Raw genomic sequence first — 72,089 nt, forward strand, 5'->3', positions numbered from 1 at the left:
TTACATAATCCGTCCATTGATCAAAATTTTTGTACATTAAACACAAGTGACTCGAAAAAATGCTGATGGCGTTCAGTTCGGTCTGGTCGAATCCCGACCATATGTTCTGAAGACGCTTTAGAGCTAAAATAAAAGACGAAGGCGCTAGGATAAAAGTTCCACGTTTTGTTCTTTCGGACCACTGTGCAGTGCCTAGATAAAAAGTTAAAAGAGTTGCTCTCATCATACAATTTTTCCATAGCTCGATTCTTTTGCAAATGGCGTCAAACTTCACCTGGGAGAGTATATGGAAACAAAAAATCTTTTTCTGAGACTTCTTACTTTTTTTTTAGTGGGGAAATAGAAAAGGGGGTTCAGCCAGATTTTTTTAAATCGAGAAATGATCGAGCAATTTTTGCTTAAAAGGGATAAGGGAACGAGAATTGTTTTTATGATTATTTGACAGGGAGACTATAATAATTGTTTTTTAATGACTTGAGAGAGGAATTTTATACAAGTACAATTTGAATATGAAATAATGTATATGCTATCAAACCAAATCATTAAAAATTCCATCAATGTTACAAGGCAGCTAGTTGCAAATGATAATTTTTTGATTTTTTCTTCGTGGAGCTAAATTAAAAAATATATATAAATAGTTCGTTCTCATTTCTTTCTTTCAACAACAACACCGCTGCCTTAAACGAATTTATTTCAATTCAACTTGTGGCGTGTTTTTTTTTTCATGTGACTGGTAAGATTATTACATTTTGCTGCGTGTGTTTGTGTGAAGTATATATTTATAAGATTTGTTTCACTGAACTGTCCGAAAACAGGCATAGTTACACGTATGTACGTAACGTACATTATATGCAGTTATGCCCAAATCGTAACCGCATGCATAATAACTAGGTTAAAACTAGAATCTTTCTGTTAGCAACACGTTCGCAAACTGTTTGCAATCTTGCCGACTTGCATTGGTATTCCACTTACTATCTATCTAGAGATCACTAAACGGTACTATTCTACTGACTTAGTAGTAAAATATTCCATTTTTATAAACGGCTTGATAAGGTTGTATTTGTATTTCTTTTTAAAGTTTTTCATTTTCGTTTTAAAACATTTGAAGTAGAATTGCTTGGCTTTTAAGCGACTTTGATTTTGTTTTTCCTTTATATGTGTGATAAGTCCATTTTTTTTATAAGTGTATCAATTATATTATTTGTTGGGCATTGAACTAAGACTAAGGTTTAAAATGAATTCTTTGACAATAAAACAAAAGTTCAAGAGTTTGGCATTTTACTTCAAAACCTTGATATGATTGAGTTTTTTTTTAGGGAAAGCCTTGATTCGATTGTGATGAGTAAATAAAAAATGCATCTTTTGCTGTGCGCTCACCATAAAAGTCTTTCATATCCTTGCCATTACACGAGTCTTTTCGATGCTCTAGCCTTTTTGAAAAATCATTTAGTGTGTATAATGCACTAACCTATGGTTTGATAAAATTCTACATGGTGTGACACCTTAAATATCCTATATAAAATATTTGGTCTCTATTGAATGCAATGATTCGCATCCCGATGATGATGTTTCCTAGTATTTTTTTCCATTACATTTTTTTGGTCTTAGACAGGTCAAATGAAAATGTTGAAATATCTCGTTCGGTAATCACATAAAGTAACTCAATGTGGCTTGTTTTGCCCACTGAATGTAGAATTCGCTGCGAAGATCCCTGGCGGCCTAGGGACTTCGGATTGGGTTCTCATGTTTCCTGACATCTGGCCACGTGGCTCGTTAGGCCGTTTCCCAATCCCACGTGGGCTGCGTCCAAATGTAGCCCGTGTTGGTCATCGAACAGTACGCGTTATAGTACCGTCCAGGAGATCTGGATGGATGAAAGAGCAAAAAAAAAAAATAGTGAGAAAAGATGAAAAGTAAGAAGATGAGCGAAAATCTGGGCAGGTTTCGAGACCAGCAAAATATGATTAGATTTGTTATCTTTCCTTTTCTTGACTGACACTACACCTTGACCATCGATGAGGTGAGGTGAAAGAAATCTACCATAAGGCTGAGTCGAATCTTTGATAAGAATTTTACAAGTGGAACTATAGACTAAGAATACAAACTTTCGATTTGATAACTCAAAATTCAAAATTCTTGGAATTTCAACATACATATCTGGAAATTAAAAGATCTGGATAAAATCCAAATAAAATCAACACATCCTATTGTCTTGATTCTTTCTCCCAAATCGTTTTCCGGTTCGATTCATTGAAGAAAGGAGAAATATCTCACCTGCAGTAGGACCACTGAGGGCATCGGCACCGGAAGAGCTGCTGAAATTCCTCCTTGCACACCTCGTTCCACCAGCAGGTTCGCTGAAAGTAATTGGTTTTGGGTTAGTTGTGTGTTTGGATGTATCTGTACAATATGAACGAACAGCCCGTTTCCGGTGATTTGATGGGGGATAATAAAATCAAGACCACCGCCGCCGGCTCGCTCTTGAGCGGATATCGTTGATCGGGATCTTATTACGCGGTAAATTTCACACATAGACATAACATCCAGACAGGGAGAAGGGTTTGAAGTCTCCGATTTTTTTGAATTAATATATCGTTAAGACTTTATCTTGTTGAGAGCTTCGGTAGAAGTATGGAAAGTATCTTATAAATCTATTGTTTTGTTTGATTTTCCCTTTTAGAAATTCTTCTAAAATATGGGTTACTGAAGATAGAAAAAAAATTTAGCAGTAATTTTATCAAATTTTAACATTTTGCTATTCTGGACTCTTGGAATTGTTTTGCCGCATGTCAAGCCGCAGCCCGTGGTGTAGAGGATAGCCTTCAAGTCTTCTATGCCAGCGGGCATGAGAACGAATCCCGGTCACGGCATACAAAGTACACAGAGATGGGTTGGTAGTTTTAGCATTTGTAAGATGCTAGCCATCATATCCTCGAAAGATGTACGCTTAGAGTTAAGAAATGATTCGATTTTTTTTTTCAAATGCTATCCCAGAGAATACAAGACCTTTTAAAAACGTAAAAGAACTGAATATGAGTTCAATATACTGTCTTCAAAAAGCCATGTTGTCTGCGTAGAACATAGTTTCTGGTATCTTCAAATAAAAATTGTTAATTAACCACGTGCAAACATTGCGGAAGGAAAGAGTTTAGAAATTTCTCAAAAATGGAAGCTCTGTTTTGAGCTGCAAGGTGCAAAATTTAATTATGTTATTTTTTAATACCTTATTAACAACTAAAATTCTTTGATTTGAAAAACAGACCGTATAGATATTTTAAATGATCTTCATTTCATCATTGATTTGTGCTTTATCGAGTAATATTTTCCTAATGAATATTGGGAAGTATCAAGGAGATTTGAAACATAGACTACAAAATTCAAAAAATAAAAAAAAATTACATTTAAATTTTTTTAGAGAAATGAATCCAACTTAGATGAAATTTCAGGGACTAGATAAGAGAAAATCGATGTTGAAAAACATGCGAAAAAAAAATTCGCCTTGTCTCCCGGTGAGACTTGAACCCACATCTTGCGCCTCTCCGGGGCCCATGTTTTAACATTCTACTACAGGAGACCAACCTGGCGTATGAATATTATACTGGTTGAGTGTCGATGTCTTTCGGAATGAAGGGAATAGTTCTCCCATGTGATCATAATCATTTTTCTTGGTCTATTTCTATTCCCATCATTTCATCTTACGGTAGTTGGAATCAAGTTTTGGACATTTTTAAGTACGGCAAGATTTGCATTGCCTTCTCATATCCTGCACGGGTTGTCAGTTATGATGAGAAATGATGCGTTTGCCGTATTTGGATATCCAGCCAATTTCAGTGTTTGGCACCGCCTTATTTCTATTTTTAAATTGCGACCCAGAGATGGGTCTTGACTCAAACATTCAGTCAGCGAAACTTTTTTTGTAGAGAAATGAATCCAACTTAGATGAAATTTAAGGGACTAGATAAGAGAAAATCGATGTTGAAAAACATGCGAAAAAAATTCGCCTTGTCTCCCGGTGAGACTTGAACCCACATCTTGCGCCTCTCCGGGGCCCATGTATTAACATTCTACTACAGGATACTGATTTTTTTTTCGCATGTTTTTCAACATCGATTTTCTCTTATCTAGTCCCTGAAATTTCATCTAAGTTGGATTCATTTCTCTACAAAAAAAGTTTCGCTGACTGAATGTTTGAGTCAAGACCCATCTCTGGGTCGCAATTTAAAAAAATACATTTAAATTTCATAGAGATACAGATATAAAAGTTACAGAATTCAAAACTTGAAATCAGGTTATATGCAGAAGCTAAATTTAGTGTCTTAGTCATAATTTCAAATCAAGGTTTGAGAAACAAAATATTAATTAAATAAAAAAAGAGATTCAAAGTTACAATCAGAGCCAAAGCAGAAAATGGACCAAATGTTAAATTAAATTTTATATCCTTGAAACACAAAGAAAACCTTTTCATGAGGTGTTTATGGTTTACAAATTGTTATTCTTAATGTGACAAAAGTTTCATTCGATGCCCTCAAAGCCAAAGGGGTATAAGTGCAAAAATGATCGGTCGAAAATAAAAATCAGAATAGAGGTTAAATGTTTAAAACACAGAATCAGTTATTATCGAAAAAAGTCAGATAAAGAATCCAAATCCTAAGTTCTCAAAATTCAGAAAATTTATGAAACAGAACTTCAGTAACTGAAGAAACACCACAAGACTTGAAAAACTCAATGAATTTAATCTGGGAAAAGATAAGATAAAAATATAGAAATATTCATGTTTCTATGATAATTTGAAAATAATCATTTGGAAAATGATATGCTGTATTCAGCATCTTTACTCCTTCAGTAGATGATAAAATTTTGGTTAAATCAGTTGAAAATGTTTCAATACAAATTAACACTAATCACTAATCACTAATCAGGGCTTGTGATATAGCTCAGTTGGCAAGTCTGTTGTCTCCTGAGCCGATGTCCACGATTTCGAGCCCAAGAGTAAACATCGAACACAGTTGTACCGGATAAGTTTTTCAATAACGATGATAACGTTGATAAAGTCGCGAATGCCATAAAGATAGTAAAACGACTATAATCGAAACAAAAAAAAAACAAAAAAAAACTAATCACTAATCACTAATCGTACTTCCATAGCCAGAACTTATGTCTGAGTCCCAAAGAATAACAAATGTGTTATTATTCTTCTTGTCTTTGTTTATGTTTTCAATAATTTTAACATTGAAACATTAAAATGATCAAAAACACAAATTGGTTGGACCTACCATGGAGCAGAGAACGCAGAGTCATCCGGAACACAGGAACAGGAAGAAACGTGGACCACCAGTACCATACATTTCAAGTGGGCAGAGTATCGTTGGAAGCATGCTAAGAAAAATGCTCCTTGATGAAGAAACCCTGCGTTACCTAGAGTAATTTGGCCAATCACTTGGGTCATTCTGAGGGGCTGGAAATGATTTGAAGAATTTGCTGTAATAAATAAAATAACTTAAGAAATCTAAGCTTATTTTGTATTTCTTGAACTGTTTTGGATTTTAGTGTACAATCATTTCTGGTCATTGACCAAGGATAAAGCGCCTTTACTCGCTCTTGGAAAGAAAAAAGAACAAAAAAAATATAAAAAAAAAACAAAACCTTACGAGTCATGTTGATAACTCAAAAGGTTTTTAAACGACTTTGACCTAGATTCATAAACAATTGACTTATTACATTCCCTTCAACATATATTGAACATTGTAAAGGTTAATGGGTATAAAATATTATGTAAAATAAGTACAAAAGATGCAGGAATTAAACTTGGCTTTCATTTCTCCTGCTCGAGTTCATTCGAATCGCGCAGGGGGCCTCGACAAGGTGATGGTCTATTCTGCAAGATGTTCAACGTGGCGCTAGAAGGTGTTATTCGACGAGCGGTGGGCGAAATGCGAGGCACGATTTTCAACAGATGCAGTCAACTTATCTGCTTTGCCGATGACATTGATATAGTCGGCAGATCATCTGCGGCAGTGGAGGAGATCTATCGCAAACTGAAACGCGAAGCAGGAAGGATTGGATTGATGATTAATACGTCCAAGACGAAGTACATGCTGGCCTGCGGATTCGAGACCGACCGAACCCGCTTGTCCAGTAATAACAAGGTCACGATCGACGGTGACGAGCTGGAGATAGTCGAAGACTTTGTCTATCTCGGCTCACTGGTGACCGCAGACAATGACACCAGCCGTGAGATCCGGAGGCGAATTATCAACGGAAGTCGTGCCTACTATGGACTCCACAAGCAACTGCGGTCGAGAAGACTTAGCCCTCGCACGAAGTGTAACCTATATACGACGCTCATTAGACCGGTTGTTCTCTACGGGCACGAGACATGGATATTGCTCGAGGAGGACCTGCGTACACTCGGAGTATTCGAACGACGAGTGTTAAGAACCATCTTTGGCGGCGTACAGGAGAACGGAGTGTGGAGGCGAAGGATGAACCATGAGCTCGCGCGACTCTACGGCGAACCCAGTATCCAGAAGGTGGTAAAAGCTGGCCGGATACGCTGGGCAGGACATGTTGCGAGAATGCCGGACGACTGTCCTGCAAAACAGATGTTCGCTACGAATCCGGTAGGAACAAGACGAGCGGGGGCGCAACGAACGAGGTGGTTAGACCAAGTGGAGCGTGATCTGGCGAACGTGGGTTGCCCGAAGAATTGGAGAACGGTTGCCATGGACCGAGTGAATTTTAGGAATTATGTTCGTCAAGTTATGTCGTGAGACGGAATACTATGTAAATAAAATAAATAAATTCTCCTGCTCATGATGATCATCACATTTCCTCAGGTAGATTTAAGCAACCCAGTTGGTTGCACTTCCCCCAAAAAATTGAAAAGATCGCAGCAGTCACAAAATTTAACAGTTTGATCACAAGTTGTCAGTGGCAAAAAATATTTAGCTTCTTTTTCGCAAAATCTACTGAATGAGTTTCTACCTCAGATACCGCAAAAATTCACATTAAAATGTTATTGCAAATATCTAATTCATTCCAGAACATTTCTGAGCTCACATGCATAACAAATTTCTTCTGCGTTCTCCTTCAATCTGATAGTTAGTTCTCAAATACCACTGATGCTTGACTAGACTTCGAATTTTGTTCAACCAACATTGATTTCCAAGACGAGCAAGCAGTATATTTATTTGGTCTAGGAATTAAAAAAAAGTAAAAAAACAAAGGAGGTGTTTGAGTTTTTTTTTAAGAAAAGTTAACCGTCACCAAGTAATGAAAATGTCTGTAAAGCTAATTTCCTTTTAAAGTTGTTTATTTTTGTAACATATTTACGTCGTTTTAGATACCTATGGGCAAACAGCAGCAGCGGGCGTAAACTTCGGATTCCCGACCAGGTTCTCGAACCAATAAATAATATCGTGTAGGGTTTTGAATATTTACATTAAACATTCTAATGCTCGGACTTTTAACCAAACCTTTTTTTCCTTTCGGAGTCATGGTGTTTTACTTCCTCCAGCGGGTCTCGGCCATGAGACCAACAAAATCGATTAAAATATATGCGTTTTAATTAAATAAATGTATTTTATTTGGAAAACGATAATAACAATCGGTTTATCGTATTCAGGGGGAATAGCAATGACGGTTAAAAAAGCCATCCTTTTTTGATTATCGCTAGTTTAGTCATAGCCATGTTTGTGGCATCGCATAATCTGATGGTTGGCTTGATCGTATTTTCGGGTAAGAACCAAACAATCATATTTATGTTCAATTTATTAAATCTACCTGAAAGCACATTAAATTTTTTTAGTAAAAATCTTCAAAAACAATTTTCACTTGGCTTATTTTCCCAATAAATGGAATAATGCCAAAGTGACTCCAGTTTGAAACCTGGAAAAAGTGCTTCAGAGCCTTCAAGTTATCGACCAATTAGTTTAATTCCTTCTTTAAGTAAACTATTTGAGAAAGTTATTTTGAATAGAATGATGATTCACATGGCTAGTGAACGGTAGACAATGTGCAACTCGAGACCCCATACATCCAACCTTCGGGTAGTGGTCATATCACCTCTTGTCTGCAACTCCGATTCTCTACCTCCCCGTGGTGCTAGCTGGGGTGCGAGCAACCTTAGCGGAGATCGGGTACCCAACCCCGGTGGATGCTTTGGTCGCATGCAGACTGAGTCAGGGGGCTTCGTACGCGTCTGTTCTCCATGTCAGGGGTGGCGTGCGGAGTGCAACAACGTCCTGGTGGTGTTCGGGACCCAAAACAGCAACAACACGACGGTCCTCCTGCGAGATAGTGGGGTTAGCTGCGGGCCTTGCGAGCCCGTGACAACAAAAAACATAAGCGACGAACAACGATGATTCACATTAATCATAATTCTCTTTTCCCTGATAAACAATTTGGTTTTCGTCATGGACATTCTACTACTCATCAACTTTTGAGTGTAAATAATATGATTAACGCTATCAAATCTGAAGGTTGTTCAACTGGTGTTGCTCTTCTTAATATTGAAATAGCTTTTGACAGTTTTTGGCACAAAGGTTTAGTAGCTAAATTAGCTCGATTTGATTTTCCTGTATATCTCACCAAAATTATTCGAAATTATTTGACAAGCCGAACCTTACAAGTAAGCTATTACAATTCATGCTCTGAAAGGACACCCATTAGAGCTGGTGTCCCTCAGGGCAGTATACGTGGGCCAATTTTATACAATATTTTTACTTCTGATCTTCCTGATGTACCAGAAGGAAAAGGTAGAAGATTATTTGCCGATGATACTTTGCTTTCAGCCAAAGGTCGAAATTTACGTGTGGTACGCAGTAGATTGCAACAAAATTTAAATTCTTTTTTGAATTACTTGAAAATGTGGAAAATTTCTACTAACGCTTCCAAAACTAAACTTATTTTATTTGCCCATAAGCCAAGAGCTCAATTTTTTTAAACCTAATGAAAATCATTCCATAACTTTTAATGGGGTTTCATTAGAATGGTCTGATCACGTGAAGTACTTGGGACTCACACTTGATCGGAATCTTACTTTTGAAAATCACATTGAAGATATTCAATCAAAATGTAATAAATACACTAAATCTCTTTATTCTCTCATCAACAGGAAATCCAGGTTGTGTCTGCGAAATAAGATGCTTATCTACAAACAGGTGTTTCGACCAGCGATAATGTATGCAGTTCCGATTTGGTCTAGCTGCTGCGCGACGAGGAAGAAAGCCATTCAGAGGATTCAGAACAAGGTTCTGAAAATGATTTTGCGGCTTCCACCTTGGCACAGCACCGAAGATCTTCATCGGACTGCGGGCATTGAATCGATCGAAGAGATGGCCAAGAAAATCATCTCCAACTTCAGAGGCAAATCGATGCAGTCTTCCATCGCAGAGATTCGTTCTCTTTATAATTAGTTTAATTTTAGGATAGTTTTTAGTTTTAAGTTTAAAATATTTTTGTCATTACAGATGTTCTCCTACATAAAATACTTGATTGCGCTAAGCAAATTTAAGTCGAATAAATAAATTTTAGTGATTAGTAAACTATAGGGCTCTGATATATCTATAGTTTTTCCTGCGTGTATGTAAGAGAAAAACTATTCTAGATACTATTTCACGGGGGCCCTTTAAGTTATTATATTTCAAGTTTTAATAACGATTTTCTAGTTTTGATTTCTGAAGTAGTATGATTAGAATAATGTTAAAACTTTTTTCCCCTCACCGCCCTCCCCTTAATCCGGCCTTTTACAGCAACAAAATAATAAGAATATTTAATTTTCTTCATAAATTGGAAGTGAACATGTAGACTATTCAAAAATTGTATAATTTATGAAAATCGGTTGAGTCGTTTTGAAGATACAGCCAAAATAGTATTCCGGGTCTATATGACCCAAACCGGCTAATTGTCTTTTTTTTAACCGTAAAGGAAGGTTATGAAGGAAGCGTCTTTTAAATCGCTTGATTTTAACAAATTGATAGTTTGATAACTAAGTTGCCAAGCTGATTGGTTTTACTCTGTAAGGTTTTCTATGTTCACCACGACCTACGGACTTTTTTCCATTATATCTTTTGGAAGAGTTTTTTTTTCGAAATGAACTGGAAATTTGTTTATGTTATTTTGTATAGAGTTATGCTTTGTCATTTATGTAACCGTTGTCTTTTTTTCCAAAAGTAAGGATTTTTTAGGGATATTAGATCCGGAAGAAAATAAAGAAATTTTGTAACGTTACTGATTTTCATCATCAATATATTAAAAGAAATTTTGTAATGTTACAAATGATGTGAAATCGTTGCTCATTGTTGTTGATTCCACTATTATTAATTTTTTCTTTCATCGTTACTAATTTGTAGAAATTATTTTTATTCAAACTGTGTTTGTGAATGAAACATTGTCATCCAATAACAGTCTCAGGAGAGTCATGAGCCAAATACAAGAAGTGGTATGAAAATGCTCAAAGAGCAGCTTTATAGTGTTTTTTGGTATGCCCTTATGAGTTTCTGATATTGGAAGTCAGGCCTTCCGAAGGTTGCCTGTTCTCAATTTTTTTATAGCGGTTCGAGCTGCCACATGTTACAGGAACTCATTTATGTTCAACACAGTAACATTGTAAACATTGGTTTGTTTTGATCTAAGTCTTTTCTTTTGAAATGTAACCTAAACAGAGATATTACATCTGGCGACACTGTCCAACTGTAGTGTTTTATTAAAAAAAGGTTTACCGGTTAAAAAAAACTACAAAAAGAGTAACACAACAAACAATTGAGGAAAGTTTATAAATAGCTCTTGGCATTATGATTTTGCTGTCACTTTTTCATTGAATTTATATGAAAATATTTGTCAAAGTTTATGCTAACCTTATATCCCTGTATTTTTTTTTCACATGAGTGTCAAAATGATTTTAAGTTTTCCACAAAGCTTTTCATCACATTAAAAACTTCACGTCATAAAGTTTGTATTGTTCCACAGTGCTGCCAGAACTTATCACTACATTTTTTTTTTGAAAATATTCGCTTTTTCCATAGACAGTTCCATATAAATTTAAAGGTCTTTGAGGATCGCCTTATAGTTATACGAATGAGCTAAAATTTTGCCCGTTTTATTTTATTATTAAATGGATGGGTGAGAGCTAGGTTTCAATGAAGTTAGGAAATAAGGACCACCGCAATACACATCTACAAAGCTTGATCAGAAAGTAACTTCCGATGAATCAAAAAGTGGCTCCAGAGAGCTCCCGACTGTAGTTAGAACATTTCTCCATCGAACATCATCCTCAGAAAACAGGTAGGTTAATACTGGCACGTTATCCAAACATGCGCCAGAGAACGTTTAAAACTGATACCAGCTAGCGAAAATGTATTCTTAGTATGTTTTGCCTAATTTTTACGGGAAAATAATAAACTCGAAATAAATGAAAAAAATATTTTTGTGATAATGGCATACATGGTGTACAATCGGTCTTGAGTCGGTTAAAGGTTGATTGTATGTTGTAAAAAAAAGGTTTAATTTTCTTTTTTCATCTTTATTTAGTTTTGAATAATTTACGCAAAAAAAAGAAATGACAGAATGTTTAATTATTTTTATCTATAAACTTTATTTCATATGAAATTGGTTTTTATGGAATATGTAAATGGTGGCTCCGGAGATTTTTCCACTTCCACTATCAGACACGTGAACACGCCGCTAAAACCACCAATTTGAATCAATTATAAATACTTTTTAGGAGGTTTTGAAACGGGTTAATAAGTAAGAGCGATTTCTTTCAAAAGACACGGACACAGCCGGTTCAACCACCCTACATAATGCATCTCTATAAAACCAACGAAAGAAGATGATAAAAGTAAAATTAAAAATTTTTTGAAGCATTTTTTGTCAGGGAGATAAAGTCGCACTTTTTTTTAGCAAAGCCGTTTGTGAGTATTTTGTAACCATGAGCTCGTAAACGAGTCGAAACACACCAAAGCACTTTCATCGGACATAATCTGTACGAGCCAAACACAACAAGCAGCAAAGGAAAATATTGGAAAACAGTCTACGAAGCGGAAATTGCAACAAAATTATTATTTGCCTTTGTGTGAAAAAGGCAAATAAGTCCCCAAAGGGTACCGGAGATCCCCGGGTAATGGGGAAAGTTTAGAGTGGGGACTGTGCGAGTAATAGGAAATTTTAGCATCCAAACATCCGAGAGCAACACTGATAAGATGCTGGTAAACATCTGAAATCCATTGGAGCTAGAACCCAAGCCAAAGCGACGGCAAAGGCATTTCCACTCCAGGGCAAATAGAAAACGGAAAATCAATTTCACCCCTGTTAATTGCGCTCGAATGGTTGGGAAAGTGAAAAGTTTTCCACATAATTTTGGTGCTGCAATCATCAGACTTTGGATGAGCTTTGGAGTTGATTTGGTGTTTTGAGAATCATGTGGAACACAGTTTGAACTTTGTGTGTTGAGGAATGCAATAACGGATAGGTCATGACAAAGTTTATTCCAATAAAACATTTTCAAACAGTGGTCTATTGTTAAATTTTCCGATTATTTTTTTTTTTATATTCCTGGAAATATTTATCTCGATTCACAGTTTCCAGGAATATTTTTTTTACATTTACCGTAACATAATTTACATATATCTTTCATTGAATTCAAATTCACCTTTGGAATTCCAATGAAATTTCACCAATGGCTTTGCCGAGAGACTGGATTTGTTGTTTCAGTTGAAACATCAATAAATCTTAAGCATGTTTTTGTGGTCTACCGAAAAGTAATACAAAGACCGAATTCAACGGTAAAAAGCCACCCCCACAGTTGCCACACCCCCTCATCAATCGTTGGCAAGTTTATCAAAAGCAACAGAGCGTCAGGCGAGATATTTAAAACCATCAAGGGAAGCAACTGGCAAGAGGGGAAAAAATGCGAAACGTGTGGCTTTTGTAATAAATGAAATTCATATTTCAGCTTCAACAAACGGTTCCCGAAACCAGAAGTTGTTGGCGCTGATCATAAAAGCGAAAATTATCCCCAGCGGGAGTTCTAAAAGTGCCGGGAATGCCGAAGAGTTTCACACTTCAGGAGGGCGAGAAAAAAAAATAGGCCAATAGGAAAATGCCATGGGCGTCAGTATGTGAAAAATTAACTCGAAAAATTGTTAAAAAGTACAAATTTTGGGATTTTTTTAAATTTTTTAAATTAAGTTTTTAAATAAAATTACGAATTTTTCATTTGGCAATTTTATTTCAGTTTGTGATCTTACTCATAAAATTGTTTTTCTCGAATAGATCAAATATAAAACTTTTACATTATTATTCTTGCAATTGTATACAACTAATTCGAATACTATCACATATTTTTTCTAGATCAATATTTTTTCATTTCCCGTAACGCCAATGCGTTCTACCGGTACCAAAACCTTTGCGCGGAGGTGTGGGCAATTTTTAACGGTTGAAATTCCTGGCAGTCCATCCGGGTATGCGACAAGTGGTATGAGAGCTCGGCAAAAACGGATAATGCGACAGTTAATGTTGGAACGAATTTATTGAATCCGTTGTTGGATGTGTTTTCTTTCATGCTTTTCAAACATCATTGTGTGAGATTTAAAGGACATCTCAAGCTACTATAGGTGTATAAGTTGAGGGCGTTCTGGTCGCGCCGGAAATCAATGATGGATATTTATGGTAATTTTATGCCTTCCCATTTTGGGGATCCCATTTTAGGATTAGCTGTACTGGCCGTAATCGATTTAAGAAAACAAGTTAAACGATAGACTTTTTTATCCGTGAAGCTCAAGAAGGTCTTAAATATTTTTTTGGTGGTTTGCTCCAACATTAAAAATCAATATTTAAACTAAAAGCTTCATGCGGTTGCCTTCAACTGAATGTCAACTTTGCAAATATTGTTTTGCTTATTATAGGAATTTACTCTAAAGAATTTTTAATGGTAAATAACATCGATTTTAAATAAACAATTTTGCTTGTAAATATAATTGAATTTCCTACAATGCAAAAGTTAACTACTCAAACTCATCAGCATATACTTAACTTGTTTGTCAGCAAACCTTCAAAGGTACGGTGTTTGACAAAAATGTTCAGCTTCAGGGAATGAAAGAAAAATCTCTCAGTAGTATAATGCCGCCGCAAGACTGTCCCATGTAAAAAAAACCAACGAAACGAGAAAAACGACTTTAAAGATTTGTATAAACTTTTGTGGATTTCTCGATTGAAATTGTACCTTTTTTATTTCTTTCTTCATACATATATATTAAGATAATTGATGTAAAATATCGTTCATTGTTTTTTTGATTTGGAATATACTGATGCCAATGAGAAAATAATGTACCCACAATTCTTTCTCAATTCTTTTTATCCCGTCTATCTGCGCTATATTATTCACTTTACTGATTGTTTACTGATGGAAATAAGTCTGATGGATGTTGATGACGTATCACGTATCTAGATAAAGATAACGTAAGTTATTCATAAGAATTGAGTAGATTTCAAATAAAATAAATAACAACGTTCTACGAATTTAACAACCTGTATCTTCATCTTTTAGAATGCTTTTCGGTCGATGATCTTTATAGAAAGACTATAGATACAAATTAAATTAATGCAGAATCAGAAACAGCAAAACATGTTGACTGCAAATATATAATGAGAAAAATCGATTCATTATGACTTACGCGTGGGCTAACAGGCACGCGTATTTTAGTTCGTAGATTCTTTTAAAGACCAAGCAGCAAGTAACAGCATGACAAAAACTTTTAAAATATGTCTTTGTAGCTGACTATTTTCCAAGTTTTACAAAGAACAATTCAATAAGCTTCATACGAAATAAAAAAGAACAGTTTTGTGGAATTTACCCATTAGGCTAAACTTAGCTTGAGAAAACTTTTAAAATTGTAATTTTTGACTTTACTGTACAAATAATCTTTATTTTATCTAGTCTAACCTTCGTAATTTCAATGATTGCTTATTTTGTCGCACACATTGGATGAATATTTGTAAAATTGACGTTAATTAGAGGAGCAATTTTTAAACATTCTGTAAAAATAGACATATAGGACAGTAGACTGGCCCAACTTTGTATGGGATGATTTTTACAACATTTTTTTCAACGCAGCACCCCCTGGATTGGTGCATTTAGGTGAAAAAATGACTTTCTGAAAGTTTCAGGTCATTTGGAAGAAGCACGAGCTGGCGCAAAGGACTTGAAATTTGTATGGAGATTTTCGGCAATATGTATGAAAAATCGACATACTTTCACTCTTTGTGTTCTAAAATATGTTTCCAGTATGCAAGAAAGCTCAGAATTTCAGGAATTGTAGTTCAAACAATGACAAATAAGTTTGTAGAAGATTGTGACGCGATACGAGTTGACTGTGATGAGTAATCCGCAATCGAATGTGTGATTTTTTTCGCATTTCATTGATACATATTTCGTGAACGGTGTATGGGCTAATAATCGCACTAACTTGATCGCGTCGTCGCACAATGCAGCAGTTCATAGTTTTTTAAATCTTTTTTCAACTTTTTGCGAAGATATTTGTTATAAAATAAGCTACTACTTTGCCGAAGACACAAACTTTCTATCTGTAATTCTCATTGTGTGACAATGCGATCAAGTTGATACTAATAGTCCACCTATACACCGTTCACGATATATCGATGAAATGCGAAAAAATCACCCATTCAATTGCGGATAACTCATCACAGTCAACTCTTATCGCGTCACAATCTTCAACAAACTTGTTTGTCATTATTTGAACTACAATTCCTGAAATTCTGAGCTTTCTTGCATACTGGAAACATATTTTAGAACACAAAGAGTGAAAGTATGTCGATTTTTCATACATTTTGCCGAAAATCTCCATACAAATTTCAATTCCTTTGCGCCAGCTCGTGCTTCTTCCAAATGACCTGAAACTTTCAGAAAGTCATTTTTCACCTAAATGCACCAACCTAGGGGGTGCCGTGTGGAATATAAAGATTTTTTTTTTGCTATGGGCCAGTCTAATAGAACAGCTTTGCGGGTACCTATATTTCACATGAGACCGATGAAATAGCCGTGGGCTGTATATTTGCTCGACTTTGGGGTTCGTTCGAAAAGTCCGAAAACACAATTGACGGATGTTAATTGGAGGGAAATTTTACTTATAGCAAGGCTCTTAGTTGTTCTCTGTTTACAGTTTTATTTAAACTATTTACACTTAAACTTAATTGGAGGAATCAAAACTTAAAGGAGGAAGGAAAACTTAACTTGGAAGGAACTAACTTCAACTAGTAGAAAGGAATCTTAAGTAGGAATTCTTATCACCTCAAAAAGCCACATCTTAACTGGCCGGGAACTTGAATGGATCTGAATGGAATGACGAACACTCCGATAACTTGGATGATCGATTCACTCACACGCACACGCACATCTGCGTGGACAGCGGAAATTTCCAAAGCTTGCTGTCTAAAACGGGCCATAGACTACATAGCCTTTGCACAAACGCTATGAAATTCGATGACATTCTGTCGCTGTGAATACGATTTTCATCGTGTATGGCACTGTTTGAATGAGCGCGCAAACGGTTTGAGTAAAATCGGTCCGGATCGAAATTTTGTGTACAAACAACCCTCTGTGGCATGATGTATGGTGCTGTTTATACAAAATAACGTAGCGTAGAAGATTGCAGGTGAAATAATTTGCTTGTAGACAGCCAATTTATTTATCCCTGAGAGGTGGGATTTGCGATTTATCAGCGGGTATAAACACCTTATTTACGAATGACACTTTGTCAACGTTATTTCGATATGTGATCTAAAGAGCAGTTTTTCGCCAAACATTAGTCCTAAGTAAACGACCCCAGCGGACCATTGGGCCCTTGTGCCGTCCATTATTACCGTACAGTTGGATGGAGGTTTAAGTTTTGGGGATTGTTTGTGGAGAAACATAATTGCTTGAGTCTTTTTGCATTGATTTGGCATTGATTCTGATTTTCCATGTTTTGGCATAGTTTGCAAAGGTGTTTAAGGATCGTTGTAGTTTGTTTGTGATTTCATCGGGCTTTCTTCCCTTAACGGTAATCGCGGTGTCGTCCGCATAAAGGTAAAACATGCAAATAAGGCCCAACAAGATACCTTGCGGAACACCTGCCGAGATGGAGATGATGTCTAATAAGCAACTATTCAACGACACCCTAAACGACCTATGCTGAAGATAGTTTCGGGTGATTTTGATGAGATATACAGGGAAATTGAGTGACCCTAGACTTAGATACACTTTTGTTCCTTCTGATGTTGTTTATCACCCGAACTAGTTGGTGTGCGGTTGAATGCCTTTTCCTGAAACTAAATTGATCAGGAAGGATAATGTTGTGTTCCTCCACAAACTTAAGAAACCGTTTTAGTATAAGTTTCTCAAAAAGTTTGCTCAGCGCTCAAAGGAGACTTATTGATCTGTAGCTTGAAGGCAATGTGGGATCCAGGTTTTATGGATGGGGATGATTTTGGCTATTTTCCAGCTAATCGGGAAGTAGTGAAGCTCCAGGCATTTATTAAGAATATTACTGAGTAGTTGGTATACTTTGTTGCTGAGCTTTTTAAGAATTAGGTTAAAGATACCATCAAACCCAGGAGCCTTCATATTTTTGGAAAACTTCAGCGCTGAGCAAATCTAGTCAGCCGAGAGTTTGTCTGATAAAGAGACGACACAAGGGAAAGAATCTAAATTGTGGATGCATTGCGCAACCTGAGATTCTAGCCGGCTTTGGACGTTTGAGCCAAGCAAATGCGATGTAAGAGATAAAAGTGGGCTCGTCTGGGAACTGCACCGTGTACAGTCCGTGCTGGGAGTGGTCGAACAGCAGTCGCCCGTTTTGGTTTTGCTGGTAGTTGCGCCATGCTTCGTGACGAGCGTTCAGATCGCCACCCACGACGAAACGGGAGCTGTTGCGAGTGATGGCCGTCAAGTCTCGCTTGAATTGGGCTGCTAAGTCGTTGCTGGCTGTACACTGACGGGGGCAGTACACAACGATGACTCCGAGGGACTCTATAACCAGTAGAGCGGAAGTGTGGCAGGATAAGGTACCGGATACCCTTTCTTACGATGATCGCAACACCACCCCTCCCCCCCTGGAGCTGGTGCGATCAAGTCGGATGATGTTGTGTTCTGGCAACCAGAAGCTGGCGTCTGACTTCAGGTGGGTTTCCGTCAAAAGGCCCACATCGATGTTATGCTTACGAAGAAAATCGGCAAGCTCGATGGTTTTCGCTCTAATAGAGCGAGCGTTCCAAGTAAAGATGGTTAGTGGTTTAGACGTCATATTGGATGATAAATTTTCCGAGCACTTGGATCTTTATTAATTTATTTATTTTATTTATTTATACTTGCAATTCAAGATACAATCTTATTAGACATTGCAATCGGCTTGTACTGGAGTGTGCAAAAAAATTTTTTTAATTACAGTACAGCAACTTAACTACTTACGTCTTATCCTAACCTAACCTGGCCAAACATTCTCTCTTAAACAAAACAATGTTATGATTCATTTTGATTTCATCGGGTAGGGGGAAGAGTTCCTTAATGCGCATGTTATGTAATATGCGCATACAGCCGATTGACGATATGGCTAGAGATTCATCATATCTAATCAGTGCAGTTTGAGGGTAATACGCTTTCAACACATGGAAAAAATAAATTGTTATATAATGTCGAAAAAATTTAAAAATTAAAACAAGATTTATGTCAGTTTTGTTATAATATATTATACTTTAATTATTGTGCGTACAGGTTCTGTGAACACAAATTTTAGTGGTTTTTCTTTCTTATTCATCTGGAAATCGGAAATTCAACAAATTGAAGCTTTTGGCAAAGTTGTAAATGATAAGATATTGGAATAAGAGACATGTTCTGTATGCCCATATCAAGGCAGGTTAAATGTCTATATCAAGAAAAATAGATTAGTCTTATAAATTTTTTACTTTCTATCATTTGAACATTAAATCTACGCTCAAATCACGATCTAACAGCGAAAAAAGAAGAACTTCCTACTGATCCAATAAAAATACAATATGAACAAAATATAACCCTGAAATATGGCCATATGGCATACTTAACTATGTTTTCTGCAAAAAAACTAATGATGTAATAAATTTCACCAAAATTTCAGCCTTCACGTATGCTTAACATCCGTTTCTACCATTCTCAATTAAATAATTTCAAAATATTGCAATTGTAAATGAAATATAGCTTAAAACATAAATATGCGCATTTAGCCTGCCGGTTTCGGAAATCGGTTTTTTTGACTTCTTTTATTATAAAATTATTTTCACAAAAACTGTAAGAGATTTCAACAGAAAAATTTCACATACGTATAGAAAACAGATGTTCGCTCATGTGCATATAGTTTTTAGACTCCTATCTATTGCAATATGGAAGAAAATGAGTGCTTTTCTTAATATGCGCATATAGCCCGCCTCTCCCCTATCTGGTTCCAGTAGACAACGCCTCGTACGAATAGTGTGCCATTGTAGTGAGAGGTAAGATTTCTCGGGATAACCATTTTTCGTACTCGATTACTCCTTAGTGGTATAAACTTTTCATAAAGGTAGAATGGGGTTCTTGTTGTGTAGATTTTCTGGATCAGGATGTTAGAACGGTGCTTGAAGAAATCGTAGAATGAACAGCCCATGAAACTCCGATGGTGTATGCTGACTCTCGCATAACGGTCCAGTTTGTTAATCCATCTGATGCAATTGTTGATTGTTACGCGTAATCTATCCATAGCAGCAGCAGAAGCATTTAATAAAACTCAGAGCCAAAAGTAAGGTGAGGAAAAATGAGGGTTTTGGCTATTTTCAGTATAAAATGTGGTGGAGCATGCTTGCTGTCAGTTTCAAACGACGGAGTACATCGTAGATTTTACCACATTGTGCATTTACTTGATGGTCCCACTCTAGATTACTTTGGAAAATTATACCAAGATTTGACACTTTTTCAACATATGAAACATCAGCCGATCCAAGGGTTATAACCGGGAGGTCTGGAATAGCTCGATTACGAGAAATAAACATCGCGTTGGATTTTGCAGCGTTGATTGGAAGCATATTTGTGTCGGACCAAGCTTGAATGTGCGCCAAATCATCGTTCAGCAGTCGTGCCATTTCCTTAAGTAAGCTGGTAGAGCTGCTCGAGTTTGCTTCGACAATTGCGTAGGGCACTAGTCATGTTGACAAAGATTTTCATCAGTTCGTTCGCAGAGAACAGATCGGATTGATTGTTTGATGGAGCTGCTTGCCATTGGAATCCAGGGCGGGATGATTAAGGACCAACGGGAGGTTGGGCAGATGGCTTGGGGACCGGACCACGCGTTGGCAGAGCAGGAAAATTCACGTCATTGAACGCCGGGGGAGCTCGAATCCTGTTTCCTGGCTGGTGGTTGGTTGATGCATTCTTTCGGATCTGTTTGTATTCCTCGCGTTTTGGGCATTGGCGGTCCGAACCCTGATGAGCCCCTCCGCAGTTAACACACTTGAATTCAGCTGCTTCCGCCACAGGGCAGGTGGATGTTGAGTGTTTTAGGGCACAGATACTGCATCTAGGTGCGATGAAACAGTTTCGGGTGCCATGACCAAAACTTAAACACCGCTGGCACTGGGTGACATCACGTTGCCCACCACGGTACGGTTCCCACCGGACGATGATCGAAAAAAGCGATCGGACAGCTTGTAGAGCGTTCAGCGTAACTGTCCCTTTCTGAAAATGTACCAGAAAGAGACAATCCGGATGTTTTCGGGAACTTTCATTCTTCTGTGTTATACGAAAGATTCCGGTGGGAACCAGCTTGAAGCGATTCTTGATTTTAGCCGCAATCTCCTCGGTGTCGATGAACACCTTGAACGGTTTTTCGCCGGGGATGTCATGGGTAAAGAACTCCATTTTGGAATCCTTCCAGAAACTTTGTGACCCGGTCAAATTCACCCTTGACATGTAGCAGAACTTTGATGCCAATTGACGTGAGTTTGTATGCAGCTTGGGCGTGGACGGTGGCTAGCAAATAAACCAGTTTGTTAAGTGCAACATCCTTCACTTCCAGTGGCGGGAGTTTCACTTTGATTTCAGGTTGGTTGATTGATGCGGTTGGGTTTCCGTCAGGCTTGGTCGCTGAGGAACGGGAATGGGCCACGCTGGGAGTAAAATGAGATGCACTGGTCTCACTAGCAGATTCCATACTCTCGGATCCACGCGATGAGCGGTCGCTTCTCGAGCGAGCATGGCTTGGAGGACGCTTCCGTTTCGAGAGGCACAGTCCGACGATTGCTTGCCACCATCGGCATCAGCCGCTTTCTTCCTTTTGGAGTTATTAGTTTTCTTCTCTTTGCCCATCTGGGCGACGGTAGGGAAACACAACTTATGCCACTTGAAGCACAAAAAGCACGACTAAACTAGTCTGCTCAACGGTCGAGCACAGAATGGAAAGCCGGCAGGCTTTCCCGGCCTTTTTTATACACTCATTTGAATGCATGGCATTGAATGGACGAAAAAACTCACAGAAGAGCAGGCGATGATCGGTGATGCTTTTCATTGTTGGTGGCGCAATTGCAGCGGTGTCATATATACAGATTTTTCTGTATTATGTAGATTTTTCAACGCCAATACAGCTAAGATACAGATACAGATTTTTAAACATTATACAGATTTATTCACATTTTTTATTTATAAATTCAAAATCAATTGTTAATGAACCAGTTTCAATAGGCTAGCTGAGTTAAATCCTTTTAAACTTTTATCTGTGTAACCGCCAATATTGTTTCCCTTGCACAACCCTTACCCTTTGTTTACACTTGCCCTGGTGTACCTGTTTTTTTTTGGTTTTTGAAAATAATTTATCCATATCTTTTACCTTAAAAAAACAGTGAGCATAACTTTAAAAATATATGGTTTCTTAACGATGAATGATAGCCCCCCAAGTAGAGCACTCAAATTTGTATAATTCAATTCATATGAAATCTCTTTTCCTTAAGTTTTTAATCTAGAGAGTATGAAATAGTATCAGAAACGACAATTTAAGTCGTTTACAATGGTGTTGCGGATCGCAATACCAACTGTATAGTGAAAAGATCGTATAATATGTCGTCTGAAGTCATTTTAAATCGGATGTGATAAAAAGTCCGCCAATTTTGTAAATTTTGAAATGATATTGCTCTCGCGCGGGCTTCAATTGAAAAAATCATCCTAATGTTCCCTCTGCATCCAGCAGGGCATCCAAAAGGCAAAAAACAGTTGGGAATTGAGGAATATTGACCAATCAGAGAATTAGAAAATATTGTCGCTGGCAACGATTGTATGTATATTGCCTCCACTTTGGTAGATAAATGCTGTTTTTTCAACTTTCATACGATCTTTCTAAAATATATATGGGACGTATCTCAAAACAGAATAAGAATGTAGCTACAAAAATGTTAGCTGGGAATTAGGATTGTAACTTTATGAAAGTTCTTAAAAAGAAAATAGATTGAGAATTTATAGAAAATTCAAATTATAGATTTAAATAAGTTTATGACGTTAGGTTTTCAATTAAAATCTCATTAAAAAAAATCAGATTATAACTGATCAAAGCAGATATCTGATTGTCTGAATTAGAGAAAAGGACACTTCATAATTTAAAAAATTGAAAATTCTTATACGATATGTAGTTCTTTTTTTTAGGTCAGCCCACTTTTTGAAATAATTCATAAATACAGGTAACATTTCTTGAAATTTTATAACGATATTTCATTTAGATAACAAAAACGATTTACATTTATGGTTCATGCACTCATTTGAAATTAACTCATTATAAAAATTTTATAACCAGAACTTGAAATTAGACATACATTTCGACAATCACTGAAGCTTATAAGACTTTTCAAAATAATTTTATCTCAATGTGTCGTGTTTTATTTTGGTTACCTCACAGAGAAAGAATAAAGACAAAACCATGCGTCGACTTTGTCGCTTGTGTTAAGACTATATCAAAGATTATTCGATTTACTAATAATAGACAACACACAATTTGAAAAAAAAAAAAGTATTCATAGCAAATAGATTACTTAATAGTCACTGACATTATAACCACCTACAATAATGATTCGGATCGTCCAAAAGTACCCTCAAAGGGTTACCATTACTTTCGTCGTTCTAATCAATCTCAGCTTTTAGTTTCGCATTTGTTCTATCTGGCATTAATTAGGCTGCCATCAATTCCCGCTGACGTCATTGACGTTGTTCATGTTTCCGGAGCCGAGTCGAGCGATGGCGATGGGGGTTGGTGGTCGAAAGATGAGATGAAAAAACACATTCCTGGTATACGTAAAGTAGGTTTGGTATACTCACCTCTGTCAGGTACCCGCGAACGCTCTGGTCCGAATAGCTCCGCTTGACGATCCGGCAGTGGGCAGAAGTCAGAAAGGACGACGATATTGCGCCAAACACCGCGAAGGCAACCCACACCTGTTGGGCCGGGGGAAAGAAGGGACAGACGGATCGAAAGTGAAATGAGTTAGTCCAATCGAGCTCCGGTTGAGTTCAGCTCGTTTTCGGCTCTAAGTCGTGGGGTGGGGTTGATGTTTGCTTTGGGTGGGGAAAATTGGTGGTAAGGGTGAAGGAGTGAGGGGGGATGATAATGTTGTCGCTCAGCATCCCCAGTAGCAACATTTTCCGGACGGGGATTGCGAGCCTGATCGAAAGCTCTTCGACGATTGCTGGAGAGGAAGGGGGGATGATGATAAGTAGGGTGTGTCAATTTCACACTGGTTTCGAATTTCAAAACTCCTATAGTCGAATAAGTTTCCATGTTTATCAAAATCAAATTGTGTTTTTTTCTATTATTAAAATGAGATTAAAGTACATATGTTTCAATTGAAGTTTTGCATGGAGAAACGGACTATTTTTCTTAGAAAAAAAAATGCTTTTTCGCTTTTCTTGCAAACTTCATTTGCATGCAATGCAAATGAAATATCAATATGTGAAGGAAAATGGAAAATTCTCTTACTGCAACAAAGAAAGAAAAAGTTATTTGTTCATAAACAGAGATACGGACTGCTAAAAGAGAAATCGATGAAAAATACGCATTATTTCCGGAAAATCGCGTAAAAAAGACCTTTCTGATTCCAGGACGGTAGATACAAGTCCGCAATAGATAAGACGTAAAAAGCTTAAGGAAACTAACATAATGAGCAAAAACCTTGTGAGGGCACACGCAAATAGAATTACCAAGATGGTGAATTCTGGAATCTTCAAAATTATGTAAAAAGTTGAAAATTGCACGAAACTCCCACAATCGAATGAAAGCATTGTAAGAGCTAATATTGAGTATAATTAAAAAAAGATAAAACAAGACAAAATTAAATAAAATCAAACGGGACGAGATAAAACCAGGTTAAAAATAAAAAACAAAAAAAAAGTTTAATAGAAAGTAGATAAAACAAGATTGAACAAAATTAAACAAGCTAAAACAAAACAAAAAAGACAAAGCTACTTCGAATAAGATAAAATTAGGCATTACTGCACTAAACGTAAAAGGATAAAACAATATAAAAAACAGATTAAGAAATATGAAACAAGAAGGAGCATAGTTAAATAAGGTAAAAGAAAATAAAAGTAAATATAATTTGGTAAATAAAGACAATCCAAGATAAAAGAAGATCAAATATGTATGCTTAAAAAAGTTCAAAACTGGACAAAACGAAACAAAATAAAATTAAACAAAATGAAAAACGATAGAAAAATTAAAAACAATACAAAATAATATAAAACTAGAAAAAGCGTAACAGAACTACACGAACCAAAATAAAACAAAACATAAACCATGCCTAAACCAAACAAAACAAAAACCAGATTAAACAAAAAAAAAATACAAGTTTCAATACAAAACAAGAATCAAAACAATCGAAAAATTCCCTTTAATTCAACCACGGTAAAAGACAAGTTTAGATACCTGTATTTCGATAGCAACTTACTATCATCACTGAAGAAGAATTAAAGGGGATCTTTCGATTGCTTTGATTCAGTTGAACTGTTCAACCAAGTAGGCTCACAACACATATTAGAGGGAAGGTTCAATAATAATAAAAAACCAAAAAAAACTAGATTGTCAAAATCAATCATGTTGAAACAATACAAAACAGGTTGAAACAAGTTAAAACAAATCTTTAAACATGAAACAATACAAAGCAAGACTACACAAAAAATATAAAAAAGACCAAAAAATCAGAACAAAATAAATTAAGAAAACACTAGATAAAAAAGTTAAGACAAGATAAAACTAAATTAGGTAAAAAATGAAATCAATCCATGATGAGGGTTTCCGTTATTTTTCAAAATTTTTTGAATAAATTCTCTTTGTTGTTTTATAAACATGTCTTGTAATGTCGTTTTATGTCTTCTAATATTGACTCATTTCCCTATTCGATTTCTTTTTTGCTTTATTATCTATGTAATAATTTTGTTTCTATTCTCTTTTTTTGATATGATTTTGTGTTGTATAATCATATATTATCATGTTTCATCTAGTATTGTTTCGTATTATGTTGTTCACTTTGTTTATGATTGTTTATTCTCGTTTTTCTCTGTTTCATATTATGTCTAATTTTTATGATGTTACATATTGTTTATCGTTAAAAATCAACGAATCAAATTTAGATCCTACTGGTTACGTAGCTATAGGTTTAAAATTTAAATGTACATCAATCTACAAGGTTTTTGACTCGATATGTTTCTTCAGAATACTTTTAATGTTACGCTAATGTCAAAGTACTCCGGAAAACGGTTATTCAGCCGAATGGAATCGTACACCCAAAGAAGAGGATGCAAACATTCTAATGCCTATCGGAGCTAACTATGAGCTGAAAACGCGCTGAAACGTGTCCCATCACTGGCATAAAGACTCGAGCTCTCGGACAAAATGATGCAGGACCTATTACATACAAACCTTCAAGCGAAACAAGAAATTATTTTATGGGATTCTCATCCTATTGTATTATTCATCCCAGAAACAAGAAAATAAAAAAAAATCTGTCAGTGGTCGGTGAGAATCGAACTCACAACAATTTTCTATCTTCATCTTGCCTATCATACAGCTTGATCAGTGTCCCACCTGAGGAAGATGGAGAACGAGTGTTAATTGTTATAGTCTTTCTGTCTCTTCACCAAAAAACACAGTTTCTGGCGTTTGACCGGGGGTTTGCCAGTATTGTCTTACGATGGGGAAAGAAATTGGAAACGAGAAACCAGTGAAGAAACTATGTTTTGCTTTCCTGCAGATCAATTCATTCATTGATTGTTTCCATCCTCCTTCAGATATGTGATGAACCACAAATACTTTTTTATAACGCTACAGTTTTTCCATGCTCTATTTTTGTTTCTCTATGTATCATTCTATATGTTCCATTTGAATAATTTATTTTACACTCTTCGCCTTTTTTCTCTTTTTTTCTCTTTTTTTCTCTTCACTTTCTAATACTTCTGTATAAACCAAGATTTCCACCGGCCGGAAAATCTCCTGTTTGTATCGCTGAACTATGAAATTCCTGAGGAAGTAATTTGGCTGTGATCCGTAGGAATCGCGACCCGAGGCCCGCGCTGTCTTACATTGAACTGACGAAGCTGACGAGGTGTGTAAAAGGATCGATGATGTGGAAGTGAGATGAACCTAAATCGTCTGAAGGTTCGACGAGGGGTGTTCAGATGATAACGTCTGTGAACAAATTGAAACTGTGATACCTCAACGAATCCGTTCCTCACAACTTTTTTTTATTCCCTTTTACTTTATTTTTCATTTAACACAATCTTTTTGAAAAATCCATAATCATTAAAATCATTAATAATATTCCAAATTGTAGGAAAACAAGTTTGTTCCAGGCGAATTTAATTATAAAAAAAATTCTGCTGGTGACCGGTTAGGATGCTGTTCGTTCGAAAGTTAATTCTAAAAGTGATAAACCGGAAACTGCACAAAGCATTTGAGACCACGCAAACAATTGTGCATCGAGATGCATTTATCAAGGCAGGGCCGGACTGCAGTTTTCTAAGTAGGAGATGGATTCTGCTTAACACAGTCAAATTTAATTTCAAATTCATATAAATCAAAGCTAGAACCTATTATCTTTTTCCTAGTTTTTGTGCCCTCAATTTTCGTTTCCTAGTTTTTATTCATCATTTTCTTTTATTTATATTTTCCATGCTATATTTGAAACTCTATTTTATCACCATCTTATAGAACTTCTTTTCTTCTTCTCTTCCTTTTTCTTGTCAATTTTTTATTTTTTCATACTCCCTTTTCGTATAATCCATTTGCCATTCTCAATGATTCAAAGAGGATTACAGCTCGTCTCAGAGAGTTGCTCCTTTCCTCTGCCTCTGTAAAAGGCCATGGCACCTACCATTCCAAAGTACCGCCCCTCTCAGGGGTACGTATCTTCAATCTTATGGTACTGCCATTCTCAAGGGTTTATATCTAGCATTCCATAGTACTGCCCCTCTCAGGGGTTGGTACTCCCATCTAATGGACAGTCCCTCTCAGGGGTTGCAACTACCATTCCAAAGTACTGCTCCTCTCAGGAGTTTGTACATTTCATCTCATGGTACTGCCCCTCTCAGGGGTTTGCATCTACTATTCCATTGTACTGTTCCTCTTAGGGGTTTGTATCTCGCATCCTTCTGTACTGCCCCTGACAGGGGTTTGTACTTTGATTTCTTAATAGTACTGCCCCACTCAGGAGTTCGTACTTTTATTCTTTCTAGTACTGCCCCACTCAAGGGTTTGTACTTCAATGCTCTTGTCCAAAATATGATCCCTTTTTGAGACCCAGCCCTTTAATCAAGCAAGAGTTCTTTTCTCGAACTTAAAAAGCCTCCAAAACAAATCAACAGCAAAACACTATTACGGCGTTCATACACCTTTGACATCCAGTCGATCTTAATGTGTTGCGGAATTTAAGGCGCCCCCACAATAGCCCTTCTGACGTCGCGTCGCGTCAGCGTCACGTTGACATTTCATTTTGGGGATACCGTTTTCCGTTAGAGTCACCACAATAGTTCGTCGCGTCAGTGACAACATTGTACTAAAACGCTAAATTTGTTCTAAACAGCAGCGTCTTCCAGCGTCGACGTTTTTTTTGAAATAAATCTAAATTCCAGCGCGTCAGCAGGGTTTTGAATATTCCTTTTTTATGCTTTTTTGTCAAAGTTGAATACAAATATACTCAAAAATAAAACTATCGTCATTTTTCTGTGTTTTGTAATGTTAGGCACCCCGAGTTTTATCTCAAAAATTTTGGAAAGCCATGTCAGTGGACGCTGTATTGTGCTGCAAAAAATTCCCAGTGCGTCGCGTCAGCGTTTTAGTATTCAACGACAGCGTTGACAGCTGACGCGACGCGACGTCCGACGTGCTATTGTGCGGGCGCCTTTACTCTCACTATCTATCCTCATTTGACACTCAAAATTCCGAAAAGAAAAAAAAATACTCCCACACAATACTCCAAACGATGAAAAACTAGAAGAATCGGACGCATTACGAAAAAAAAAACCGTCGCATTATCTATTTAAATTCACTATTTAAATTTTCAGTTCCAGATCAAAAGCCTAGCCGCGTAGCGAAGTAGAGCAGACCACGCCATGGGCAATGAAATCGAAAAGTTATTATTTCTCTCCTTAAGAAAAACCATTAAGATCTGTCGAAAGTTGGGTGAAATTTCTACCTTTTCTCACTCTAATATTTCTTTTTCCGAATTAAGACTACGTTCGTCCTTTCTGAAATTATTCTGTAAACTGACGCTACACTTTTTTTCTATCTGAATCGCATTCGTCCGCTTCTTTTTTTTGACTTCATCTCTCATTTACTTTCTCTCCGTTTAACGACGTTAACGACCTGACATGTCAGTCGCAGGGTTGATTCATGAGCTCTTTTGGCATGATATAAAAGTGTTGCCACATATTAATTTCTCTAGTTCATTTTATGTACTTTAGCAACTATATTATTCACATTATTTATCCTCATCTTATTTCCTACACTTACATATGTCATCTTATTTTAACTTATTTTATCTTGTTTCATTAAGCTCAAATAAAATTGACAGTTGATTGCTGACTAAGCGTTTTAACCCAATCGGGTATGATATCAAAGATGAATGATATAACCTTCTTAATGCAGATATGCATCCATAATTCTTGTGCGCTCTGGGGTCAGGGGTTTATGTCCTATGGTTTTAATGACCTATCTAAAAACAATCTATTGAAATGGAATATTTTTTCTTTGATGCCGCGTTTATAATGCTAAACCGTGTTTATTCCGAAAACTTCTAAAAAAATGCATAGAAAACGAATAAAAATTACTGCTTTTTTCATTTAAAATTCTAATTACACTATCGAAAAACTCGTTCAACGATCTGAAAAACAATATTACACTTTGATTTTTTTTTTATCAAAAAAGCAACTTTTCAGTCTACAAGCGATTTTAAATTCGAAAACATTGTGAATTCGACACACCTTAATGATGACTGTTGTTGAGAGCTGCGAAGGATTATGATGTATTACTCAAACATATGAAAAGCCATTGACGTATGTTTGGGAAAAGAACTGCAAAGCAAAATGACCGGATGATGACGGCTTTTAATGATCCACCATCAATTGGTGTTCCTGGGGCGAGAGTGAAATGTTGGAAAAAGCTAGGAATGTCTAAAGAAATCCGGCACAAAAGTCAACCGCAGTTTTTTGATCAATAGTAAAATTCCTATGGGAGCAGGCAAGAGAGGTTCTTCTTTGCGGATGCAGCGGAAAGGGTTGGAATGCAAGATGAGACCAAATTTCATCCTTTTTTCCCCAGGAAACATCTGAATATTTGAACGATTCCAAAGAGGGTTGTCAAGAGTCTATTACGTACCTTATTCATTTTATCATCCACACAGAGTTCGGTCAATCCCACAGCACGAATTATTGTTTTTGGTTGGTGATTAAGCCTAGATTTTAGGACGACGAAACCTTTTTCGGTCCCGAACCGGATATTGACTTTTGACCCGACCCGGTTGACAGAGAGCAAAAAATAATCGAAGTGAAAAATCCCTGGACCGGAAATAGCACTTTTAGGCCTATTACACCTGCCGCCTCATCAAACTTCCGGTCGAAGGAAAAATTCCTCCAGACTTCCGCCAGTCCACTAACAGGCTAACCACACGGCAGTGCGTGAGTGAGTGCGTGCGTGCGTGCGTGTAACTACTTGTTGATAAATGCGTAATGGCACGAGACGGAAACGACGACGTGAAGATGCCGATGCCAATAATCGCCACAACACACAGTTCGGCACAGATGGAAGCAAGTAAGATAAATGGCAATCTGGTTCTGAAAATCCAAATAATAACAGTCCCCACAGTCCCCTCTTCCTAAACCACACGTAGGCATACACACAGCACAGCAAAGCGGCTCCAAACACTGAAAAGAGGACACATACACACACAACCGGGTGCCAAGTCCTCAGTTCTCAAGCTAAGCTTCGTTACAGGACCACGGCAAAATCACGACTGGGCACCGGAAAACCTTACTGCTTGTGTATATATTTCTAGTTCTGATTGCGGATGTGATGCTACCACTGGAAAATTTGGAGAGAAAAATTTTGTCTAACATAGAGAGCGAAAGCTGTGTCAAGCTCGTTACACCAACCATAAAGCTTAAAGATTTTCCATTGAGCTTTTCGAATTTTTCTCTGAGAGCTTTTTGCTCTAATCTGGAAAACTTCAGCTCATCGTCAGACTCTTTATTATAAGCATTTTTTGCTCAAGGATTTTTTTCAATGTAGGTAATTTTCCATGATTTCCCTATACAGAGAAGATTTAGGAATTTGTGCCAATGTATAAGTTGAATTACCGAACAATCGAACAATCTTTCCCAAATTTTGTATATGGTATCAATTCCGGAAATTTTGATTCGATACAATGTATATTAGAGTGGTAGCCAAATGAGTCATGTGAAATTTCGAAAACTGATCACATACACTGAAGATTGGCCCGAAAAACTGACCAGCTCATTCGGACTTGAATCAGCCCTCCTCAAAGTTTCTATTATTTGACCGACAAAAATAACCTTAGGGAGGAATTTTATGTTTTGATTCCGAATGACTTTAAAATTCATAATACGTCGAAATCTGGCGTTATCTAAAAAAAATCGATCTACTTTCAGGGACGTAGGAAGAACTGCCTTATTTGGGGGGTTTGGTGGCAAAATTTTTCCTATAACATTTTTGCTTGAACAATGCATACCTGAACAATTGTAAAAAAATGTAGGTACTAGAAGTATCTCATTATTTGTGTTCAAGTGCTTTTGCATTATGAGTTATTCTTCTTCTTGTTTTACCAACATTCCCAAAACTGGTAAGCATCCTGGAAAATGTAAGACTTGCACCCTTCAAAATGAAATATTAATTAATGCATTGCAGATATCACTACGGCCAGGCCAACCATGTAGTAAACACCGCAAAAGATACTGGAACAAGGGGCAGAATAAAGCGTTGAGTTGCCTACGCTTCTAATGCATACCTATGTATAATGTGCATAATGTCCAATTCAATGTCCCGTTCGAACGGGAGGGGGTTTAGCCCCCTCCCCCCATTAAGATTTTTTCCAAGTAAAATTTCCGTTGTATCTGAAAATTACTTGATCTTAAAAGATGTTTAAAATAAGTGTTGACAAGCAAGTCAGAAATTTGGCGGAATTAGACATTATATGACGTTCACGAATTGAAACTTATTTTTGATTGATAATTTCGAGTTGCAATTCAAATTACCTTTTATATTAATACTCTAAACCTGACATTCCAAAACCCTACTTCGTCTTAAGATTGGGTTTTTTATTAGGAAGTGTAACTAAATAAGAATAGAGTTTGAAACGACCCGTTTTAACTTGAAAATATATTCATCGAATACTAATTTTATACCATTTATAAGCCAACATGCATTTTCCTCTCACGACAGACAACAGAAAAATCGTAAATCTAATATTGTCTACCTTTTTACTAAAAATTTACATATGTTATTCTGATATGAAATATTCTTCATGAAACCAATTTCAGTCTCAGTTTTATTTTGCGTTTCTTGATCTCCTTAATGAGAAAGTGTTTGATCAATAATTCAAGGTCTCGAAATTTACATTTTTTAAAGGTGCAATGCATTTAAAACGTATTATTGACTAATTTGAGTGCCCTGAATCTAAATATGCAACTATTCTATCAGCTTTTGTTATTAAAATCACTTCTCAAAACAAGCTAAAATTATTAAAGGAAGTCTGCACTTTTATTTAAATAAACTTGTAAACAAAAACATTGCATTCTAAAATTATTGCTTTGAATCTATTATCAACTTTCATCAAAACTTCAAGTAATTTTGAATCCTGCGAAAAAAATCATAGAAGTTTTCTATTTGTTTACTTTTCCTCATTTATCGAATTTTTAAAGAAGTTTTAAACCAAATTGATTTTTACAATACTTTTTAAAGCATGAATCTAATCGATTTGCAGGTTCCAACAAATTTATGAACGAAATTAATTTTTTTTTCACTTCCTGCAGTAATATTAAAAAATACTTTCCAAAATTTGAAAACTGTTGAATTCCATTCTTTTCATCATTATTATTCCTTAATAGAATAGTAATAGTATAATACACAAAATCAGAATCAGATTTGGATTAACAGTTAATTAGTCATCAATGATTCATTTTACTTAAATCTCACACATTTTAAATTTCCATATAATCAAAACTAAATGTGATAGTCTAGATTTGACAAAATATTCGAGTTCGGGACACAAACATCTTCCAAATCAATCATTAAAACAGCATTAAAATGCTGTTCTCTTTACTTTTTATAATGGTAAGACGTTTTTATTGTAAAAAAAAATCCTTGAAAGTTAAAAAACTTTTCTTTTTCATCTTAATATTTTGTTTTAATTTTTCAAATGAATATACCTAATTTTATAGTACAGCTTTTCATTAAATTTTAAATAAATTTAGCAAATTTAAAGTGAACCATTGAAATTTTTAGAAGTATTTTTCTATGTTTATCAATTCTACATTTTTTGTTTTCTAAAAGTACAAACCTTTATATTTTTCCAAATTGAAAATTCACATTTGAGATCGCGATTAATTTTTTCTTTTCAAATTCAAAACACTACAACCAACTTTTCAGTTGAAAAAGAAGAAAATAAATGTAAATCAAGATGAATAATAAATAACAATTGCTATATTTTCCTAACAATAAATCATGGTTGAGTTTTACCTGATCTGACATCTACTTAGAATTTAGGTTTTTTTAAAATCTGTGTTTTTGAAATATTTAATTCAAATTTCAAAACTGAACTGCTTAGAAATTATTTTGAAGCTAATTTCTAGTTCAGAATAAGGAACATCATTTTGAAAAATTTATCAATGACGTACCGAAAATATCATTGATTTGAAATTTTAATGATGATCTGATGATTTTGATTTATATTGTCAATAAAATTTATTATTTTTAGTGTTTGTGTGATAATCATGAGTAAGAAAATGATGTGATAAATTCGATTCCTTATCAAGTCTGAATTTTTGTTATTGCTATTATTTTTAGCTAAATTAGCAAAAATGTTTTCAAGATCTTTGGGCGTTGTATTTTTTACAGTACTGTTTCTATATCAGCCGTCTTAAATAAGTACTAAAAGTTTCCAGTTTTTTTTAAAGCTTTTAGAAATAAATAAAGGGTCTTGAAGATTTTATTTGAATGAAAAACATCGGTGAAAATGTGTTTAAAACTTAAGAATAAAAATTAAGAGATTAAGTTTGCGGTAAATATTTGATTCAATTTCAACTCTTGTAAACTCGATTAAAATCTGAGTTTTAAGTAGAAACATTGTTAAGAGTATTTACAAAAAAAAAATATGCTAAACAACAAGCCAACAAATAAATTTCCAGCTGAATTTTCACCAGAAAATCAAGTACCGTAATCCGGGGTAAGATTGATCACTTTTTTCAATATATTTCGATTATTTTCTGTTAAGGGGAATGTGGCATGTTTTATATTTTTAAAACCAGTACTGGACTCCAATGAATGTAAAACATGGATGCAGAAATTTTTTAGACTACTTTTAATTTGATTTAAAAATCGATTTCGTCTCTGTTCAGAATTTGATGTTTAGGGGGAACATTGATCAGTCTCTATTTTGATGGTTTTATCGAGTTTTCTTGATCATAAAGGATTCAAAACACCTTCATTATGTCTACAAATGCTAGTTTATCAATTTTCACTTGCTTTTTAACGTTTTCGTTTAAAAACATTTATAACCGAAAAAATAACTATGATGCTGCCTACATTCAGGGGCAAATATAATAATTATTGCTAAATAGTTTGAACTTCAAAATACAAATGAAATTTTACCTTCACACATTCCCCTTGGCCCTCCTACTATTTACATTTTCATTTTTTCCTCAAAGATAACGATTTTATAGGGTTTCTATCCATTTGTCGAATACGGGCTTACTCTTGGGAAATGTCCTTATTTTTTAAATTTCAAAAAATTATCAATAAATGACTATAAAAATAGCACTTGAACTATACAAATACAAAGAAAAATAGTTGTTCTTTAACTTTTAACATCCCGTTGGCTTCTAAATTATTTTTAGTTCATCAGGAAAGCTGCTTTTTTGCAAGCCTTGGAAAAAATAGATATTTTTGGATTTTGAAATTACATTATAACTAACATAAAAAAATTTCAAATACAAACCAAATTTTCCCTTATTGATACTCAATAAATAGACTTTCAAATGTAGAAAACAGTTTTCAAAAATTCAAACTACAGGCTAAGTTATAGATGATTATGTGGCAAAATGTCATGTTGATCAAAGCTAACCCGGTGATCAATGTTACCCCGTTTTACGATACAAATTTTATTATGTATTTATGTATGTATGTAGATAATCCACCATGGGTGCACGGATTCACCGCAGTTTCGCCAACGTATGCACTCAATTGCTGTTTTACGGTACAAATTTGATTATCATCAAAAAATATCACTAACATTTTATTTCTTTATTAAATTCCTGCAACATTTAATTAAATTTAAATCTACATTTTCAAAGAACGCAATATTCAAACTCAATTTAGATCTTTTTTTAAAAAAAGTTATGTGTTTCAAACTGACTCTGATTGAATAAAAATTGGAAATATGAATTCACAATAATTTTTTTTCTTAATTTAAACATCGAGCTGAATCGGAATCTAATTTTTATATTTGAATTTGAATTTAAATTCTGCTTTTGGAACCTTAATTAAAATTTTGACTTCCTGAATTGAAATCGATTTCTGAATCTAAAAATAAGCGGATTTTGTGTCACAATCCTTAACCAAAAATCATGTATTTTAAATTCCCAGACAACTAGAAGTCGTATTTTATTTTACAGATTACATCGTATAGAATGTTATTTATACTCTTTTGCGTATATCTGCACCTACAATGTGCGGCCCATGCATAATCTTTATCGTATTTAATTGCATTGCATGATTTTATTACCACAAGAAAAGAGACTCGTATTTATGTACATATGAACTCGACCTTTGTATACGACAATTCGCAAAAAATCCGTGAAACGACCGATATAAGGTGATCAGCCGTGACTGAGAGATTTTGTCGTGCTATGCATAAAATAATTCGAAATTAAAAACGTATATAACTGCATTGATTCGTAATAATGTGCATGCAATCGTATACCTTTGCAAATTAATTCGCATGTCTGATTTTCGTAAAACGTATTTGTTGGCAATCGTAAAAGAATACAAATAAGTTCTATAAAATCGTTTATGATATTGGGACATCGATGAATGGAATCGTATTAAAGGAGGCTTCAAAATGTTGGTCTATTTTTAGATCATCGATGACGTGTTCTACGATTTTAAAGATTTTAGTTATAGAAATATACGATTTGCTTTTGGTTTAATGCCTTTGAAGCAAATCCCCTTGAATTTATATATTCCAGATCAAGTCCAGGTACTACAATAACTCCTTGAACGTTGAAATTGAATTGTAGGATATAAACTTGAATTTGTTTTATTTTTTATTTTATGCTAATTTAAAAAGAAATTTGAATTTGACAACAAAAAACGCATTTCTTTGAAATAATCTTTTTTTTTATTCAACTGACGGAAAATGAGATCCCTGCACTCAAGTCGCAGAAGACGACCAAATAAGTCGTCAAACTTTCCATATTGTTACGAAAAATGTCGTATATTCGTATATTCCAAAAAGAATCAGGGTAGTCGTAAATGATGCGCATGACAAATCGTGCAAATCGTAATTTAATACAATCCAAATCAAGAATATGTTTGCAAATGTACCTATATGGCCTCCAAAATGATACGTACATATATACTGGTTTTGCTACATTATATACGATATGTTTACACGTATATTTGCACGTATATTTGCGTTGCAAATTCGAAATACCCACCAAATGGTTGTCTGGGTTTGAATTTTTGGGTTTCATTTGAATTCCTTCTTCAATAATAAATTTGTTATTCAACTCGTGAATCTGAATTCCGATTGATGAAACTGTTTCTGGTATTTGCATTTGGGATCACCACTGTTGAACTTTTTCAAGTTTTTATTTTGCAAAAGAATTAAGGGTAAAAATTTTAAATCGACATCTTAAAAATGGTTTGTAATTTTAAATATTTTCTTTTCATTTTTCGAAAATATGAGTTTCAAATATGAAAATTGAATCTAATTTTAGTTTGAAATACGAAACTAAGATTTGCATCAGGATTTTGTCCCAACAATAATCCGTAATGCAAATCAAGAATCATAAACTGTGTACAGGATCCAAAATCCGTTCACAGGCAAAGAATTTCAATTTAATTGTAATCAAATTTGGAACCAGAACATCCGAAATGATTACAGCCTAAGCTTACCAGATATTTTTTCGCACTTATCCAGGCCGGGATATCTCGAGGCTGATAGATTGTCACCAAATTTTTCATACGTAAGCAATACAACACTAGCTAATTTTGCTGAAAATTTTATTAAATTCCACGCAATCAAAAGTTATTCACAACAGAATTCGAAGCATGAACATCGAGTAAAATATCTATCAACAAGAGAGACATTTTTTGAAAAACTGTAGTATGATTGTTAACCTGCGTTAACATTTTGGTCGCAAATTAAATTATGGATTGGGAATTTAAAAATTTTGAGTTTAGAGACGAACATTTTGCTTGACTCGGTTTATCCTTCAAAACTCTCCGTTCCTACGGCCATGACAACTTCAAAAATCACCAAAGGGTACTGGCGGATCATAGTCTATTTGGTTTTAATCTACTATGAAACATATTGATTGTTAGTAAATTAGTAAAGAAGCTACAGTAGTATTTTAGTTTCAACATTTTCAATTAAAAACCACTGGAACAAAACAACTTAGTTGTGTATCAATATTTATCAATTTAAAACCAAAGTCTCGAAAGCCCTAATATTTTTGGCAGCTAACGAATTCAAAAAGTAGACTGGGTCGATTTGAGGTAATTTTTGAATTTCTTAAACCCTGAGGTCTCAAAAGCTTCCTTTTGGTTTCAAAGTCATCCACGATTTTTTGCAAAAAATTTTAGTAACGTTTACATTAGTAAATTTGAACAAGCTGTGGAATGGAGGCTTGTTTTTTTGGCATTGAAAAACATAAAATTTTATTTATTTAATAATATTTATTAATATTTATTTATTTATTATTATTAAATCAACAGATCATATATTGATCCAAATGATATTTAAAAATTAAGAGACTAACTACGAATACAAATCTACATTGAACTAAGAACACAAAGAATTCTTCTTCAGAATGCAACCTTCGAAATGTCAGAATCAAAATGCTCTGAGAAGCGGTTAAAAGTCTTGATGACGCCAATTATTGCAGAGTTGGCCCCTAATTGTTTTGTCTAACAGGAATGAAGAGCTGAGGATCCCGTTTCCTCACACCACGAGGTCGGACGCTAAGTGGAAGAACTTCCAAAAGTGCGGGAGAGTCGATTCTTGATGAAAGCAGATCGGCGACGAAACACGCACAATTGGCGGTCCTGCGGGCTTGCAGCGTGTCGATGTCGATCAGGCGGCAGCGACTTTCGTAGCTGGGAAGTCAAAAAGGGTCTTGCCAGTTTAAGTGTCGAAGGGCATACCACAAAAAACGTCGTTGGATGGCTTCGATGCGATCAGAACCGTTTTGATAATATGGGCACCAAACCGCAGAGGCATATTCGAGGATCGATCGAACCAGACTGCAGTAAAGACTCTCTAGGCAGTAGATGTCCTTAAAGTCCTTCGTCATGCGGAAAAGAAGACCCAGGCTTCTGGAGGCTTTGTCAACTATATAGTTGGTGTGATTCTTAAAATCCAACCGCGCGTCGAGGATCACACCAAGATCTTTCACGTGTTGAGCTCGAGAGATTGCATCTTTTCCAAGGAAATGAACGGCTGAGAACGGGCGTCGTTTGCGGGAAAATGATATTACTACACATTTACTACGGTTTAAAGGTAGGCGATTGGCATCACACCAGGAGGTTCTGCAGGAAGTTCACATCTTCGGAGCCATTGATAGAGTAGTACAGTTTCAAGTCGTCGGCATGCACCAATTTTGGCCCATCTAGGAGTTGCAGCACGTCATTGAAGTAGATCAGGAATACTAACGGCCCTAAATGACTTCCCTGAGGCACGCCTGATGAAGCTGAGAACTGCCTGGAAAAACAGTTACCCGTACGAACTGTCAATTTACGTCCAGTAAGGTAACTGCGGAACCAGCCAATAAGAGATCCACAAAATCCTAAACGCGCGAGCTTTTCGATGGCAATATCATGGTTCACCTTGTCGAATGCGACAGACAGATCGGTATAGATAGCATCAGTTAGGGACTTCTTTGCAAAACTTAGTTGTAGTTGAGCGTTGAGGCATAAATCCATGCTGGTCGTTGGAGAGGTTGTGCTTGCCGAACATGAAAATGGGATCTAAAACCACCAATTTGAAAAGATTGGCTATAGCACACAGAGCTGAAATTCCTCGGTAATTATTAACATCTTTCCCATCTCCCTTTTTATGAACCGGGAACATGTAAGCTTCTTTCCACAGTGAGGGGGAGGTGGCCTGGTCAAGCGAAACTTGGAAGATAAGCCTGATAGGAGTCAGCAAAGAAGGCATAAAACGCTTCAGGAAGGTAGCTGGTATCCCATCCGGGCCCGTAGAGAAGGTGTTTTTGAGCTTAGTGGCTGCTTTAGAGATGGTTGTGTCCTCGACTGTTATACCGTTTAAAGAATTTCAATTGACAACTCTGCTGGGTGCGTAGCGAGGTGTATTTAGCAAGAGTATTTTTCATGCAATTTTTGCACCCAGCAGTGATGTTTATTGAATTTATTGTTTTTCAATGCCAAAAGATTTACTCCTGTTAAACAGCTAATAACTTTTTGCCTAATTAGATTCGAAGTTACGGTACTCGACAAAGTTGTTCAGCGAAAAAAATCCTTGAAGAATTTATAAATTGGAACACAAACCATTAGCAGGTCTAAAGAAGAAACAAAACTAATGTTAATTTTTCAGTACAAAATATTAAATTTTCCCATAAAAATGAATAAGTTAAAATTTACTCATTTAAACGTTACAACGACAAATTCCAGAATGGTGGGTAGCCAAAATTAGAGCAAAACTATATGTTATTCAAAGTGAAGGTACATCGCAAAACAACTACTCATTAGTATGCTCAACGCATCACCCAACAACTAATAGGGGCTAGTTTTTGTCACCATCGTCGTAGCTGTCAATATTTTTTCGACTCACTCTCTGCCTCTGTCTCGATCCTAGCATAAATTGTGTCCAACATTCACACGATCACACACGTGTGAACGCAACGTGAACAGAAAATTTTGTTTGGCCTTTTTGAATACCAACGCTTCATGTTTGATTGCACCTCGCAATTGCGATTGGGACAAATGTGAAGCTTGATCCAATTATTATTGTCGATGGCATTTGATGTTTGGCTGGGACGGATTCAATTTTCTGGAGAATAACCAAACAATTGGTGATAAATGCCAAACTGTCATAAATAATAACACTGATGAACTGATGTACAAGCTAAGCCTTGAAACGTGTGTAGAGTTCCAACGACCGTTTTCAATCAATTTTATGTGTTTTGGTTGAGCCACCAGATGTCTCCAAGGACACCAGAGAGAACTGTCAAGAAGAAAGTGAAATGTAAACAAAACAAAATAACAAACTATTAGTCAATTTTGAATATGTCGAATTACTATTTGACGAGTTTTAAGCAAATTGATGATAAAGATTCGCAACACATTTATGGTTTGCGTAATGAAAATTTTTAGCATTAAGGTTTTTCGTAATTGCTTCAAACTAGCATTAAGCACTAAATAGAAACAGATATAATACAAGAAAATGCTCGCTCAGAAAAGCCTAGAATCGGTATCATTTCATGAGATTGTTGATTTTAAACTCAACTGGATAAAATAACTGGTTCGTCTGGATTGTCCGAAGTTCTTAGTTAGTCTTTTTTAGTAAAAAGAATGAAGGTAAAATGAACCAGGCAAATTTACCTTGTTGTGAATATATTGAAGCCGTCCATTCTGCTACGATGTTAATTTATTGATGTTTGAGATCATATACGAATGTGCTCTTCCAAGAATGAGGTACTTTAAAAGTTTATTTGGCTTGTTTTAATGATAGCATTTGAAATTTTGCACTGGTTTCTGGAATATTAAAATTCAAGCTTGTACATCTGTTTGTTATTTCGACAGTCTCTGTAGTGAAAGAAATATGATGATGCTATTTTCCTCAGCTAAACATTATTCGTGGTTAATCTAATTGTATAGAATAATTCTTCGTATTGTTTTAAAATTTATTCATTTTGGAATTCAAACACCATTGCGTCCTTTCAAAAAATTGTTACATTTAAAAGAGCTATCTAGAAACAGTGCCATCTATTGCGCCGTTCAAAAGTTAGAAATCTAGCAATAGATGGCACTGTTTTTCGTCATTTTTTAACGGCTTCTTTAAAATGGAGCACTGGAAATTTTGGAAATAGGCTGGTAAACGGTGGATAATGTGCAACACGAGACCCCATAGTGGTCATATCACCTCTTATTCACAACTCCTATCTCTACCTCCCCGCGGTGCCGGCTGGGGTGCGAGTAACCTAAGCGGAGATCGGGTACCCAACCCCGGTGGATGCTTTGGTCGCATGCAGACTGAGAAGGTGGCCGCACGCGTCTGTTCCCCAGGTCAGGGGCGGCGTGCAACAACAACCGAGCGTCTGTTCTCCAGGTCAGGGGCGGCTCAAACAGCGTCTGTCTTGCAGCAAGCGGCTGAATTTATGAAATGCGGCTCCCGCCAGCTAAGTCCAAGATGGCAGCCCCATCGCGGGATAGGGACTTTAGGCTAACAACCTACTGCTCCTGAAATCTTTTATTGTTACAGAAACTGAGAGAAGAAATAACCGAATTGGAACTTTGGCAACGACTTTTAGCATGAAAACACGGACTAGAATTGGAACTTGGAATGTTTTGACCCTTGCCCAGCCAGGAAAGCTGGCTCAACTTGCTAGAGAAGCTAGCCGCCTCAAGCTAGAGATATTGGGACTGAGCGAAGTCCGTTGGCCTAACACTGGAGAACACAAGACACAGTCCGGGCAAGTACTGCTTTACTCTGGCATACGAGGAGAACACGCTACTCGGGAACGAGGAGTTGGTTTCCTGTTAAGTCCGCAGGCCCATGCGGCCCTCATAAGATGGGAACCGATAAACGAAAGAATAATCGTAGCCAGATTCAGAACACGGGTTAGAAACCTTACAATGGTCCAGTGTTATGCGCCAACTGACGTTGCCGATTTGCAGGAGAAAGAGCAGTTTTACAGTCAATTGAACAGCGTGGTTGAGAGAATTCCGAAGGGTGACATTCAAATCCACTTAGGCGACTTCAACGCAAAGATTGGCTCCGATAATCAGGACTTTGAGCGCATCATGGGGCGCCATGGCCTAGGACAGATGAGCGAAAACGGAGAGCTGTTTGTAGAATTTTGTGGCAACAACAACATGGTGATCGGTGGATCGCTCTTCCCCCATCGACCAGCACATAAGGTCTCTTGGGTATCCCGAGATGGCCGAACAGAAAATCAAATTGACCACATCTGCATCAGTCGAAAATGGAAAAGGAGCCTTCTTGATGTCCGCAACAAACGAAGCGCAGACATTGCATCTGACCATCACCTCGTCCTTGGCGAGATACGACTGAGAGTTGCGCGTGTCCAACGGCGCGAGGAGAAAGTCGGGTGTCGATACGACGTCCGCCGGTTGGAGAATCCAGAGGTGAAAAGGGCATACGTTGAACAGCTAGAATCCCGAGCCTCGGAGCTGCCGACAGACGGAACAGTCGAAGAACAGTGGTGTGGAATCAAGAATGCCTTTATCACGACGAGCCATGGTACTCTCGGTAAAGTTTGTGGAAGACGAAGTGAATGGATGTCGGATGAAACCTGGAGGATGATCGATGATCGGAGAAAGGCGAAAGTCGGAATTGAGCAGGCATGTACCGGGTCAGCCAAAGCAGCCGCCCGCTTACGATATGCGGAGCTGGAAAAGACAGTTAAACGAGCTTGTAGACGAGACAAGAGAGCCTGGACAAACTCCCTAGCCGAAGAGGGAGAAAGAGCCGCCGTCATTGGAGATATCCGATTATTATATGATATTTCTCGCCGCCTTAGTGGTGCAAGGACTAATGCAAGAATGCCGCTGAAAAACCGAGCAGGTCAGCTGCTGACAGATCGAACAGATCAGCTCAAGCGTTGGACTGAGCATTTTGATCAACTTTTTCGAGTTACAAATAGCAATGGCCAACAGAACCCGCAGCTCGAGGCGCCCACAGTAAGTCGCATTAATGGCGTCAACTCGGAAGCGCCCTCGCTGGCTGAAATAGAAGCGGCAATCAAGGACATGAAATCCAACAAAGCGCCTGGAATCGATTGCATTCCTGCTGAAATGCTGAAAGCCGACCCTGCCTTGTCAGCACAAATGTTGCACCGTCTATTCGCTGACATTTGGGATACTGCAACATTCCCGGCCGACTGGATGCAGGGTATCCTCGTAAAGGTCCCAAAGAAAGGAGACCTAACAGAGTGCGGTAACTGGCGTGGCATAACTTTGATCTGTACAACCCTCAAAGTACTCTGCAAAGTGATCCTGAACAGGATCCAGGAGAAAATCGACGCTACACTCCGACGGCAACAAGCTGGATTCCGATCCGGACGATCATGTGTGGACCACATCACAACGCTACGAATAATACTGGAACAAATCAACGAATTCCAGGACTCTCTTCTGCTGGTGTTCGTTGATTTCGAAAAAGCATTTGACCGACTGAACCACGAAAACATCTGGGCTGCTCTTAGACGACGAGGGGTCCCAGAGAAACTAGTCCATCTCATCGAAGCACAGTACGAGGCATTTTCGTGCAAGGTCTTGCACGACGGTGTCTTGTCCGAACCAATCCCGGTAACTGCTGGAGTGAGACAAGGATGTATTTTGTCACCGCTGCTTTTTCTCATCGTAATGGATGAGATCTTGACTGGATCGATTGACTGTAGACCAAACCGAGGATTGCCGTGGAATCCTTCAACCATGGAGCAACTGAACGACCTTGACCTGGCAGACGATATTGTTTTGCTCGCCCAAACACAACAAGACATGCAGAGCAAACTCGACGACCTCACCGAAAGCTCCAAGGCAGCAGGTCTCAAAATCAATGTCGGAAAGACCAAGTCGATGGAAATCAATACAGAAAATCGTTCCAATTTCGTGGTAGCTGGACAACAGGTTGAGACAGTGGAGTGCTTCCAGTATCTTGGTAGCCAGATTACGCCTGATGGTGGGACCAAGAAGGACATCGAGACCCGGATCAGAAAAGCCCGATTTGCGTTTGCGAGTCTCCGAAACATCTGGCGGTCACGCCAGATCTCTCTACGAACTAAGATCCGAATCTTCAACTCAAACGTCAAATCCGTATTGCTGTACGGGTGTGAAACTTGGTGCACATATGCGGTGACGACGCGAAAACTGCAAGTTTTTGTGAATCGCTGCCTGCGGAACATCATCCGCGCTTGGTGGCCTGGCAACTGGATCTCAAACGTTGAACTTCATCGCCGGTGTCATCAAAAGGCGCTAGAAATCGAGATTCGGGAACGTAAGTGGAGATGGATTGGGCACACGCTGCGAAGAGATGAAAACGAGATTTGCAGAGAGGCGCTTGACTGGAATCCAGATGGGCATCGAAGAAGAGGCAGGCCCAAAAGCTCGTGGCGGCGAAGTCTAGCCGCTGAAATCCGCACAGTTGACGAGAACCTCGGCTGGCAGCAAGTGAAGACGCTGGCTCCGGATCGCCAGCAGTGGAGATCTTTTATCTCAGCCCTATGCGCCGGTCAATCGGCGCTGGACCCTTAGATAGATAGACTGGAAATTTTACACAAGTTTCTGAAGATTTTTTGTTCGAGCTTGTACATCTGTTCATCTGTGATAATAAACAACAAATCCATAAACAAACAACTTCGCATAGGTCAAACTGAATAACGAACACGCGGATAAGCTTTTCCGATAACCACCAAAGCTTTTGAAAACTGTTAACAATTAAGCAATTGAAGAACATTAGTTTTGTAAGTAGATTTACTAAAAACTAACATGTCTTGTCATGTCTTGTCATGTCTTGTCATGTCTTGTCATGTCTTGTCATGTCTTGTCATGTCTTGTCATGTCTTGTCATGTCTTGTCATGTCTTGTCATGTCTTGTCATGTCTTGTCATGTCTTGTCATGTCTTGTCATGTCTTGTCATGTCTTGTCATGTCTTGTCATGTCTTGTCATGTCTTTTATACCTGTCTATGCATTTTCATATATCTTTTATGTTTTGTTTGTTTTTTTTATACCTTGTCCTATCTTTTATTTTTTCACGTCTTTTAAACCTTCTTATGTCTACTAGCTTTTGGTCATACCTTTTAATTTCTTTTAAAAAATTATATAGTCTTTTTTTTAATTTTTTATGTCTTTTTACATATGTCTTTAAAAACTGTTAATGTCTTTTGATGTCGGTTAATGTCTTTTGAAGTTTTGTTATGTCTGTTGGTGTCTTTTGATGTCTTTTGATGCTTTCTATGTCTTTTTATGTCTTTTGATGTCTATGGATGTCTTTTAATGTCTTTTTATGTCTTTTGATGTCTTCTGATGTCTTTTTATGTATTTTAATGTCTTTTGATGTCTTTCGATGTCTTTTGATGTCTTTTGATGTCTTTTGATGTATTTTGATGTCTTTTGATGGCTTTTGATGTCTTTTGATATCTCTTGATGTCTTTTGATGTCTTTTGATGTCTTTTGATGTCTTTTGATGTCTTTTGATGTCTTTTGATGTCTTTTGATGTCTTTTGATGTCTTTTGATGTCTTTTGATGTCTTTTGATGTCTTTTGATGTCTTTTGATGTCTTTTGATGTCTTTTAATGTCTTCTGTTGTCTTGTTTGTCTTGTCATTTTTGTTGCCATGCCAAAACTTTAACCTTCCATTGCATCCATTGTGTAAATGGACTTAAACCTCACAGGTAAGTTCATTCATTCATGTGCCACACGAGCAAACTTGAACTTGAAAATGGGAACAATTAAAACGGCACGTCCTCACGTTCGGCAAGGTACAGAAAAAGTGTTACCCCACACAACGCCATGCCAGGAGCCGACAATGTTCCATTAATTCATGTCCGGTCGTTGATCATAAACTACGATGAACTATTCGACCATCGGAACTGACTCATTGAATTTTATTTCGTTTTCGGTACAACTTAATTCTGTCGGCTTCTCGAAGTCAGGTGTGGGTTCTTCCATAATTTCGATACATTTGGACGCGGAATGCGTGCTTCGTATTCCAACCACCCTATTTACTTGAAGGATTCCCAAGCGGCCACTTTGAAAGGTCAGAGAATGGTTCTTAGGTTGAAGACTATCAAATGGATATGTATAAAAGTGGACGGAAAAATCTAAATCAGTATCATTCAACATTTGAAGCTTTATCAACAAACACAAAACAACTCCCAATAATCAAAATGTTTGCCAAAACTGTAAGTTTTAATCATCATCTTGAATAAATATAAAAATTCAAATTTTAAATCTTTTTCCACAGATTGTTCTCGCCCTGTTCGCCGTCGTTGCCGTCAGCGCTAAGCCCGGTCTGGTGGCTCCAGTGGCCTATTCCGCACCTTTGGTGGCTGCTGCCCCTGCTCCATTCGTGACGGCTCAGAGTTCTCAGTACATTGCCCGGAACTACAACGGAATTGCTCCAGTCGCTTACACTGCAGCCTACACCTCAGCTCTGGCCACCCCACTGGCTTACACTGCCCCGGCTGTGGCTGCCGCTTACACCGCTCCCCTAGCAGCTGCTGCCTACACTGCCCCGTTTGGAGCTGCTTACACCGCCCCAGTGCTGCTGTAAAGACTGGAAATGAACTGATGATTGATTTTGCCAAACAAATGTGACGAATGCTGAATAAAAATGTGATGAAATTAGTGCAATTACCAATATAAGCCGTTTTATTTGATCAATTCTACGAAAAAAAAACAGCGAACAGTTCCTCTGATTATTTGCATTAAGGCCCATTCAAAAATTATAATTAAATCTATAATTTCACAGAATTTTGAGCAAATTTTCATCACAGAATCTGTGTCATCGAACACAGAATTTCAGAAATATTCACAGAATTCACAGAACTTCAAAATTGCATATATTTAGAACAAAAAAAATTTTTTACGTAAATATAAATTTTGGATCTCTATGTATGAATTGGAAAATGTGATAAGATTAGTAATGTTAAAAAGACGGAATTTGGCATAACTTTTTAAGAAATTATTGAAAAAAAGCATTACAGAAAACCAACACAGAATTTTTGAAAAAAAAAACAGAAAGTCAGAATTTTTTTTCGTCAAAACAAAGATTTTTTTTCGGCAACTTTGGTTGTAAGTTCCCAAATGAAAGTTTCGAGAAAACGTGTTTCAAAGTTCTCGATTTCATCGATTTTTCATAAACCTGCTGTTTTTATTCGAGCGATTTCGATTCAATCGAATAAGTGTTTGATTTTTTTTTTAAAATCTAAAATTTACATCAGATGTAGATTAAGATATCAAAAATAGATAAGTATACTTAACTTTAAATCGATGATTTTTGCACTGGATGTACCTTTTGATTCTGAGGGACTCAACTAAACAGTAGAATTTGAGTTTATCTTGGAAGTTTTGTTTTTATCTACAGAATGTGAATTATTTATAAAGAAACATGTATTCTTCCCGTGAAATGACCATAGGTGATCACATACTTTTTTGGTATATTGTTTAACTTTATTGAAATTGCAATTTTTTTTTTCAAGAGCCACATTTCAAACTTAAATCTTAAATTTTGATCGAGTTTACAAGAATCAGATTTGATCTATTTTCAGTGTTCGTTGAAATCTTAAGTTTTCTAAAGATTTTGCTTATTTGATTAGAGCATAGCATAAGTTTTTTTGTAATGTAAACGAGTTTTGATCACCGCTGTTTTTTTTCTATCTTTTTAAGTTGATATTTTTTGGTGATTTTCGAATCAAATCATAACAATTTCATAACAAGAAACTGTTATGATTTGATTCGAAATTCACCGAAAAATATCAATTTCGAAAGATAACATAAGTTTTTTAGCAAATTGAAATTTGAGGTTTAAAAAAAACTTATTCTATATTCTATATCACATAAGATAATTTCCCTATATTTTTGCCGAATTCACAAATTTAAACCATCGAATTAAGTAAATTTATTGTTTTATTACTAAAGGAGGCCTTCTAAAAATCAAACTCTCAATTTTAAAGATTTTAGAATGTTTTTCAAAAGATTCTATTTTATAGGAAAAACTTGTATTGTAAAAGAACTTAAAAATGAAAAATCAAATAGCATTAAAAAAATCTTTTTATATTTTTTTTATTCATGCATTGGTTGAGCAAATATATCAAAGAAAAAAAAAACAGGTCACCGAACTCCCCTCCCCCCCCAAGTAACAATTTTAGCTTTATAACGGTCAGCAAAATTTCGTTCGGACTATAGCATTAATCTTAATAAAAAGCTAAAGCGCAGTGTTCGGCATCGCTAATTGAAAAATTAGCGGCGCTAATTAAATCGCTAACTCATTCAAATTTAGCGATCGCTAATTAAAACCGCTAAATGAGCGGAAAAAGATATCGCTTCAAGCTTAAAGCGCTTATCGCTAACTGTTGATAAACAATAACGTAAACAGGATGGCAATAGCATGGATTATGGTTGCATCTAAATTCGTTTGCTCAAATACTTTACAAATATTGTGCAGATTGTTTACTGTGCCCAGTCTGTTGAAAAATCTTTAACAAGTTTTACTTTTTCTTTTAACTTTCAAAATAGTAATGCAAAATTTTCATGATAGGAGCATTGCCAAACGTGTATCTAAAAAACTAAATGAAATAAAAATGCAAATTCATTCCATGGTGATACTATCTTATTTTATTTTACCTGATTTGAAATACTTGTAAAAACTGCTTTGTGAAAAGTAAATATCTCATCCACTTAAAACAAGTTGGATTTTTTCAGCATTTATTATTCGAGACTTGCCGTGTGAGATAGTAATGTGAGATCTAAAATAAACTTAGAAATTTGGAAAAGCCTTTGAAAATCCATCAATTAACCTAAAAAGCACATATAAACAAATCACCGCATGTGGACGACCATGCTAAAGTCATGTAGCATATTGATCAAGTAGGCCGTTTACTGTACTTTTGCAATCAAAAAACAGTATCTAGAAATTGACCTTCTAGCTTTGAATTATATAAATGATGACCATTCGAAGTGACCATTTTCACTTGGAGCGCATATTGGTGTAAGAATGATGCCCGATGTCTCCATTAAATAACATGTCATAATTAAATAACGACATAAAACCCCCACAATATGGATATTAGTTCAAAGCTATCAACGAGTAGAAGTCGAATTTAGCTATCTGACGCCATCTTGAATTCGGAGATTGCGGTTTCCGCTGAACTTTAAAATACTGTAGATGACTTAAAATCTCCACAATATTGATATTGGGTAAAGGGCTGAACCAAGAATGGCGGCTTCCGCTTAGCTGAAAAATACTGTTAATCGCCAAAAATCACATAAAACGCCCACAATATTTTTATTGGGTTCAAGGGCAAAACCATTAGAAGTTGAATTCCTCTTTCTTACTTTATCTTGAAATTCAAGATGGCGGCTTCCACTGAACTGTAAATGACTAAAAATCGCTCGAAACCTCGACAATAATGGTATTGGGTGAAAGGGCTAAAGTAGAAGATATTGCCAAAATTGAATGATTTTTTTCTCAACTTTGTTTTCACTTAATACAACACTAAAACTATTATTTTTGATTTTTATACAGTTTCCGATCATTTTAAATCACTGTTATAATTCATTTAGCTAAAAATAATAATTGTACCAAAAATACACAATTAACAAGAAAACTAATTCATAACCATTTTCTTACTCATGATTATCACACAAACTCAAATAATAATAAATTTTACTGATTAAAAAAATCAAAAATTTTCAAAACAAATCACAATGAAAGTTTCAAATTAATGATATTTTCAGTAAGTCATTGATACATTTTTCCACATTTTGTTTCTAAGGCTGAAAAAGAAATTTGCTTCAAAATAATTTTTAAGCAGTTTATTTTTCAAACTTGAAATAAATATTTCCATAACAAAGATTTAAAAAAAATCTGAATCCTAACATAAATGTCAGATCAGGTAAAACATTTGCCATGATACATTGTTAGAAAAATGACAATAATTCGGTAGTGGATTTTGAATAGGGCGAATGCGCCAAATGTAAACAAATGGAGTTATCAGCTGGGTGATAAAGTACGTTCAGAGCTCTACATTTTGAATGCACAACGTTAACTGAAGGATATTTCGTTTTCGAGAAACAGAGAAAACAAAATAAAATTTTTGCTGGGAGCTTACGGAGCTGTCAAACTTTGAACGCGTTTTTCTCGAAACAGTGATGTTGGCGCATTCGCCGTATTCAAAATTCGTTACCAAATTGTTATTTACTATTCATCTTAATTGACAATTCTTTTCTTCATTTTCAACTGAAGGGTTGATTAAATAAATCCGCTGTATCGTTTTGAATTTGAAAAAAAAAAAATAATCGCGATTTGAAGTGTGAATTTTTGATTGGGAAAAAAAAATCAAGTTTATGTTTTTAGAATAAAAAAAAATCAAAATTGAAAAACATAGACAAACTAATCGAAAATATTTCTTAAAATTTAAACAGCTTGTCTATAAAATTCGATAAACTTATTTCAAAATAAAAAAAAAATGTACTATAAAATTTGGTAAAATAATTTGAAAATTTAAAAAAAAATATGAAGTTGAAAATGATGGGGTTTTTAACATTAAAGAAGAATTTTTTTTTCAATGTACACTACTTACCATTATTAAAACTTCATTATAGAATTTAATTGATAACTCCAGGAAACAACATTTTTGTGCTTATGTTTTAAATATGATTTGGTAGATTTTAGCGTCTTGAACTCGAATCTTTTGTCAAATTTAAACTATCACATTTAGTTTTGATTATATGAATTTTTAAAATGTGTCAGTCATTTTATTCAAATAAGAAATTATATTTTAATGATGAAGATGATGCATGTTCTAAAAATGTAATATTCAACAGTTTTAAAACTTGGCAAAGATATCATTACAAGTTTTTTTTGACATTTTTGTCAGAACCAAATTCCATTTGGTTCAAAACTTCTTCAAAAACTTGTTAAATGAGAAAAGGTAAAGACATAGAAATCTTCTATAATTTTTATTGCAGAACTCAAAGTGACTTGAAGTCTTGTTGAAAGTTGATGATTGATTCAAATCTTTTATTTCAAAATGTTATGTTTTGCTTTCTTAAATAATTTGAACGTATTTTGAAAAGTTATTTCAATAACAAAAGCTGATAGAAAAATAGCATATTTAGATTCAGGACACTCAAATTAGTTAAAATTACGTTTTAAATATATACATTGCACCTCGGAAAAATGTTAAATTTTTTGGCCTTGTGTAATTAATTGAAACCTGCTCAAATGTCATGCTGAGAAAAACAAAAACAATATAAAATTGAGACTGAAATTGGTTTCTTGAACAGCATTTAATATCAGCATAAAATGTTTAAAGACATAAATGATTCTATTTCAATCAAATTTTTAGGATTAAGGTAAAGGGTATTAGATTTTATTTTTTTTTTGCTAATTCTGTGAGAGTAAAACGCTTGTTACATGGTTTCCAACTTGTCGATGTATAAGATTAGTGTTCGATTGATATTTTTGAAGTTGAAATGGTTCGTTTCAAACTCGGTTTTTGTTAAGTTACACTTCTACATTAAAGACGAGGTAGGGTTTTTGTAATTCAAGTTTATAGTTCCAATACAAAAGGATAATTAAAAATTTACAATAAAAAATTAGTATCAATTCATGAACGTCATATAGTGTCGTTAAATTTAATGTCTAGTCTTAAGATTGAAGAGTAAATTCCGCTGGGGGCGAGCCAAATTTCTGACTTGCTTGTCAACACTTATTTTTAAACACCTTTTAATGTGTATTTTTTCGATACTGCGGTGAAAATTTTACTTGGAACAATATTCCATGGGGGGGGGGGGGGGGGGGGAGTTAAACCCCTAAAACCTTTGTTGTAAGGGTTTTATGCGGTTTTCAGACATATACAGTATTTGCAAGTTGAGTGGTAGCCGCCATCTTGGAATTTAAGATGGCGACGGACCACGAAATTCGACTTCTACTCTTTATCATTTTCACCTAATAACCATATTGTGAAGGTTTCATAATATTTTCAGTAATTTACAGCTTTGAAAAATAAAAATGGAAGCCGCCATCTTGGATTAATGATGACGTCAAGTAACAAATTTTCTTCCTACTATTTTGGACCTTTCACTCAATACTCATATTGTAAAGATATTCATACCACTTCCGGTAATTTCAATTTTTCATAGATTTTAATATTTTTTTATTTAAACTCAAAACCAAACACATAACTTAACAAAAATGTGTAAAAATTGGAGTTCCAATTCAAATATGTGCTATCTAACCTGAGCGTGTCCTGTTTTGACATCTTGATCGAGAACTGTCACTAAGATTTATTGCGGTTTGATAATTCTACACTGAGTGCTTTTATAGAACATACAAAAGAAAGCTTAGAGCAAACTTCTAAGTTTGTGTTTTCTTTATAGTTTAAACAGTCTTTCAAAATAACTAAAACAGTATGCTAAATTGGGCTTGTGATATAGCGCAGTTGGCAAGTCTGTTGTTTCCTGAGCCGATGTCCGCGAGTTCGAGCCCAAGAGTAAACGTCGAATACAGTTGTACCGGATAAGTTTTTCAATAACAATCCGCCAACTGCAACGTTGATAAAGTCGCGAATACCATGAAGATGGTAAAACGAAACAAAAAAAAAGTATGTTAAATAAAAGTTTTATTAGCGTTTTCAAAACTATCTGAAAACATATGGTCGAAACAAAAAAAAATATGCATTTTGCATGACCATAATTAAACTTCTTAATTCTAGTTGGCTGAATCTGTGTTACTTGTGCCGCCTCTCTCTCCACGAGGCGGTTCTTCCTACAGCCCTGTCTTGTATTTGGTCCACAACGTGTTACTGTTATAACTATTTGAACCTTTCATTAATAAAACAATTCTTGCATGCTCGAGTGTCCCAAATGACTCGACTTTCAAAAAGGTTATGAAATTTGTTTGTTAGGGAGAAACATGAAAAAATACTATTTCTTTAATTACTTCAGTCTCCTTCGGCCGATTTCTTTGTTGCCTTAGATTGCAAAACCTGCAGACTTTTCAAATATTTGGTTGTGGATAAAAATCGATCATTATTATGGGACTTTGTACTACTTAGACTTAGGATCAATTTTAGACTACAGCACATAACATTTAACAGTTTTAAAATTTCGCATATTAATTTGGAGCACTTTTATGCATACACAATATCGCGTGTATGTAAAAAAAACATAGAAAACTTATTCGTATAAATTTCAAATTACTTATACGAAACTTAGAATCTTAATATAATTTTAATTTTGAAACTACAACACACGACGTATTACAGGACACGTAAGTTAACCTTTTTACTAAATAAGAAAAATTCTACCCGCTCATTTTCACCATCTTTCATTTCTTCTAACTTTCTATCCGCCTATAAAATTTCATAATCTAGAGATGTTTTTACTAAAAAGGATGTCACGTTTCACTGATAAGGCCGATAAATTAACTTACATGAATTATTAATTTTAAAATATTGTTTTACCATTGATAAGTAATAACTTTCATAAAGCTCCGAACCTGTTGAGTTGATTATTCGAACTAAAATGACATTATTTTACTACACTGATGCAGCACTTTTTCCCATAAAAAAATTAGGCATTCAAAAAAGGCATGCTTTATATGGATTTAAAACCAATTAAAGTTATAGGAAAAGAAAACGAACAAAAAACCAACAACTAAAAAACGAAAACATCAATTTAACGTGTTTTATTTTATTTTGTTAACATTCAAAGTATTTCAAAAGATGAATTCCGACATTACCAAATAAAACGACTGGTTCGAAATGATGTTCAATTCGAATGATGATAACAAAAATACTTCAGTATTACTGTTTACATGTCTATTCTTTTACAGGATTACATCTAAAAACCCGAAAAAAGTTGAATGCAACCTATGTTTGGATCTATTTTTCTCCCGGCACATGTCTCCAAGAAAGGCTCGAAATCTTTAGCGCCGAACATAAACGTGTGGCTCCAGAGAGACAGAAAAATAAAAACTTGTTTACCAATGCAGCTGATAAAAGACGATTGGAAAAATGCGATATTGGGAACACAAACACGAACGATGACACGAGGCGATGAATTTCAAAAGATAAAACACCTTACAATTTGTTTTCCCCGAAAAAAAAAATCCCTGTTTCCACCGTCCGTCCGACACGTGTTGAATTTTTCAATTCTTCCTTTATCATGAGGACACATGAGGGTGTTCATTCGAACATTCGAAGCTTTCGAAAAGCGTTTTTCTCAGCTGTCGCGCCCTCCGATTGAGTTCATTCGTTTTTCTCCGAGCGAGAGAAGGTTGAATTTTCCGAATCGGGAGACAACTTCTCCTGGCTGGTGGGTGATTTGGACCGAATTTCTCCCGTTGTCCTACTTTTGGACGAAGTTGTGGGGTGTTGTCTGTGACCACATTCGGGAAGCGCTGCAACTTTCATCACCCACCACGTGACGTCATTGCGCCCTTCCAGGACAGGACAGGAATTTTTGCGGAAAGAGCTGGAGAAAACTTCGCAGCATCCCGTCCACCTTATTTTCCTGGTAAATAATGAAGAGAAACCATTGGTGTGATGCTGGTGTTGGTGTTAGTAAAAGTGCATCATTGGAGAAGATTCCTGTGAAATTGGAGTGTGCAGAACTGCTGCATCCCTTCATAACATGGCGCCAAGTTGACCAAACGCCTGCAAATAATCTCCCGTACAATGCTGCAGTGTAACCGGGCGGTCATTGCACTTCTCTGCACTTTTCCTTCCAGAAGACACTAGGTACATATTTGAATCCCATTGCTTCTCCTCCAGATTCTCCTAGGGGGTGTGTGTCCTCTCCTGGTTGCAAACATAAAAAAACTCGTGCTTGCGTCATCGATTTCGATCTCGATACGCGTGTAAATTGACTTTTTTCTCCTTCCCCGTTGAAGAAAATGGAACATTTTTTATAACAAGAAAAAAATCTTTTGCAATATCACTTCGAAATTTTTTGCTATCTTTGCTAGAAACCATTAGCAAAAATAGTTTTCCTCATGCTTTCGTTTTACACGTGAAGCATCCGGCATACCGAAATACAAAATCGAAAAAACCAAACAGGCTTAATGGGTTTATCATCACTTCTCGGAACTTGCTTTTCAATTTCGTTGCCATGTGTTTGAGTTGGAAAGAATATCAAATGAAAACAGAGTGATTGTTTCGAGCTCAAATCAATTTTAGGTTATTAAAGGCTTACGTGATGTTCTGTTTTGGCGTTCTACTTCTGAGAAAACTGAATGTTCGATGTTGGTGTTTCCTTGGAATTCATATTGTGGTAAAACTTTTTACCAGACCGCTAAAACGGCTTTCAGTCTGTGACTGAAGTTAGTAATCATAAACAATATTCTACGCTATTTTTCTTTTTTGCCTTATAAAATGAGAGTTATATGAAATAATCTTTACTGACTGATCTTAAGCTAAGTTATTTAAAACGAATTTGGAAAGGAAATTCCGGTTATAAAAAATAAAGCTTATATGTATGGGAGAGTGAGGAATCATGAGCCACTTTTTTTCGTTGTTCCATAACTTCTTTATTATAAAAGATAAAATGAAAATAAAAAATGGTATGGTTTTCTACATTTTCAAGGTATCATAAGGAATTTTTTTTAAATTTTTAATAAGTTATTTTCCCCAAATTCTGACTGATCGAAAAAAAGTAATATTTTTTGGATTTTGAAAAATGGTGGGGAATCGTGGGCCACCATATCTGAATTGACCAAATATCATGCAATGTTTATGAGTTGACCCAAAACTGTGATTTCCTAATTCATTTCGTTATTTTAAAGCAATTTCAAATGATGAAATAAAAAAGAGAGCTGTGTATGATCGCATAGATTCCAAAATCTGGCTCGCGAAAGTTTTGGCAAAATTTCTTATATAGGTAGGACAAAATATTTTTCATTACTCTTCATTTGGCATAAGAAAACTTTGCAGATAGGAAAAACGTATTTTAAGTTCTGAATGTGTATAAAAACATAAAAATATATGTGATTCTAGATGTGTGGCCCACGATTCCCCACAAGCTATGATTTGCAAATTGGTTGCGTTTGAGTGACTTATTGATGTTTCATCAAAAATTCCTTTTCCACGTGAAAGATCATGACAAAACTAAGATCATAAGCGTATGAGAATATTTTTGTTATGCACTTTAGGTTCCCCATCGATGAAATTAGCGGGTGTTTTTTTAACTATGTAAGTAAATTTTTCTAACTTTTTTTAGCTTGATAAATAAAAGAAGTATATGATGCGTATTTCAGTCAACAACATATAGGAATATATGCACACGCAAAGCGACGACGATGACAGTTGGTTTGAGATTTTTAGCTCAACACACATCTGAGATATTCAAAGTGGCCCACGTTTCCCCATGGCCCACGATACCCCACTCTCCCCTACATTAGGGTGTCCCAAAATTGCATATTTCTGGAAAACCGGGGGCTCAACATCACAATGGTAGATTAGTATGTAGAGAACAAACTTTTGTATGGGGCCGACTAAAAAAAACCCTGTTTAGAGGTTCCGCAAGCGCGATCTTTGAAAAACGTTCACTTTCAAAAGATTTGATTTTAAATAAATTTGGGGTCCAAAACTTTTCACAAAATTTATATATTTTATATTTTTTTAATTTTGTTTGTACACGTAAAAATTAAAAATAAACCAAATTCGTACCAAATTTAAAAATAAACTATCTTTTTCTAGAAAAAAATTGTTTTTGGTCCAAAAATGTTGTATTCAACTGATCAAAATGTGTACCAAGCGTAAAATATTTTTAATACCAATGCCATCAAAAGATGCGGATTTTTGTGCACTAAATCTTTGCTGAACAAATCATGTTGTTTGAATCATCGTGTGAAGAGCTATTCACAGTTTAATCCTTAATAAAAATCACAATTTTGGATATTTTTTATTTAATTTTTCAAATTCGTCTGAATAAATACCCACTTTAAAATCAAAACACTTGCAAAAAAAGACTTGGATGGTTTGAGGAAATCATCAGAAGGCTGTATGCCAAATTTGAGCTGAATCTGATAACGGAAAAGGGTTGCACTGAATCTCAAGTGTGAAAGAGATTCTGAGACATTGTGTTCTAAAGAAGCATAAAAAACTGGTTTTTCATCAAATATTTTGTTTCTTTACCAATCGATTGCTAAATTATGTTCATTTTATTAAAATTTCAATTAAGACTAACATTTCACCTGAAGGCTGCAACTCGATTGGACTTGAAACAAAAAAGTTATGGCTGATCAAAGATTGTATTTTGGTCACAAGTTATTTATTAAAACGAATTTGGAGAATTAAATAAAAAATATCCAAAATTGTGATTTATATTAAGGATTAAACCGAGGATAGCTCTTCAAACAATGATACAAACGACATGATTTGTTCAGCATAGATTAAGTGCACAAAAATCCGCATCTTTTGATGGCATTGGTATCAAACATATTTTACGCTAGGTACACATTTTGATCAGTTGGATACAAAATTTTTGAACCAAAAAAAAATTTTTTCTAGAAAAATAGCTAGTTTATTTTTAAAATTGATACGAATTTGTTTTTTTTTTTAATTTTTTACGTGTAGTATTTAATCCAAACAAAATTAAAAAAATATAAAATATATGAATTTTATGAAAAGTTTTGGACCTAGAATTTATTTAAAATCAAATCATTTGAAAGTGGACTTTTTTCAAAGATCGCGCTTGCGGAACCTCTAAACATGATTTTTTTTAATCGGCCCCATACAAAAGTTTATTCTTCACATCCTAATCTACCATTTGGAAGTTGAGCCCCCAGATTCCTAGAAATTATGCAGTTTTGGGACACCCTAATGTACATGTGTTTAATCCAATTAATTCTTTTTCGTCATATTCCAGTGGGACAAAAGAAAGTAACCGTATGAGCAAAAAGAGAGAAATTAAAATAACTGAAAAGGAAAATAAATCTACACGTATTATTAATACTAAAAATCTATAAAAACTAAGTATCATATATAAAAATATATAAAACTAACATCGATTTCAACCCCGTTTTGGCATTAGAGGAGAATGAGGATACTTGATTCCTTAGATATATCTCGAAACTGGAATGACTTAACAGGATCAAATGTTCTAGAAAAATGTGCTTAATGTAGCAAAACAACTATACTATAAGCTTAAAAAAATTTAACAAAATAACTTTTTGAGTTATTGAACTTTTTTGAAAAATTTCACAAAATGCGACTTGAAGATCTTTTTTTATGACTTTAAAATGTCTGATAGGAAAAAATTAAAACAAATATATATCTTCCAAAACATAAATCGTTTGAGTGTAATATGAACTTTATAATATTTTTTATGTTGCAGGTGACTTGACCCTTTACTGAAGAAGACTTGATCCTTAATTCAGGGTGCGCTGACCTTAGGAAAAAATCTAGTAAAATCCGTAGATAAATGGTCCGTTGATTATTTTTTTGCCATTTTAGTTGGTATTTCACAGTTTGTAAGTATCAGACATAGAGAATTCTAAATGTTTGTCTAGATTCCTAGATTCATTGCATACTTTAAGGCACAATTTTCTAGATTTTAGATACATACAGTCGTTTTAGTCCTTTTTTACAAATAATAACTGAATAAACATTAGTTATTAGACAGATATTAGTAATTTTATGATAACCAATTATCACGATCCATTCAGAAGAAAAAAAAAATTTTAGAACTCTAGGGATCAGTAAATCAGTTATACTTATAACATACATTTTGGAATACTTTTTCTTAAAAAATGGAAGGTTTATTATTGGTTTGAAAAAATTGCATCTTGAAGTTCATATTATGCTCTAACGATTAATACGAATAATGTTTTTCATTATAATTTTTTCATGTGAGAAACATTTCAAAGTAATAAAAAAAGATCTTCAAATCACATTTTATTAAATTTTTCAAACAAAGGTCAATAGCTCGAAAAATAAAATTTGTCAAATTTGTTGAGATAGCAGCATTTTTGTTCTATTCTATTTGTATTTGATATTTGTAAGACATTCCTGTTTCGAGATTTAGCAAAGGAATCAAGTATCTCCAGAAATGAAGTATCCTCATTCTCCCCTATACTTATACTTATACTTATACTTATACTTATACTTATACTTATACTTATACTTATACTTATACTTATACTTATACTTATACTTATACTTATACTTATACTTATACTTATACTTATACTTATACTTATACTTATACTTATACTTATACTTATACTTATACTTATACTTATACTTATACTTATACTTATACTTATACTTATACTTATACTTATACTTATACTTATACTTATACTTATACTTATACTTATACTTATACTTATACTTATACTTATACTTATACTTATACTTATACTTATACTTATACTTATACTTATACTTATACTTATACTTATACTTATACTTATACTTATACTTATACTTATACTTATACTTATACTTATACTTATACTTATACTTATACTTATACTTATACTTATACTTATACTTATACTTATACTTATACTTATACTTATACTTATACTTATACTTATACTTATACTTATACTTATACTTATACTTATACTTATACTTATACTTATACTTATACTTATACTTATACTTATACTTATACGTATACTTATACTTATACTTATATTGGGTTATATCCGTTTCCTTAACCCCCATTCCCTATCCCGTTTCCGTCACAAGACAAAGGACTACCTTCAGAGGGTGAAGTGAGTTCGATTCTCACTTCCCCTACTACACTGTGATTTTTTCTTGTTTCTGGGTTGAATTACCCAATAGTCCTATTTGCCGCTGGTGGTGTTCGTGATATTATGCTGGTTGTTCCACCAACACTTTTCAGTTTTTCGACAATCAACCTCTAAAACGACCATGTGCGTCGACCGGCTGCCCATTTTTTGTACCGAGAGTTTTTGAGGTTAATTGTCCCGTCTCTTCTGTACACGCTCAGCAAATGTGCGTAAGAATAAGAAATGTCAAAAACAACTCTATAGGAAGAAAATCCCATAAAATGTTTTTCTGGTTTTGCTTGAATGTTGTGGTCATGCACCATTTTGGTTGGGAGCTTGAGTCCTTGTGCCAGTAGTGCTTTTTTAAACATATCATCTTTGGCATAGCATATTTTTCAGTGCATTTTCGTCACAGAGATGTGCTAAATAGGCATTGGATTTTTGCCATGGGATTTTTTCTATGGGTTGTCACTATAGGGGAATATGTTCTATTATGTCCCACCTGAGCGAATCGCTGATTTGCTATGTATTCCACGTACATTTTCTGTTAAAAACGAGTCTACTCGTTGAAGAAAAGTGTTTCGTTTTCTACAGATGCTTATGCTTTTTAATTACTCAAATTCTTTTAGTTGCTTGAAAAACTTCATTATTGAAAACCATATTCAAAGCCACAGAACAAAACTGTGTCTCAAATACGCGCTGCTGTAAATTCAATACGCGCCTAGCAGCCGAACACACCCGAAAGTAGCCGAAGACCGAAAACACACTAATACTTACTAATACTTTTTTGGGCTAAATTCACGCTCAAAAAATGGTTTTTGACGTTTTGTTCATCTACAATGAAAATTGGCCGTTTTGAAAAATTAATGCTTTTTTCAGCATATTACGATTGGCGCTTTATAACGAGCACATGGGCCGTGATAAAACATACCTACCAAAAGTATATCTTAGCGATTTTAGTATGATTTTTAGCATAAAATCATAGGTTGGATTCTCCTATATCGAGGTGTCAGAAAATATTGTCCTATTCATTTTTATCTGCTTGATGAAACCTTATTAAAGGTGAAATTGAAAAATTTTGCATCATGGCTCAGTTGACGGCATAATTCATGTTTCGATGTAACAAAAAATGATTCAGGTATTTATACAACAACAAACACAAAATTAAGAATAATAATAAAGTACCTACACAAATATGACAAAATGTGTAAATTACATGAAATTAAAAAGAAAACAAATACAAACCAAAGACTGAAAAAGACTAAAAATACCTTAAAAAATATGAAGAATGAAAAAAAATCAATTATGACAAAAAAAAAACAAAAATTATAAACAAAACAAGGAAAATGCTAAATGCATCAGAAACATAATAAAAAAAAAGAAAAATGATATCAATACTGATGTTATGAAATCGATTGGTACATCTTTGTACCTGAAAATGATCACATATTCTTAGGTGATGGAAAGAATTAGAGACATGAGCTATCAAAGAACGAAAGAACATAAGCCGTAAATATCATGAATTTTTCGAAAAAGATACAACGGCTCACCGGCAGGACTTGAACCTGCAATCTCCGCTTCAGTACAACGGCGCGTTAGCCAATTTCACCACGGTGAACGTAATGAAACCGGCGAACCCGAGCAATCGAGCTCTGCCGATCAACTGCTGGACCTTCTATCGAAATGCTCGCTCGCTCGGCTAAAATCCCGAATCGATGGGTGGGGTTAGAGAAACAAGAGAGACCAATAGCGGGAAAGATCACATGCGGGATATACATGGTGTTTTCGATAGAAGGTCCAGCAGTTGATCGGCAGAGCTCGATTGCTCGGGTTCGCCGGTTTCATTACGTTCACCGTGGTGAAATTGGCTAACGCGCCGTTGTACTGAAGCGGAGATTGCAGGTTCAAGTCCTGCCGGTGAGCCGTTGTATCTTTTTCGAAAAATTCATGATATTTACGGCTTATGTTCTTTCGTTCTTTGATAGCTCATGTCTCTAATTCTTTCCATCACCTATGAAAATGTGAAAAATGATCTAAAATGCACTAACAATTACGTTGATGACAATAAAAATAGTAGTTTGAGGAAAAAAAGGTTGATTTTGACAACATTAAATTTTGGCAACACAAAATGTTCGGGCGTGTTACCAAAAACGAACGGGGTCTGTGATTCTAAAATATCAAACATCCAAAGTATCGTTTCAAATAAAATTGTATTCTGATGACTGAAGGTACAGGAAGACTAAAAGCTAAATGTAAGAATTCTCTATAAGTATAAAACCTTAAAAGCTAAAGCATCATAAAAACAATCGAATAGCTGAACACCACTACTGGGTTAAAATATATCACAACACAAATTGATTACGCGCTGGCTGCGGGTGCTGCTGCAGCAGCTGCTGGAACACCGTAGGTCGTAAACGGTGCCCCTCCTGGGAAGGCGGTAAGCCGTGCTGATACAGGAGCAGCAGCAACAGGAGCAACTGGTGCGACTGCAGGAGCCGCTGGAACAGCTGGAACAGCAGCATTAGCCGTAGCAATGGCTGCTGGAGCAACAGGCACAGCAGCTGCGTTTGCCACTGGAATAGCAGCACTAGCAAATGGAGTTACAACGGGAGTTTTCACCACAGCTGGAACGGCGGCTGCTGGGAGCACTGCTGGGGCGAACACTTGAGTCTTCACGATGCTCGGGGCCAAGGGTTGGGCATAGGAGACAATTGCTGGACCAACGGCTGCAGGGATGGGAGCTGGAGCCAGGACTTTTGAGACTGCTAGTGGGGCAACTGGTGTAATTGGAGCAGCTACAGGAGCGGCGTAAGTTATTGCTGGAGACGCTGACAGAATAGTCGGTGCGTAGCTTCGTCCCACAACTTGGGAGTAAGCTGTTCTTAGAAGACCTTGTTGAGCGATAGGAGCAACAACTGGTGCTCCATAAGCTAACGGTGCTCCATAAGCCAAAGGTGCTCCGTAGGCCAAGGGCGCTCCATACGCAATCGGTGCTCCATATGTCAATGGGGCTCCAAGAAGTCCTGGCTCAGGGTTAGCATAGGCTGTAGCCATGCAGACAACGATAATCTGAAATTATGAACAATTCAATTTAAGAATGTTTTTCAAACTTGATATTTAAACCATCACTTACCAATTTGGTGAACATTTTCCGTTTGATAAGAGAAGAAGCTTCAATTAATCGATTGCTTTGAAATGATACCAAAATCGGCATCGACAATCTATTTTATATTGGACCTCCCACTTTTGAGCCACAAAAACGAATCCTAACGGACTCCTGAGCGCGCGCAAGGTGCATCGACACGCTGCTGCTCCTCTTCTACGCCTCAGCATAATAACGAGCCGCATTACATAATACAAATTTTGACAAGTTCACGTCACTTTCGCTCGTGTCCTCGGCCGGCATTGATCGATCGTCCGATCGACAGTTGCCAGTGGTCATGGATTCAAGTAAATCGAAAATCGCGATTGGTACGCATTTTTCGACCAAACACTCTGAAGAAGCGACGGAAAAAAAACTTAACGGTCCTCCGATGGCATACGAAATTTTCGGGGAGCCTCAAGACCAAACTCTATCTACCATTCCCCATAATTCTCATTCACGCGAATGAATAATTCAAACCATGATCGTGTAATTGATGTCGTAAAAATCGGGAGCACACTTCTTCTACTTAGTGGGCTGCCTGACTGGTGACTATGAGTATTCTTTTAGTTAGTAGTTTGCTATACATTGTTATCAATTGAAGCCCGGTTCGGTTTTTGATCTTGTAGATTTTAAATACCCGATCGTAAAAGCGAACAAGTGTTAATACACCTGTTAAACTTGCCCGTTTATTGGTTTAACCATGAAACGAACAAATTCGAGCTAAGATGAGAGCATTTAGAACGAAAAAAAGCTTAACAAACTGTCCATTTAAAATTTAAATCTCTAGAATAGAAACTTATATGTGGAATAATAATTACGGTAAAATCCTAATAGAATTACAGAATGTGATCTAAGAATAGAGATTATCCATTTGAATTAAGAGTTTTTCTCAAAGTAATTCATTAACTTACACAGAAAATAAAAAAAACCGGTAAAATTTACCGAGAAGCGTAGGTGATTTTTTTTCCCACCCAGCTTTTTCGGTAAATTTTACCATTCACCTAGCAAAGTAGTAAATAATATCGTATTCCCATTCTCTGATTTAAAAAGTAAATGCTAGCTGATTTGTTTGGTCTCTTCATTAAGAATAAAACAAAAACAAAATTCGTTCGAAATTTGATATTTATTTAAAATTAATAGGGATTTATATCTCATAATTATTGTTGGAATGTATAACCGTGTTTAAAAAAATATTTTTGAGCCAACTCCAGACTAAATAAATAGTGTAAATAATGAGTTACAAAATGTCAACATTTTTTTTAGTTATAACAAATGCAAAAAGTATTTTTAAAGCTGATTTAAATCGTTTGAAATATGTTGTAGTACTGGAAAAAACTTAAAAATGTAAGGAAAATAATTTCGGACAGAAATTTTTAATGAAGAAATTTTGTTCTTATCCAACACTTTATAAACTGATTACTATCTACAGCTATTTTTCTTGAGTTTTTAAATTTTTGACACGAATGACGAGACAAGAAAGCCTGGCTGGACAAACTCATTAGTCGAAGAGCTTTTCTCCATAATGAGACGGAATAGTAAAAGATTTGAGAAAAGGCAGAATCACACATGCGTTTTGTCCACATTGGTTTTCTTATTCCGGTGGCATCCCTGGCGAAGGATATCAAAATAAAGCGACGTACCCAGGAGTATTTCAACCAAAAACGTGAGCAAAAGTCAAAATTTAAAAATGAATATCACTACGATTTTAAATTTTATTTGCTTCCTAAATAAATTTTACACCATGTACCAGTTAGCTTTTCAGTATTTTTTTTTTTTTTTAAGAATAACAGCGACTGATAAAACTTCAACAATTTTATCAACCAGAATTTTACATCACATCATATAAAAATTTCGTCACAGATCATTGTGTGAGAACAAGTTTTAGAAGTGACTTAAAAACAAATTTTGAAATTGAGAAGTGAAACTGATGCTATAAGGTTATATTTGAGGATAATTGGTTGCAAAAAAGTGGTTCAGATCTGTGTATTGAGCTTTAAAAAACCATTTATTTTGTTTACAGCTTTCAAAGTTTTTTATTGAAAAAAAAAAGTGTTTTCGTTTATGTTCCCAGCAAGTCCCAACGACAAATTTTACATCATGTGATAACTCACAACTTCATGAATCATGTATGGAAGAACAAAACTCCGCATACTTCCGCACTTGTAATACTTTCAATGTTGAAGTGGGAAAATTTGTGACCTTTTTGTAAATTCCTTTGTTTTTTTTAATAATTTGGTCAAGAAAATAAAAGTTTTTCAGATTGTAGTTAAAAATTGTTCTTTAGTGCTTATTGATAATAACTTATTTACTCTATGATACATTTTCAATAATGTTAATCTCGTGGAACATCTATAAAAGTCGCAGCTTTTTTAAATATTTGAAAACAATTCACTATTGGTTTTTTCCTTAATTTAAACAAAGGAATTTTTACGATGTTACGGGTTTTAATTCGAATATTCATTCAGAAAATTTTTGAAATTTTTGATTTTAGAATGAACGTTTATTTTTCAGAGCTCAGCTATTTAAAATAATCATACAGTATGAAGAATGCTCTATAGAAGCAATTATTTAATTTTTTGTTAAAATGGCTCATTGAAATTTCACAATGTGCTCCAGAATATAAGTTCAGATAGACGAAAATATACGCGAAGTAAAACACAGGATCATCATGAAATGGGTCTACGGATGTTTTAAGCTGTGTGTTGAATTCGAACGTTGTTTTATAACCTGTTCAATATTTTTATAAAACGCTCATTCAAACGTTGTTTTATAACCTGTTCAATATTTTTATAAAACGTGTGTATTTCTTTTATTCCAAGGTTAATATTCATTTATTTTCAATCCATTATCTTTATTTCATCTATCCTCTACACTGTGCAACACAAATGAACTAAGGGCCGCAGGATATACGTATTCTTCTAAATAATCAAAAAGGTTTCTGAGACACCTGGCAAAGCGGCTGAATTGCAGAAACTTTTCGAAGCATATTGCATAAAAATATTTACAAAAATTAACTAACGCAAATTTGAGTAGAAATCAGTTGGACAAAGTTTTAAGAAAATAAAAGAACGTTTAGTGATATTTTCATTATTCAAGGTGGAAGATAATATTCGAAGTATCAAGCGGATTCGATACTGATATCGACTATTTTTTTTTTATCAGAATGCTAAAAAGTGATTCAATTGGCTGAAAGTTAATTTTACTAACTTTAATTTTATTTTAAAAGTCTTATTCCAAGATACTCAAACGTATGACTGAGTATATATATCAAACTAAACTTTTGGCCAATTTTTTGTTCTATATAGGGTGAATGCGCTTACTTTGTACCTAGAGCCTACTTTAGTCCAAAAATGCCGGAAATTGTATATTATTCATTTTGCTAGCATATGGTAAAGATACTGCTATGCACACAATGAACTCTTATTCTTCCTGAATCCTACGATACCGCTTTTTGCCAAAAACAGTCTATCTGATAAAATTTTTGAGGTTTTTAATAATGTACCTCCTAACCAGTGGTATATCAAACAGCTCAATTAGTGAGGAGAAATGAGAGTGAATAAGGGAAAATTACGTTTTTTTACTGAGCAAGCCAAAGTTTAAAGGAAAATTACTTTAACTGTGAAGAATGTTAACCATACTTCCAATTTTTCCTTAAATAAATGAAAATCAATGGAAAATCTGGAAAATTAGTGAACGGTCCAAATATAGGAGACTTTCGATATTGATGCTCCATTTTTAGACCTGACATCACCAAAACTTTGTTTCAATACCAACTAATCAACAAAGGTGCGAATTTTTTATTTAGGCATAGTTTAGAACCAATATTAAACATTTTTTGTCAGCTTTACGCAAATAATTATTTTATTTTATTTACATAGTATTCCGTCTCACGACATAACTTGACGAACATAATTCCTAAAATTCACTCGGTCCATGGCAACCGTTCTCCAATTTCTCGGGCACCCCACGTTCGCCAGATCACGCTCCACTTGGTCTAACCACCTCGCTCGTTGCGCCCCCGCTCGTCTTGTGCCTACCGGATTCGTAGCGAACACCTGTTTTGCAGGACAGTCGTCCGGCATTCTCGCAACATGTCCCGCCCAGCGTATCCGGCCAGCTTTCACCACCTTCTGGATACTGGGTTCGCCGTAGAGTCGCGCGAGCTCGTGGTTCATCCTTCGCCTCCACACTCCGTTCTCCTGTACGCCGCCAAAGATGGTTCTTAACACTCGTCGCTCGAATACCCCGAGTGTACGCAGGTCCTCCTCGAGCAATATCCATGTCTCGTGCCCGTAGAGAACAACCGGTCTAATAAGCGTCATATACAGGTTACACTTCGTGCGAGGGCAAAGTCTTCTCGACCGCAGTTGCTTGTGGAGTCCATAGTAGGCACGACTTCCGCTGATAATTCGCCTCCGGATCTCACGGCTGGTGTCATTGTCTGCCGTCACCAGTGAGCCGAGATAGACAAAGTCTTCGACTATCTCCAGCTCGTCGCCGTCGATCGTGACCTTGTTATTACTGGACAAGCGGGTTCGGTCGGTCTCGGATCCGCAGGCCAGCATGTACTTCGTCTTGGACGTATTAATCATCAACCCAATCCTTCCTGCTTCGCGTTTCAGTTTGCGGTAGATCTCCTCCACCGCCGCAGATGATCTGCCGACTATATCAATGTCATCGGCAAAGCAGATAAGTTGACTGGATCTGTTGAAAATCGTGCCCCGCATTTCGCCCACCGCTCGTCGAATAACACCTTCTAGCGCCACGTTGAACATCATGCAGGATAGACCATCACCTTGTCGAAGCCCCCTGCGCGATTCGAATGAACTCGACAATTCACCCGAAATCCGCACACAGCACTGCGTTCCATCCATCGTCGCCTTGATCAGTCTGATTAGCTTCCCGGAAAAGCCGTTCTCGTCCATGATTTTCCATAGCTCGTTACGGTCGATCGTGTCGTATGCGGCTTTGAAGTCGATGAATAGATGATGCGTAGGGACTTGGTGTTCACGGCATTTTTGGAGGATTTGCCGTAATGTGAATATCTGGTCCGTCGTAGACCGTCCCTCCATGAAGCCGGCCTGATGACTTCCCACGAATCTGTTTGCTTGTGGCGTGAGGCGGCGGAGTAGGATTCGGGACAACACTTTGTAGGCGGCATTGAGGACAGTGATCGCTCGGTAGTTCTCACAGTCCAATTTGTCGCCCTTCTTGTAGATGGGGCATATTACCCCTTCCTTCCACTCCTCCGGTAGCTGTTCTATGTCCCAGATCCGGATTATCAACCGGTGTAGGCGATCGGCCAACCTGTCCGGGCCCATTTTGATGAGTTCAGCTGCGATGCCATCCTTCCCAGCCGACTTGTTTTTATTCAGCTGGCGAATGGCTTCCTTAACTTCACTCATCGTTGGGAGTGGCTCCTCTTCGTCGTTGGCTACGCCGGCGATATACCTTCCCCCACCGTCTTGATCTCCTGCATGTGCGCCGTTCAGGTGTTCATCGAAGTGCTGCTTCCACCTTTTGATCACCTCACGATTGTCCGTCAGGATACCCCCGTTCTTATCCCGGCACATTTCGGCTTGCGGCACGAAGCCTTTGCGGGATGCGTTGAGTTTCTGATAGAACTTTCGTGTTTCTTGGGAACGATGCAGCTGCTCCAGCTCCTCGAGCTCCTCCTCCTCCAGGCGGCGCTTTTTCTCCTGGAAAAGTCGAACTCGCTGCCTCTTCCGCTGTCGTTGATTTTCCACATTTCGACGGGTGCCTCTTTGCACTACTGCCGCCCGCGCGGCATTCTCTTCGTCCATCACCCTCCTACACTCCTCGTCGAACCAGTCGTTCCGTCGAGATCGCTCCACATAACCGATGACGTTCTCCGCAGCACTGTTGATGGCTGTTTTGATGGTATCCCAACAGTCCTCGAGAGGGGCTTCGTCAAGCTCGCCCTCTGCCGGCAGCGCTGCTTCGACCGATTGCGCGTAGTCTGCCGCGACCTCAGGTTGCTTCAGTCGCGCGATATTTAACCGAGGCGGGCGCCGGTTTCGCGTGTTGTTCACTACGGAGAGTTTTGGGCGCATCTTCACCATCACCAGATAATGGTCCGACTCGATGTTGGCGCCCCGACAGGATCTGACGTCGATGATGTCTGAGAAGTGCCGGCTGTCTATCAAAACGTGGTCGATCTGTGATTGAGTTTGGTACGGTGATCTCCAGGTGTACTTGTGTGGGAGGCGGTGCTGAAAAAAGGTACTACGTACGGCCATTCGTTTGGAGGCGGCGAAATCAATGAGTCTGGGGCCGTTTTCGTTGGTCAGCTGGTGCGCGCTGAACCTTCCAATTGTCGGTTTAAATTCCTCCTCCTGGCCGACCTGAGCATTGAAATCCCCGATGACGATCTTGATATCATGTTTTGGGCAACGGTCGTATTCACGCTCCAGCTGCGCGTAGAATTCGTCTTTGTCGTCACCGGTACTTCCGAGGTGAGGGCTGTGCACGTTGATGATGCTGATGTTGAAGAACCGGCCCTTGATTCTCAACCGGCACATTCGTGAGTTGATCGGCCACCACCCGATCACGCGCTTTTGCATCTTTCCCATCACTATAAAAGCTGTTCCAAGCTCGTGTGTGTTGCCGCAGCTCTGGTAGATGGCTCGACCATCTGGATACGTTCGTACCGTGGAGCCCTTCCAGCATACCTCCTGCAGCGCTACGATGTCGAATTTGCGGCTCTTCAATTCGTTGGAGAGCACGCAAATAAACTACAAGAAAGAAAACACAATAAAGTATCAGCTATTGTTCTGCTGATTGAGCTGACTGGGAGTGAAAGTGTTTAAAATATTCATAACAGAAATTAAAGTGTTTTTAATCGTTTAAAAGCTGTAATACTTTCTTATGATAATATTTGATTTATGATTACATATATTTAATGAATTTGTTTTCTATTTTTTGAAAAATCATACTTTTTATAGGAATTCTAGTTATAGGTCCAACAAAGGTACCAGTAGAGTACCAAAATAGCAACAATAGGTTCAAAGATGGAAATTTGGATCATCCATGTCTTTATAAATCCTTCAATAACGGTGAAACCTATGTTGAAAATTTTTATTGAAACTGGCGATAAGATCATTAACTATAAATAAACTTCTTGAAAGATATAAACCTTCCGTTTGTTATGAGAAAAACATGATTATTTAAAAACCACCGCTTAAAGGTTCCAAAGTAAGGCAACTAACCCTACTTCTGTGCGCAACGCCATGTTGATGCGAGAGCATTAGACTGATTCAGCTCTTCGAATCGATATTTTTACAAGCGATTAAAGTTTTAGTAAAAAAAAGTTATTTTTTTTGGAAATTTACACTTTTTTATTTTAACACTAGCTGACCCGGTGTGTTTTGCTACGCCTTTCAAAAACAAATGATATTTTCGGAAATTATTCAAATTTTTATTGTTTTTGGTAATATTTTGAATCAAACTAACAGAATTCAGAAGCAACCGTTATGAAATGAGAGCTGCAGCTGGAGTTTAGAATTGCAATAAAAAAATGACTTCAAATATTTAATTTTATGAATCTTGATCTTAAATTTGTGTTAAACTTCTGATAATTTTGATCTGTTTCTTTAAACTTCGCGCTGAAAAAGGAGGATCTCAAATTAATCTTACGCAAACAATCTAACTTTTAAAATATGGTTGTTTTTGCTTGATATGTTCTGGATTTATGCTAAAGCACTGATGAGAGAGCCCTCCCTGTCCTTCCCATCATCCCCTGTTGAATGGAGGCCATGGTCTTTAATTATCATACCCATTTTTTTCGCACCCACAAATCCTCTTGAATAAAATAAAGTTCCATTGGTTAAGCTTTACAACAAAAATTATATGGAGCCCCCTCCTTTCTTTCCCTCTCTACATTGTAAAGCGTAAGGGACAATAACAATCGTAGAGACATATCTTGTAACCAAATACCTTTCCATGCCATATTTGTTTCCATTTGTTGGCTTCGTTAGCATAAATTGAGAACTTATGCTAAAAAAATTGTATTGGGCCCACCTCCCTTTTCCTATGTACCTACTCACTGGAAGGAGGATGGTGTGTGAAATAATCATAGAATCATACCAAAATGTTTTTCCATGTTCGGATTTAAAAGTTTAATGTAAGCCTATATTCCAAATTCTATTCTCCTACTGCAAGAAAATAATTGTTCCATATAGAAATATTTTTCGTATTGAAATACCATCCCATGCCAAATTTGGTTTTATTTGCGTTGTAAATTCTTGAGTTAGGGGAGGAACGGGCTATATGCGCCTATTAAGCAGAATACTGATTTAATCAAATATTACATCGAATATGTGTACAAAAACTATATACACATGAACAGACATCTGTTTTCTATACATTGGAGTTATTTTTTTTGTTCCGTTTTTGAGAAATTGATTTTATTATAACTGTTGTCAAAATTGCTGAACCTCAAACCATGCGGGCTAAACGCGCCTATTTATATTTTAGGTAAAATTTCTGTTTTTTTTTGGCAATACTTACGAATAATTTCATTGGAAATGCTTGAAACTGATAACATTCATACGACAAAGCTGAAGTTTTATAAAAATCTATGTCTTTAATAACTTTATGGAATAAACAAAATTTAGGGTTGCCATCATACGGAGGAATTTCATTCCTATGATAAATTTTATCAAATCTGTTTTGAGATCTTCGATTTGCTTTTAAGATGTTAATTAGAGCTTAGATTTGAAGTTTAAATGATAAAAATCATATATTTATGCTATTTAACCAGATAATTTAGGGTAGCGGCATTTTACAAATGCCGATGATGGGGGCATACAAAAACAGTCTCTTATTCCGATTTCTCATCATCATGAAACCATCATAAAAGCTTAAATTTGTTTTACTTCTAAGGTTCATTTGAATAAGAAACAAAAACCACCAAACTTTTTGTTTTGAGCTTCTTTACGTATAATTTTTTAAAGTCAAAATATTACATCAACCGCATTTAACCCGATAGGCCCATTTAGGAAACCTTTCCCTATGCATACACTTGAAAGGAAATACCATCTCCCCTTCCGTTCTCCTCGTGCATAGAAATCAATCTTATGCAAGTTTTTGAGTTCAAATGTTGGAGTTGAGGTACAGTAATTCACTTATATTTCGACTTTTCTGACTTTTTTATATTCAAACCGTAATATGTCGAAAACGATAAAACAAATTCAGCTGAAAATTCACTTTTATA

At 36.0% G+C, this 72,089-nt stretch overlaps 3 protein-coding genes across 3 annotated transcripts; 1 reads left to right on the top strand and 2 right to left on the bottom strand.

The window, feature by feature from the left end:
* Positions 1-648: 648 nt before the first annotated feature.
* Positions 649-30,522, bottom strand: LOC129756005 (uncharacterized). Its single transcript, XM_055752756.1, has 4 exons — positions 29,898-30,522; positions 23,351-23,467; positions 2,275-2,357; positions 649-1,864 (listed from the first exon to the last, which is right to left on the bottom strand). Exons 1-4 carry the CDS (start codon positions 29,904-29,906, stop codon positions 1,774-1,776), a joined length of 300 nt encoding a protein of 99 aa, XP_055608731.1. The 5' UTR covers positions 29,907-30,522; the 3' UTR covers positions 649-1,773.
* A 15,515-nt stretch (positions 30,523-46,037) lies between these two features.
* On the top strand, positions 46,038-46,587 carry LOC129757484 (pupal cuticle protein C1B-like). Its single transcript, XM_055754730.1, has 2 exons — positions 46,038-46,141; positions 46,204-46,587. The coding sequence occupies exons 1-2, from the start codon at positions 46,127-46,129 to the stop codon at positions 46,510-46,512; spliced, it is 324 nt and encodes a 107-aa protein (XP_055610705.1). The 5' UTR covers positions 46,038-46,126; the 3' UTR covers positions 46,513-46,587.
* A 15,313-nt stretch (positions 46,588-61,900) lies between these two features.
* LOC129758014 (cuticle protein 16.5-like) lies at positions 61,901-62,931 on the bottom strand. Its single transcript, XM_055755431.1, has 2 exons — positions 62,843-62,931; positions 61,901-62,778 (listed from the first exon to the last, which is right to left on the bottom strand). Exons 1-2 carry the CDS (start codon positions 62,921-62,923, stop codon positions 62,068-62,070), a joined length of 792 nt encoding a protein of 263 aa, XP_055611406.1. The 5' UTR covers positions 62,924-62,931; the 3' UTR covers positions 61,901-62,067.
* Positions 62,932-72,089: the final 9,158 nt, after the last annotated feature.

This window comes from Uranotaenia lowii, chromosome 3, assembly GCF_029784155.1.
Source record: "Uranotaenia lowii strain MFRU-FL chromosome 3, ASM2978415v1, whole genome shotgun sequence".
Lineage (NCBI taxonomy): Eukaryota > Metazoa > Arthropoda > Insecta > Diptera > Culicidae > Uranotaenia > Uranotaenia lowii.

Excerpts from the sequence above, each read along its gene's own strand:
- LOC129756005 (XM_055752756.1), bottom strand. Across the intron at positions 2,358-23,350 it reads TTCGCGGGTACCTGACAGAG|CGAACCTGCTGGTGGAACGA; the intron begins GTGAGTATACCA and ends AATTACTTTCAG. Across the intron at positions 1,865-2,274 it reads CCTCAGTGGTCCTACTGCAG|ATCTCCTGGACGGTACTATA; the intron begins GTGAGATATTTC and ends TCATCCATCCAG.
- LOC129758014 (XM_055755431.1), bottom strand. The coding sequence starts at position 62,923 with ATGCCGATTTTGGTATCATTTCAAAGCAATCGATTAATTGAAGCTTCT. Across the intron at positions 62,779-62,842 it reads GGAAAATGTTCACCAAATTG|ATTATCGTTGTCTGCATGGC; the intron begins GTAAGTGATGGT and ends TCATAATTTCAG.